The 62227-nt window shown below is 36.7% G+C and overlaps 1 long non-coding RNA gene and 1 pseudogene across 2 annotated transcripts, besides 2 other annotated features; one reads left to right on the forward strand and one right to left on the reverse strand.

The window, feature by feature from the left end:
* Window positions 18175–18224: a silencer, noted in NCBI's record as "silent region_15605". NCBI's record gives its function as "represses an Ori minimal core promoter by ATAC-STARR-seq in GM12878 lymphoblastoid cells {active_cell/tissue: GM12878}" and the evidence as "EXISTENCE:reporter gene assay evidence [ECO:0000049][PMID:35858748]".
* Window positions 26686–26735: an enhancer, noted in NCBI's record as "active region_21770". NCBI's record gives its function as "activates an Ori minimal core promoter by ATAC-STARR-seq in GM12878 lymphoblastoid cells {active_cell/tissue: GM12878}" and the evidence as "EXISTENCE:reporter gene assay evidence [ECO:0000049][PMID:35858748]".
* Window positions 33215–34060, reverse strand: RPL6P14 (ribosomal protein L6 pseudogene 14; annotated as a pseudogene).
* LOC105377351 (uncharacterized) lies at window positions 40004–42505 on the forward strand. 2 transcript variants are annotated; one of them, XR_939037.3, is made up of 3 exons: window positions 40009–40072; window positions 41398–41497; window positions 42282–42365. It is a non-coding gene; the product is annotated as an uncharacterized LOC105377351 (long non-coding RNA). The 2 variants fall into 2 exon arrangements; XR_007058213.1 differs by lacking the exon at window positions 41398–41497 and having other exon boundaries at window positions 40004–40072; window positions 42282–42505.
* Window positions 42506–62227: the final 19722 nt, after the last annotated feature.

The following is a 62227-nucleotide window of genomic DNA, read 5'->3' on the forward strand; positions in this document are numbered from 1 at the left end:
TACTTTTGTCTAGTTCATTCTTTCTTTCTTCTTCTGGTATTCTAATCACACATATGGTATACATTTTAAGATTGTCCCTCAGTGTTTGGATGTTATTTTATTTTTGTCTAATTGCATCACAGTTTGGGAAATTTTCATTGACTTATCTTTATCATCATTGATTCCTTCCTCATCCACGTCAAGTCTGCTAATATTTCCATGAAAGGCATTCTTCATTTCTGTTCACGTGTTTTTTATTTCTAGCTTTTGCCTGCTCAATACGATGTTGGCTGTGGATTTGCCATAGATTAATTATTTTGGCATATATTCCTTTGATGCCTTTTTCATTAATATTATTTTTCATTGACAAATCATAATTGTATTACATTTATGAAGCATGAAAATCAACTAAAAATGTATTAAAGACTTAAACATAAGATTTATAACTAAAACTATTAGAAGAAAACATAAGGGAAAAGCTCCACAACACTGATCTGGGCAAGGATCTAGAGTCCTTGTTTTTGTCTCCCCTTTAATTTTGGGCTTCCTTATGTACTGCTGCTCAGAAAAAGACTGTGTCTTGCAGCTCTTTCAACTGTAATCCACGGTTACTAGAGCCATTTTAATGTGGTAATAAGACATTGAGGAGGGAAGACATTCTATAATATCCCAGTTAAAGTTCAGTCATCCAGTGGGCCTGTATCTTGAGGCTATAATCTTCAGAAGAGTCTCTCCAGTGGTACAGTTTTTTTCTGCTTGCACTGCACTCCCTTCCCTGGTTGTAGTGTTATCAATCTATTTTTTAAAGCCTAACACCGGCTGGGCGCGGTGGCTCACGCCTGTAATCCCAGCACTTTGGGAGGCCGAGGTGGGCGGATCACGAGGTCAGGAAATCGAGACCATCCTGGCTAACACGGTGAAACCCCATCTCTACTAAAAATACAAAAAATTAGCCGGGCGAGGTGGCGGGCACCTGTAGTCCCAGCTACTCAAAAGGCTGAGGCAGGAGAATGGCGTGAACCCGGGAGGCGGAGCCTGCAGTGAGCCGAGATCGCGCCACTGCACTCCAACCTGGGCGACAGCGAGACTCCGTCTCAAAAAAAAAAAAAAAAAAAAAAAAAAGAAGAAACCTAACACCCTATTGACTATTATCCTTTTTTCTTTTCCCCTGGCGAGACAAGAAGGCTGGAGGGAATGGGAATATGGAGAAGTTCAGCTGGGAAAAAGTTTCGGTAGTGGACTCTGGCAAAGTCTTTTTCCGAGGACCTTTTCATGAAGAATCCTTTGGGCATATTTAATGCTGGTTCTTTCCTTCTCCCTGCCAGAGCCATGAGAGGCTCTTTCTCTGATATTCCCCCATGAGCACCTGGCAGTACTGTTTAAAGAGAAGCCTAGAAAAGTGTGTAGCCTCCAAAAGTTTCTCACTCTCACATTAGTGCACACTCAGCCTCCAGCAGGTCATCAAAATTGCTTCTACAGGTTGCTCACAGCTGATTACTGAGCACATTGAGAGGACTGAGGCAGGCCCTTTCTGGCAAGACAGAGAACTGTTCCAAAGAGCAACTTTGGTTCAAGAGCTCTTCATTGGTCTGGCAAATCTTTCTTGAACTGTATTGTATTACTCTTCTCTCCAGTCCTCTTTCCTGCCTCTCTCTTTCCACAGGTGTTGGGCTTACATCCTCTCTTCTTGTACCCTCCTTGTTTTGCTCTCTTTCTCAATAAATCTAATCCCACCTTGGATTCTATTTCTCCAAGACCCAAACTAATGCCAAAGTGTGTTAAAATCTAATAATAATGGTGAATTTGTCTTTATTTCCCTTTGTCAGCTTTGCTTTATGTATTCTGAGTCTTTGTTAGGAAATACACATTTATGTCATTCTGACATTAAGTGATAGAATGTATTTTATATTTACCATTTAATGTTCTTCATTCCTTCCTATAGATATGAATTTCCATCTAGTGTGATTTTCCTTCAGCCTCAAGAAGTTTTTTTTGGCATTTATTGCAAGACAGGTCTACTAGTGATGAATTTCCTGTTTTCCTTTGTCTGAAAATGTTTTTACTCCACCTTCTTTTGTTAAGGATATTTTCACTGGGAATACAATTGTATGCTGACTCTTCTTTTTTATTTTTTCTCTTAACATTTTAAACACATTTCTCCATTGTCTTTTGGTGTCATTATTTCTGTTGAGAAGTCAGCCATCATTCATATTACCAGCCTCTATATAAAATTTGTCATTTTTCTCTGGTTGTTTTCAATATGGGTTTCTGGCAGCTGGACCATGTGGGGTTTTAATTTATATATAGGTTAGTGCTTGCTTAACTTTAAGACTCTGTAAGACATTTTCCTCCAAATTTGGAGATGTTTCAGTTATTATGTATTCAAATATTATTTTTGCTCCTATCTTTTTTTTCCTTTCTCTCTCTCTGCTCAGCTTCTAGTACTCTAATTGCACATATTAGAATACCTCCTATTGTTCCATAGGTGATAAGGTTCTGTTCATTATTTTCAATTTTTGTTTCTCAGATTGGACAATTTCTTTCGATGTATCTCAGTGTTCACTGAATCTTTTTTCTGCTGTTTCCAATATCCTCCTAAGCCTTCCATTACAATTTGTAATCTCAGTTACTGAACTTTTCAGTTCCAAAATTTCCATTTGGTTCTTATTTATAGTCTTCATTCTTGGCTGTGATGTCCTACCTGTCTGTTAAATATGACTATAATTGTTTTATTATTGAATATATTAAAGGCATACCACACACTGTTTTGATATACATGTACTAGTGAAATGATTACCGGAGTTAAACAAATTAATAATCTCATTAAAGTCTTTGTTTCCTAAATACCCTTTGTGACATCTTGGAGTTGATTTATATGAAGTGCTTCTCACCCAATGCACCATCTTATCTTCAAAGGCTGGCTTCCCTCTAGCTTCAGTCTTCAAATACTTGTTACTAGTGATTTAAGGTTTACCCAGAATTTATAATTGTTATCTATGCCACGGCTAGTTCAGTACAAGCTGCTCTGCCATGATCAAAAGCTGAATTACCTCAATATATTTTGGAAGTGATTATGTGTGTTCATTTTAGTAGGTATCAAGCAAGACCAGAATGTGTCCTGGGAAGTCTAGTTTTATTAGTGCTAATATAATATCAGTATGCATACAGGTATATTATTTTTAAAAGTATGTATTTTGGGATACACAGTGTAGCACATTGGATAAAAATAGCTGCAGATTAATCCTGCACTCAGGGTTTATATTCTGTATACACTCACTAGTAAGTTTCTACCAATTATTTATAGCCAGTGTGTCCATTCTAATTTCTTAGTGTCTGTGCTGTAGCAGTTGTTAAATATTTTTAAAATTGTCCTTTTCCATATCCACTGTCAAATCACTTTCCTTTTGCTAGCATCTATTTCTAAGTTCTAAGAGGGGCCATGTGTCACATTTCTGGCCATGAGATGTAAGCAGAAGCTAGAGGAAGATTTCAGGAGAAAGTTTGCTTCCTGATAAAAGCAACACACATGACTTTTCTAACCTTTCCACCTTATTCTTTTGTTAAATACTGGCATTATGTTCTGAGCTACTGAAACCATCTTAAGTACATGAAGCAAAGAGTAAATGAATCTCAGTGATGCTAGATCTGACACCAATGAGCTTTCAAATCAATGTCAACTGCTACTCTTCTCTAGACTTCTTGTTAGGTTAAAAGATAAATACTCCCTTCTTTATTTAGCTTACTATTCACTAGATATTCAGCTACTGGCAAACGAATGCATTTCTAACTGATATGGTACCAATGGGGTTGTTATGTATATCATGTGTGGTAGTGTGTATAAAATGCTTAACTGAAAATCTAACAACTAGCAAGAAACCAATAAATGTAACTATAATTTTACGTACTTACTTATAAGCTAATTTCCTTCTAACATTATTTGAGATGGTATATGTGAACACATATACAATTCAACAGGAAAAAATAAAATCAAAAGAAAAGAAAAGGTTAAAAAGTAAAATAGAGTTACAAAACATAAGCCACAAAATGCATTCCTAAGGCATATAATTGCTACAGATAGTTTCCAAATTTGGTTTGAATTTCCTAGTAAATAAGAAAAAAAAAGGAAATAGTTCAACTGTTTTTCTTCAAGGTCAAGTAACAATGTAAAAGAGGAATTAGAACTTGGAGATACTACATTTTCAAGATATAGCCTAAGGTCTGAGCTACTGCCCACTGCCTCAGGTTAATGGGCCTCAATAGAATACACAGATTTTACATGACACTTGTATCTCACACCTCGTAGAGAAGGAGAGAATTCACTATAATAAAAGCAAGTTTCCTTATAGTGAAAAATAAATATTCTGCTCCAAGCTGAAAACCAAAAATTATCTTAAAAGTTGCCTACCAGAATAATTTTCTGCAATGATTATTTCCTTAGACATTTATCTTAGCATCCACAGAAAATTACAGCCTGGACAGTTTCTGAAAAACTCTATCACAACCAACTCCTTTTATTTCAAAATCTATTTATAACTTTTAATAACTTTGCAATAATCAAGAAAATCAACAATCATGTAAGAAATAGAGAAATACTCACGCATAATAAATGCCCAAACATTAACGCAGTCTTTTAGAGACAGAAAGATGGGGGTGGGGGGAGAGAGGGAGGAGAGGGACAGGGGAAAGATAAGGGGGTGGGGGAGAGAGAGAGAACTCTTAAGAGAAGCAATAATATTTTCTCTGTTGGTAAACTCTCTATTTATTGTGAAGAGTACATTATCTATCAAGGAGTTGTAATAAGTCTAGAAACAGAAAATGTGCTTTAGGAAAATGATAACCTCTTTTCTTAAAAGAGTCTCAAAAATAAGAGAGTACCTGATTTTCTAACACCTTCCAAAAGAAAATTTCAACATTACTCTTAAAAATTTTGGCTGATTTCTTATAGTAAAAAAGTCCTCAAAGCAGGGAGATCTGAAAGTTTGTGACTATTTATTAGTTCAAGCTAACTGTGAACAAGAAAATGTTGGATATCACATCTTTTGAGGAGAAAAGTAGAGGGAAATGAAAGTTAGGACAAAGGTTCATAGGGAAAAGAAAAAACTGGATCTGATCTTTGGTCCTGGACTTTTTCCTCTCCAAGTGAGTGGATAGTAAAGATTCAAAGTTAAGCTTGTAAAAATTGGCATGCCCATTACATAGAGGCTAGATGCCCAAGGTCCCGCTTCCCAGACACCTTGAAAAATTTGCCAAGATAGAGATAGCATAGCTTAAATGATGGGTTTCATCTAAGTTTTCAAAAACATTTTCCTAAAAATTATTCTATTAGGGGATTATTTTTTGAGTATAGAGGTATATTTGAATAAATAAATGAAACAGACATCAATTTATTCTGATTCAAGGTTGCTTCAGTGTGTAATGGTAAGTTCTATGGAGAGAGTTTAAATCCTCACAAGTTTTCAAACATAATTTGGAAGCCATCTTCTTTCACTTCTTCTAATTCATGAGGTCAGGACTCTGAGTGTAGAGACCATTTGGTTTTCCTGAAGCCATGCTGTGAGAACAAGAAATGGTCATGTTTAGTTATCACGACCTCCTGCAGAGGAGATGGGCAACCTTGAACTCTGGTGTCAGCTGCTCCAGACACACTTTGCTCAGTTTTATGAATGGACGCAGTAACTAAAAAGCATCCTAATCTGCTAATTATTTGTAAACCATTTTACATCCACTCTGTTCCCAATTTAGGTTTTGAAGCACTTCTGTAGTCACTGAAATTCTGTAGTTCACCCTGCAGTGATATATTTTTTTCACCTTCAAAGAATATAAGGAGTGTTTCAGCCTACATTTTAAATATGAAGAAGCAAATGTGTGAAATGAGGAAATAAAAATGCACTGAAGTTTTTTTTAGAACATATACTTATACACTTTCAAAGCATGTGTATTTTAACAAGCAGAATGTAAGCCCCATGAGAATACAGCCCTTGCCTATCTTATTCATCAATATAGCCCAATAGTTCTATCAGTGTCTGGCATATAGTAGGCACTCAATAAATACGTCTTGACTAAATAAATATATGCTTCTTTTAAGAGATGCATTATTAGGCATCCAACCCATTTTTCCATTCATGCTAACGATGACCTTTAAAAAAAATAAATTAATCTGCTGCTGCAACTGCCAAGAATGAGCTCAAAATTCCTCCCAGCTTCTCTTGACTATCCGTCAGAGACATAGAGTATCACCTGTCAGATGGCTGTCAGACCCAAGCTGAAATAGCTGCTGTCCTCTCCATCAACTTACATTTATGCCTCATACCTTACTCTAAATTTGAGGAAGGTATGTAAGTTTTGTTTTTAAAGTAAACATAGAATTAAAGTAAAGGAGATAAGGAGTAGTCCCATCAAAGAATTTCATCACTTGCTTTGCTTAAATATGAATTTTAAAGCAAGATTTGCAAATAACAGAGATAAATGAATTTGTTTTTATTATTGATTCATTAAAGGGTACTGGTAATCTCTGAAAGCAAAAGAAATCTCCACAATTTTAAAGAGAACATTTAAAATGTACCTACATGTAGGAATGAATATATTCCTTTCTATCTGACTGAAATCTGTGATAGAATATTTATTTTTAGGAGCCTCTCAAGCTCTATATAAGTGGAAAATTATCTCAATCCCTGTGAACCTAGTTCAAGATAAATAACTGCTGCTTTTGCCGTGCTAACTCTGTCCTTACTTTTTACCTATGTTTTACCTTGCAAATGACACCCCCACCCCCGACTACCTACAGAGATATATGAGGGCACCGCTTTAAAACCCCACTTTGGCTAAGCTGAGTGGAGCTGGAGCTATATTACAACTGCGGTCCCTCCCTTCTCTCTCTAGTGCAGGCAGCAGCACTCAAGCAGTTAACCACCTTCTAAGTGTCCTGGTAATACATTCCTGCCGCAACACTCCTCAGCTCTCCAGAATCGGATTTCTGAAAATGTCTCTACACAGAGACATTCGCTTCCCCGCTCAGCAGAAAGGGCTGTAGTCAGGGCCAAGGAGAGTAAAATATGAGCTTACGAATGTGGGGCAGGACATACATTGTTTTTTTTTTTGTTTTTTTTTTTTTTGACTCAGAGAACTCAAGCTTCTGCACGACAGTGTGAGTCTCCAGCAAACGCCAGTCTTTAAAATGCACATAAAGGATGACAATTTGTTCCCTGAATATCACTGGCTGGCAGAGCCCCTGAACAAATTATTAGAAAGTGTGTGGGTGGAGGAGGATTTAGTCCCAATTATTAACCTACTGGAAGCTATATATATGCAACTATAATCATATATACTCATTATCATATCTCCAGTTGCCTCCAAATGCTGGCATTTAATGAGTTAAAGTCCAATGACTATGGCAATTAAGGTTATAAGTAAAATACTCCTCAGATATTTGACTGAAAGTATATGCTTGCTCTTCGTACTTTGTAGGAAGAGCACAGAGAGGCAGGAAAGGAAAGGAATGGGTTTTGGAGAGCACATCAAGCCAAAATAACACACTTGTTCTGACCATCCTAGGTACTGTGACAATAATTAGGAGGAAGAATACCCTTCTGTGGGTTGGAAAAGCCAGGAAGAAGAGACTTAAGTTAAGCTAGCATACATCAAAAATAATTGACAATGGTTAGGCTTCATTGTAGAGAAGCCTGCACTGGCATTGCAGCCACCAGCCCACCACCCACCTAAGAATTATTATTTGAAAAGGATGTCAGAGGATTATAGAAGATCCTTGTGTCTGCTCCAATTAGGATCAACACTTCTGCTGCTTGCTCACTGAGCATTCAGTAATGATGAAAGCATATTGACCCCTGCTGGAAATGTGTAGAACTGCAGCCTTTTTCTCTGGCCAAATAGGATTTAAAAGGAAGGCATCTTCTAAACTACCATTTACACGTATCAAGCCTAAGGGGTATGTGTTTGTTTGTTTGCTTATTTGTTTTAAAGAAGGCTTTATATCACAATGCCAATATGAAACTAGTTTACTCATTGCAAACATTATTTCAAAACATTTCACGAACCCAAGACAAAGCTTCTTCTAATGATATAGCTTTATATTTTTTTGTACAGAGCTTAATCACTATCTTGTTTAAAATTGTAAGCAACAGCCAGTGAGCATCAAACTTGGGTCCTCTCGATTATTTCTTAGAAGTCTCTGACTTACTGACCTCAAAATATATTATTTTCAAAGAAACTTAAGATCAGGAAAATGTTCTAACACTCTAGGTAATTATTTTGTTTCCACTCTAAATACTATCCCAAGGGTTAAATCTCTGTGACAGTTTTCTCCTAAGATATTTTCCACACAACTAAGGGCTCTAAACTTGTATTGCTATGCTAGAATATTAATCAGACACTCTACCTTCTAAGAATTCTTACAGAAAAGTTCAGGGAAAAAAATATTTTCCAGTATATTTGGGGGTCACCAAGTTTCCACCTAAGTGCTTAGAGGACATGGAACAGTTAACTCATACAGTACATGACTTGTTATTTTGTGGAATGTACTAAAATGATGTAGATATTATAATTCTTGCTCTGTGTTAGGGGTTTTAGAGAGGAAGTATTTCTCGATATAAGTTAACAGAATAATTATCAACGTCAGCAGTCAATATAAGCTCTCCAGCAGCAGCTAGACTATGGTCTCTTGGCGTGTTCTATTAGCTGGCCCACTCATGAGGTTCAAAGCTTTGCCAAGACTAGGAGGCCATTCTGTGTACAGATCAGTAGCCTGGCTCCATATAATGGTTGCCACAGCACCCCTCAACTCAACCCATTGTTCTGAAAATGCTATCAGTTAAATGCTATCCATAAACACTATCAGTTAAATACAAAAAAAAAATTGCAAGCTCTATTCTTATTCCATGTAGAGAAATTTGAAGAACATATTGTATTTATGTGAGTTCAGTGGTTATATTAATATGATGTTCCTTTCTTTTAAAACAAATAAAAAGCACCTCCATGATTAGGGTAAATTAAGGACAGGCATGCCTCAGAGATCTTGTGGGTTCTGTTCCAGAAAGCTGCAATAAAGGAAATATCACAATAAAGCGAGTCACATAATTTTTTTGTTTCCCTGCACACATAAAAGTTATGTTTACACTATATGGTAGTCTATTAAATGTTCAATAGCATTATGTCTAAAGAAACCATGTAAATATCTTAATTTAAAAATATTTTGTTGCTAAAAATGCTAACAATCATCTTAGCCTTCAGTGACTCTTAACTGTTCTGCCTGTGGAGGGTATTGCCTCAGTGCTGATCCCTGCTGACTGATCAGGGTAGGGGTTGCTGAAGGCTAGGGTGGCTGTAGCAATTTCTTCAAGTAAGACAACAATGAAGTTTGCTGCATAGATTGACTCTTCCTGTCACAAGAGTTTTCTCTGTAGAATGTGACGCTATTTGATAGCATTTTACCCACATAATACCTCTTTCAAAACTGGATTCTGTCCCCTTAACCTAGGCAGCTACTTTGTCAACTCAGTTTCTGTAATATTCTAAATCCTTTGTTGTTATTTCAACAATTTTCATAGCATCTCCCTCAGGTGTAGACTCCATCTCAAGGGACCAGTAGGTCTCAACAGTGGGCTTAAAATATTCAGTGAACCATTCTGTAAATAAATGTGCTGTCATCCAGGCTTTGTTCTGTTATTTATAGACCACTGGCAGAGTAAATTTAGCTTAATTTTTAAGGGCCCCAGGATTTTCAGAATGCTAAATGAGCATTAGCTTAAACTTAAAGTTACCAGCTGCATTAGCCCCTAATAAGAGGGCCAATCTTTGAAACTTAGAAACCAAACACTAACTTCTACTTCTATCTATCTAGGAAAGTCCTAGATGGCATCTTCTTTCAAGATTTTTCATCTTTCAAGGCTTTTATAACTACATTGAAAATCTGTTGTTTAGTGTAGCCATCTTCATCAATGATCTTAGCTAGCTAAGTCTTCTGGATAACTTACTGCAAATTCTCCATCAGCATTTGCAGCCTTATCTTATACTTTTATGTTACAGAAATGGCTTCTTTCCGTAAAACCTCAGAAACCAACTTTTTTTTGTGAGGTTTTCTTCTTCCAACTTCCTGCTAGCTTCCAATTTTTCTTCTACAGCCATTTCACCTCTATCCACCTTCACAGAATTGAAGAGAGTTAGGGCCTTGCTCTGGATTAGAATTTGATTTAAGGTAATGCTGTGGCTGGTTTGATCTTCTCTCCAATTAAAACTTTTTCCATATCAGCAATAATCTGTTTTGTTTTCTTATCATTCGGGTCTTCACTAGAATAGCACTTTTCCTTTAGAAACTTTTCCTTTGCATCCACAACTTGGCTACCATTTGACACAAGATGACTAGCTATCAGCCTATTTCAGCTTTGGACATGCCTTTCTCACTAAGCTTAATCATTTCTAACTTTCCACCTAAATTGAAAGATGCATGACTCTTTCTTTCACTTGAACACTTAGAAATCATTGCAGGGTTATTAATTGGCCTAAAATCAATATTGCTGTGCCTTAGAGAATAGAAAGGCCTAAAGAGAGGGAAAGAAATAGGGGAATGGCGGCCGGGCGCGGTGGCTCACGCCTGTAATCCCAGCACTTTGGGAGGCCGAGGCGGGTGGATCATGAGGTCAGGAGATCGAGACCATCCTGGCTAACAAGGTGAAACCCCGTCTCTACTAAAAATACAAAAAATTAGCCGGGCGCGGTGGCGGGCGCCTGTAGTCCCAGCTACTCGGGAGGCTGAGGCAGGAGAATGGCGTGAACCCGGGAAGCGGAGCTTGCAGTGAGCCGAGATTGCGCCACTGCAGTCCGCAGTCCGGCCTGGGCGACAGAGCGAGACTCCGTCTCAAAAAAAAAAAAAAAAAAAAAAAAAAAAGAAATAGGGGAATGGCTGGTCAGTGAAGCAGTCAGAACACACACAACATTTACGGATTAAGTTTACTACCTTATTTGGCCATGGTTCATGGCACCCTAAAACAATTGCAAGAATAACATCAAAGGTCACTGATCACAGCTCACACTAACAGATAATGAGAAAAAGTTATAAATATTCTAAGCATTACTAAAATGCGACACAGAGACACAAAGTAAGTATATACTTTGGAAAAATGACACCAATAGACTTGCTCAAGGAGGGTTGCCACGAACCTTCAAAACACCATATCTGTGAAGCACAATGAGGTCAAGCCTAATAAAATGAGGTATGCCTGTAACTCCTGATAAACTGATTGCATAAGCAATGTCATCTGGGTTTTGTATTTATATTGAAACAAATCGAGTCAAAATACCCAGTTGTGGAATTAGCTCTACCCTATCCCCAATGCCAAGGGCATTGCTTCACATATCTGATTTACTAAATATTAGGCTGTATATTTTTAAAGTAATAATATTGCTTAGCTTATGTCCTGACTTTGTCATTTTCCAAAAATATTACCATGGGCAAGTCACTTACTTAATTTCTCTAAGCCCTGATTTTTTCAACTCCAAAATAAGGACAATTACCTCTACCATAGTAAAAAAAAATGAAATGAGATTGAGTCTGTAAATACTTTATAAAACTTTTTAAAATATAACATAAATTGTGTTATAAGTAACACTGTAAACATATAAAATCTTGAATTAATTTATCTTCTTAGAGTTAAAGAATATTCCAAGGTGAAAGAAGAATTGGAAAAAAGAAAAGGTACATAAAAGTGGTAGAATTGGAACCAAAAATCAATATACAGAGTTAAATGGGGGAAAAAGTTAATAGCATTCATTAAAGGAAAAACAATTTCAAAAGAGTCTCATGGATTATTATTATTGATCATCTTAATTAGAGATAAGGACACATGAGGAGTAAGAGAGAGGATATGAGTAATCCTTTCAACAGGGAATGAAAAATAGAAATTAGCTTGATTTCCCAGAAATAATATTGTCAAAAAGGCAGAAAGAAACACTGCTGTCAGGAAGGTATTGCAAATAGGAAGCCTAAGCTAAAATGGCTGTGAGTCACAGAAGTAGCCATTTAAAATTTCCCTGTCCATGACATTTCCATTTCATATTTGTTTCAGAAACAAACAAAAAATATTAATGGTAATATAGAAAGACATTTCAAGCCAAATCATTCAGGATAGAACATATCAACTGAAAATGGCTATTTGTATTACAAGGAAGACACACTTGAAGTCAAAGCTCAATATTTCCCTGAACTACTCTAGGTTGCCATGTGATTTCTTATAGGTCGTTTTTAATAATGGACAGAAGATGAAAGACTGAGTGAGAGAGCACTTGTAATGTGTTTTAAAATGTTCCTTCTGCTATGAGCAGGTTGAGGTAGTACAGTAATAAACAGCACACTGCTTCATTTAGAGTCTTGAAAGTATAGTGATACAATTTAGAAAACATACCACAGCAAAACATCCCAAACACTTACCAGGGATGCTGACAAGATCTGTTCATCTTAGTCAACCAAAGCCCTACTTGAGTAAATCATACCATAAAATCTTAACATATCTTAGCGCTTTGTGTCAACTTAATTCATCCTTTAAAATGCATGCCATTTCCCATTGCTCATTATTTTCAAAAGGAAATTTCATTTATATCCAAATGTCATGCAAAAGATCTAAGTGCTCATGTTGTATAAACATTGGTATCTCCTATAGCTAGATATAACCCACCTCCAATTATTCAATAAACAATGAGCCCTGTACAAGAGAAATATAAATTCACCCCCAAAAAAATTCTTCAATAAAACATCCAGTGGCAGAACCCATACAGGTGACTAGGGTATTAAAGTTGTACTTATAGGGTAATCACTTACTTAACAGCTAGCTGAATAAAACTTGGTATGAGAAGCACATGGAAACTTTAATTATACTTTACACTTTTTTAAAACTATGTCACAAATCAGAATTATAAAAGTTGCAAAATTCATCAAAAAGAAAGGTATGATCATGACAGGGAAAAATCAATACAACAAAAAAATTTAGTAACTTTAAGCCTCAATTCCAGAACCCAGTCACTTTTCCAATATCATTCTTCAGGCTGACCCTATTTCATTTGTGTTTTACCTAGATAATGGCAATTAAGCATTATTTAGCATTCTTTACTTTTAATTCTTCTCTATTGTCATTTCAACTGTAATACATTATCATAATTTAGTCATTATTTAAATGACTTCTTTGATTAGTGGTTTTGGGAAACTTGGCATAATTCAGTGTGAAAAAGTATAATGTGTGTGCTGTAATTATCTTAAACTGGTCAAAATCATTTCAATAAAGACAAAATGTATCCGTCTATTTTCACTCAATTATCCCATATTGTCTGTTTACATGAAATTCCTGACTACTGTACTTAGTAGGGAAAAATAAGAGAAAGCGTGAAGATCTGCTGTAAAAGAGATATTAACCATAAAGTATTGCTCTATTTGAGCATCCTTTATTAGGCACTACTCTGAAATAAATAAATAAATAAATAAATAAATATATATATATATATATATACACACACACACACATACACATATATGTATACACACACTCCTACACGTTTACATTTATCTACATATATCCATAGTATATGTGTATTATATAATGTCGATGGAGAATATGAGTAATATATGATATGTGAATTCATACATAAAGAGGGAGAGAGCCCATAACCGCTCTATCATCTAGCCATGGCAATGTACCTATCTCTTATAGATCTTTTGAATCCCTTTACCTTTTCCATACCCACTCCCACTAACCCCTGACACAATATCACTTGCCTGGACTTGCCTAATAATTGCCTGCTGGGACTGCCTCCCTCTAACCTAACTACCCCATACTAGCTATAACCAATTCACCACAAAGCAGCTAGAGTGCTTCTTTCAAAATGCAAGGCAGGAGGTTTGATTAAGTCACCTACCTTAGAATAAAGATAAATTCTTCATGTGGCCTACAAGGACCTGTATGATCTGCTTTCTACTTATGTCCCCAGCCCCTGCTTCCCATTTGTCTGAGTGTTGTCGGTTTCAATTCACTGTTCTCCTACTCCTGCTTTCACTGTCAGGGACACACCTTGTCACCTATCTGCTTATTCAACTTGCAGATCTCATTTAGGCATCTTCCTTGAGGAAGACTTCTCTGACACCCCAACTGTTTAAAATCCACTCATTACAGCACTTACCTCCCCCTCAGAGTACTTCTCACAGTGGCGGTTTCACACGTTTGTTGATGAACTAATATTTTCTTCCCTTCTAGACTGCTAGCTAAAAGACAGCAGGATGGGTCTGGCTTTGTTCGCCATTATGGACATCTCTAGGATTTAGCAAAGAGGTATGGAGCATAGAAAACATTCATTAAATATTTTTTAATGAATGAATTTAGATTACCTAATTTCATTCATTAAAAAATATTTAATGAACATTTTTATAGCCTTAACCTACCCATCCACTGCCAACCTGTCCTAAATTTATAAATCCTTACTATAAGTTCTTTTGGCAGTTAAGAATAAATAGGCCTCACTTTAAAATGCATAGAAATCTTGTTCTCAGGTTCTAAATCTCCCCAAATATAAAGATAATATTTTAAGGTTTCGGTTAAGAAACATTGGCACCCTTAGTTTTTGTTTACTGCTTTTAGGAAAAACATAAATGTTTGACACAAATATGACTGAAAGCTTGATGCAACTGATTTTAGTTTAATTTTGAGTGGGAATAAGTATATATTCAATATTCATTTTTTGTTATTGCTTCTGTTACTCAATTTCAATATTTATTAAAATAACTAAACACTAATACAATGAAAAGGGCCACCTTGCTATGCAGGTTCAAATGTAAATATTATATTAAGAGGTGGAATAGCTCTGATATTTAAGTTTATTAAATATACCACATGTAAGGTAAAAAATGCATCTAGAATTAGAAAGGAATTTGGAGTCTTTATTTTTTATTATTCTGTGAACACCAGTAGGTATGTAGGATCAAGAATAAAATGGTATTGGGGAACACGTGACCCAGAAGTGACTTCTAATCCCTCTATTTATTTCCCTTTCCTTCCCATGGGGGACCACACACTGGTAAATGTGTAAGTACACTTATTTTTAGCATTTATGAAGGACACTAAAATGTATTACAAATGGATATTAAATTAATCTAGATTACTAGGAGAGGTGTTAACCCAAAGGTATGATTTTCATATCAAAACAAATAATTTTTCTGGTATAAATCCAGTTTATTCCTGAAATAAAACTTGGTCTTCTCATTCACTATTTTCTCCCTCTGGCTTAAAGCTACTCTTTTCTTTCTTATCACCCCTGTCTAATGATGGTTTGCTTTGTGCCATCATACAAGGCTCTTATTCATTATGTCTTATAGAAGGAGTGGATAGACAATTGCTTTTTAAATTTATTATTTTGTAAATTCAGGAGATACTCTTTAACAACATCTATTTTCTCCTATATGTTGTAAAATATACAAAAATGCTAAGACTCACTGTGGATTAATGCAGAAATCTATGACACATAGTTTATACTGTCACTCAATTCCACTAATGACTGAATATTATTACTGAAGGTTTGGTAGCATTTTACATCATTGTAAAGGCAAATCTCTGTTGCCCCTTTCATTCCTATCTATATCCTATCAGCATGCTTAAAAAAAAAGACCCTGGGAAATATAGTGAGATCTCATCTCTACAAATAATAATAATAATGAACAAATTACTAGGTATGGTGGTGCACACTTGTAGTCCCATATACTCAGGAGGCTGAGGCAAGAAGATCACTTGAGCCTAGGAGTTCAAGGCTGAAGTGAGCTATAATCACATGATTGCACTCCAGCCTGGGTGACAGAGTGAGACCTTGTCTGATACATATATGACAAGGTATATATATGTGACATATATATGACAAGGTATATATATGACAAGGTATATATATATGTATATATATATGAGACAAGGTCTCACTCTGTCTCAAAAAAGAAATAAAATGAAACATATGTTTCATCATTTTATTCTTTTCTATAATATTCTAACTTGCTTTTTCTCCAATTATTTCTTTAGTTAATTTAACACGCTTTTCTGAAAAGGGGAAAGTAGACAAAAGGAGTCCTCATGAATTGGAGACTTTCCTTATTACAAACACATGTACCTCCTCTGAAGAAAATATGAAATTTGAATTCGTAAATATGAAAGACGCAAAAATAAAATAGAGAAGTGGAAGTGTCATCTTTGACAATAATAGAAATAGAAATTAACACAAGGGTTTCCTACTGGCAAAGACCAGACTTGAATTGAGTCAGATAATGTATACTCCCATAGTTGGTGAATATTCTGAGCAGTTCTGCCCATGATCATAGAAACCACACCAATAATGTGGAGACTTTTTTCTTTCTTTTCAAAAATAGCAGAACTGTGTGTGTGCTGGGAACTGGGTGAGATGGGATAGGGTGGAGTAGAGAAGGGAAGAATTTGCAGGCTGACTCTCACAATTTCATAAGCAATTTAAAAGGAATTCATGGCAAGACTATGGATGGTTTTCATTACTTCAGCATATATTGAATGTTAAGGTTCTCAAATACTGTGCTTTTCCAAGCTTTATCATGAAGTTTGTTCTAGTTGCTTTTTTCTAATATTAAAGAGGATCATAGCATACGAAGGATCATTAATCTACAAATAAAATCAAATTGTGTCTGCTTAAACCCTTACATGTTATACAGATATAAAGTGGTATTATTTTTGTTACTGTTGTTACTATTATCTAACCAGGAGCCTAGAATTATAAATTTGAAAAGTAAAGACTTATCTTTTAACCTAATTAGTTGCGGTCTATCTCTTATATTCACCTACACAAAAATTACTTCCCAGTTTCCCATATGGATTCAAACTTACTTTCTTGAGGAAATGCTTCCAATATGAATTTCCTTTTCAGTTGAACATACCTTCTCGGGTTTTGGAAATCTGTATTATAGTTACTATGGTCATTTACGTATTGTTTGGCAAGTACTATTTCATGTGTATGTTCTGAATCCTCAACTAAAATATAAACTTGAAGAACAAACAATGAAGTTAAATGTCCAAGGAAAAAGAGTAGCTTGTGATATCAAAAAAGCAAGTTCAACTTCTACTTTCATCATTTCCTATTAGCTTGAAAATGGACAATTTACTTAATCTTCCCAAACCTTAACTTCCTCATTTGTAAAATGTGGAAACCAGTAGTAACTAGCTCATAGACCTTTTATGAGGACTAAATTATTTAATGTATAGATTTAGTTCAGTGTTTGTCACATGATAGGTGTTCAGCAAATATTATTATTATTATTAAATGACTCAGAATTAAACATCTATTTCTTTAGATTCTTCTGTATTCAACCATAGCATCTATTATAGTACTTAATATTTAGTTGGTTCTAATATAGTGTATGGCTTTAAATTTTAAGGACTAAAGATTATTTATTGTTATTACTATTACCAATCTTATTGGCAATATAATTCTTATGAACATAAAATTAGTAGTAAAGTAATAATCTGATTGCAAACACATCATGTGACATTCTTTTGTTTTAATGGATTTATATAAAAATAATTTTTATAAAATTATCTACCTCCTTACCTTAAGAGTTATTAAGAGTAATTAATTTGAGTCATTCCTAGGATGAAAATTGCATGAATGCTGGAGACATGAGATGGTGAATTCTGGGTAAAGAATTCCTAGAGCCTGGTATGGCTTTTGAGTTCTCCAAATTAGATGCCACACAGTTGTTATGTACTAGTCATTCATATATTTAATACATTTTCACTGGACACATTCCATGTGGCAGGCATTTCTCTGAGGGAGAGACATAGTAGAGAACAAGACAGATGTGGTTCTGCTTTCACAGCTTAGAGGGGAGTGCCAATGAACAGGGTCTGCAACGGAGAGAGGGACATGAAATGCTTACAGTTTTCCTAAGTTTGAATATCAAAGTCAGCTTTCAAGAATGATGAAACCATGTTGAACTGATCAGGAGCAAACAAGAAATGCTATGTCACTAGGCTGTATTGAAAACTTGGACCCACCAGCCTATTTTCTATTAATAGTCTTAATATGGATGAAAAAAAATCACTAACCTTTCAGATATTCATTTGGGTGTGGAAGAAGCCTCCTGAAATGAGGAACCAGGAGGGAAGACTCTGAGAGAACAGGTTTCTCACAAACATTTCCTGCTCAGACTTGTTTCAGACAGACTGAAATTTTACAAGAACGGGTTTCTTATTATATCCCTTTTAGCCTCCTGAACTGAAATCAGCTGGCTGTGGATCATTACAAAAGTATCAAGCCTTTTCAAACCTCAAGTAAAAAGAAGAGTTTTATTGAAAGCTTTTTCCTTTAATTCCACCCATATATCTGTAAGTATGTTTCTGCATAACAGATTCTGCATATTTCAGAAGCTTTCTTAATTTGCAGTCTCCCAAAATATGGTTAAGTCAAATCAAATGTCAAATTCAAACACCTGCTACAAATAAACAAGCTTAACAAAAGCTTCTCTGGCTTCCCTGGACACGCTGATCACAAGATTGAACCCACAGCTGAGAGTTAATGAAACATTTTAGAGAGCAATATATTTTAGAGGAAAATCTCCACGGATATTCCTGGGGAGTTAGAGAATTTCCAGGAGTAAGCAATGAAGTCAAATCCTTGCTGTATTAATTTTTTCTTAGTATTTCCAAAGACTCATTTGGGAAAAATGTCAAGAAAGAAAAAATGAGTTTAGCCTGTTCAAAGTTAAGACAGTATGACAATATTTTGGTCCAAAAACACATCCATGACTTCACACAGTTCAGAACCAGGCTAAATTTTCTGCAGAGTTCATAACCAGAGTAAGTTCCTAAGAAGCATCTAGAAATCACTGGCAATTAGAATGTATTTTTACCATTCTTAGAACACATCAGCAAAGCCTCTAGGCCTTTATACTTGCTATGCCTGCACCTAGGATGTTCTTTCCCCATTTCATACATAGTTTGTTTCCTCATTTCATTTAGTCTTAACCCATAACCCTGTCCTTCAAGCCCTCCTTATTCATAGTACCCCATTTCTTCAGTAAGAAGCCTCATCCCTGAGACATTCCTCCTTCACTGACATCCTAATTATGTTTACCACACAATTTTCTTCCTGACCCATTTGCCATTATTTAAATCTTCTAAGCTGTATGTTCTCCTTTAATTCCTACCACCAATTTCATACCTGCCTAGCTTTCCAGCCAACTGTGTGAAGAAAGGGGCAAAAAAGCATGTTGGAAGCAGTAGTGAGGTGATGTGCTTTCTATCTTTTCATCACAATAGTTGGTTCTGATAGGATTCAAGGAATATATTCCAAATGAGAGGTAGGATTCTGCTTCTCTATTAAAGTAAGCCTTTGGTATTCTTACATTTGACATGTGAGATGTTTTATATTTTGCACACCTCCCAAAGATCTATGACAAATTTCTTTTAAAACAAAGTAAAATTAACTTTACCATGAAGAAACATAATATTACCTCAGCCAGATGATCAAGGTTACTATCAACATAAGTCAGATTAATAGTATGTACTGTATTAATCATAAAATGTGATGAGAAGGGCACTTTGCTTCCACTGTCTTCTTGATAACATATAACTCCAGTCTAGCCATGAAAAAATATCATGACAAATTCAAAACAAAGAGAATTCTACAAAATACCCAACCAGCACTCTTCAAAACTGACAGTCAACAAAAACAAGGAAAATCTCAGAAATTGTCACTGCCGGGGGGACCTAAGGAGACATAATGACTGAGCTTAACCTAGTATCATGCATGGGAGCCCAGGATGGAGACATGAGAGAAAAACCAGTGAATTCCAACAAAGTATGGAGTTGATAGTAATGTATCAATGTTGGTTTCTTAGTGGTGACAAAGGTACCATAGTAATGTCCGGTGTTAACAATGGGAGAAACTGGGTGTGGGGTACATAGGAATGCTCTAGACTGTCTTTGCAACTTTTCCGTAAATCTAAAATTGTTCTCAAAAGTTTTTTTAATGAATCTACAATATCCCAATTAAATAAAAGAATATATTAGGAACACTTACAACTAATATCTTTTTGTCCCTTGGGAACTATGTAATAATACTAATAAGAACCATAAAAACTATCATTTATTGAGCACTTACAAAGTGCTGGAAGCATGCTAAGCACAACACATGTTAATTCATTTTATCCATGCAGCAAGCCTAAGCGCTAGGTACTAGTATCACTCTCCTTCTACATATGAAGCAACTGAGACAGAAATAAGTAGGGGTGGGTGGCTGAGTTGCTGATTAATGTTGCTAATCAGGGAAAGGACTGTTAAACAGTGTAAGTTTCACTATATGACGTTTCTCAGATTACATAGCCATACTCAGATATTAGAGAGACTATTTCCCATAGAGGGTGCTGGTTAGAAGATTATAATAGGGTAAACTATTCCTGACAGAGAAAGTACACGGAGAATATAATCAGATTTTCTACTCTAAGGCTTGGGTAGATTGCAACTGCATAGCAGAAGAATACTATACAATTCTGGAATGGGCATATGGCGAGATATTCAGTCCTAGGGATCTCAGGAGTCAGTAATTAAAGATGAACCGGGATTCATATAAGCCGGCTTTTACTTACAAATGTCGATTATATGCCAAAGATATGGAAATGGCTTGCAATAAGAGGACTAGCCAGCCAAGAGCTGCACTCTATTCTGAAGTAGTACTTCAAGAGCCAACCTTGTTTAAAAGCCTGAAAATCAGGAAAATTACCAGAGTCACTTTGGACCATGTCTGTGAAAGAGATTTTCTGTTGGGGGAGAAAAGGGAGGCTAATAGGGCTAAGAACCAGAAGAAACAGAGAGAGGGAAGACACCTAGTCCTGCAGCAATCCATGCTCAGAAAGCTGAGCAGGGGAGTCTGGATGATGCCTCCCACAAAGTCAAGGTCATCCTGGTACAAACAACATGGGACTTGACAGAGAACAGCACACTTAGCTTGTTCCCCTTTCACTCTGGTCTAAGTTTGTCCCTGAAGGCTTAATGAGGAGAAAACAGAGCAGATTCCAGGCCTTAGCAGACCCCGTCATTTACTCTGCTTAGAAATATGTAGAAAAATGTGTCTGATTCCAGTTACAAAGAATGCAACATTGCGACTCCAGTACCTACAAGAATGCCCTACATGTACTAGTCCCTTGATAAATATTTATTTACTGAACAAATAATTCCAACAAATTAGTTTTTGTTTATTAAATTTCACATTCGATAACACCATCTAATTATATATTGATGCATTCTATCTAAGTCAAAATTCTAATTCACAGAATGAGGGGAAAAAGAAAGAAGGAAATTAGTATCATAATTTTTAAAATCTTTTCACCATAAGGCTTATTTCTGGATTGGTTTCCCATACATTAACTATGTTCTGACACTCTGAGAATAGTTAATATATATTCATTGCTCAACAAATATGTATTCATTGTCTGCTATGTATCAAAATTATGCCTGATTATGAGGATACAGAGGTGAATTACAAATAGTATTTTCCCTCAGAAAATTCACCTTCTAGAATAATAATAAAGACTAACACATATTAGGCACATGTGCCTAGCACTGATTAAGCATGCTACATGTGTTATTTACCAATCAATTTATAAAATGAGACTATTATTATCTCCATTTTCCAGATGAAAAAGATGAGACTGAGAGAGCTTAACTCACTCACTCAATGGTTACATAGCTGGCAAAGTAAGAGTTAACATTTGAGCCCAGAAAAACTGACATAAGAGCCCACAGAGTAAAAAAAAATAAAGACATATATAATTTATAAAAATATATTTACTTGTAATATATATAATGTCTAGTACAATAAAATGATGAATATTAAATATCAATGGCATAATCTGAAATTCAATGAGCCTCACAAACTCAAAAGACCCGAGTAGGCTATGTATGTCCGTGGGAGTTGGGGAGAGAAAAAGAATGATTTAAAAAGTCACAATATTGCCAGGCATGGTGGCTGATGCCTGTAATCCCAGCACTTTTGGAGGCTGAGCCTGACCATTTGAAATCAGGAGTTCGAGACCAGCCCGGCCAACATGGTGAAACTCTGCCTCTACTAAAAATTCAAAAAAAATTAGCCAGGTGTTGTGGTGTACATCTATAATCCCAGCTACGAGGGAGGCTGAGGCAGGAGAATCACTTGAACCCCAGGAAGCAGAGATTGCGATGAACTGAGATCACACCACTGCACTCCAGCCTGGGCAATAGAGTGAGACTCCATCTCAAAAAAATAAATAAAGTCACAATATGAGTAATAACACAATAATCTGAATTCTATCAGCAGAATCTAAATTTAAATCTTTCTTTTAGAATTAAGAAATATCCAAAATATCTCATATATGTTCACAGTCTGAGCCACCCTTCCTGTTATTCCTGACAATGATAGCCTCAAAGGAGGAAGTAGTTAACTTTTTGCAGAGATTTCCACTGAAATTATGGAAAAAGAGGAACTCAATGTGGAGAAGGGATATTTCTTTATATAGTCAAAGAAGGTAAGATACGAAACATGAACAAATATTCCAGAATCTCTGGAACATGGAGTATGTAGTGTAAAGAAGAATATGAGGAAATGATGGGCAGAGGCGGATTACACATAATCTCATAAACTTTGCCAAAGAGCCATTGAAGGGTTTTAAGTAGAAGGTTAAGATGAACAGATTTGTGATTTAGAAACAGGATAGAAACTGAAGTACACTGTCTATTAATTTACTAAAATGGTGAAAATTCTTGAGGGAAAAAAAGTGAAATAATACAAAGGACAGTGAATATGAATAAAAGGGAATGGATATGGAAACACGCCATCTAGGTCAAACTGACAGTCTTCAGTGAGAAACCAGATTTTCTTTCATTCATGTATTCAAAGGATATTTCTTGAGCACCTACTATGTCTCTGGCATGGCTCTAGATGCAGCCACAGAGAAGACGAAGTCTTTGCCTTGTGATGCTTGCATTCCAGTGCAGGAAGCAAAAAATAAGTAAATCTATAATCATACATTAGATAATAATAAATGCAATGAAGAAAAATAAAGCAGGATAAGGTATGTTGAAGGGGTTGTGGGTTCATGGGATATGGAATAGAGGAGAGTGTGGGAAGAAGAATTATGGCCCCTCAGAGATGTCCAAGTCCTAAACCCCAGAACCTGTGAATATGTTATGTCACATGACAAAGATAAGTTAAGGATGTAGGTGGAATTAAGGAAGATGATCACCTGAACTTAAAATAGCATGGTTACTCTGAATTATCTGGGTGAGCCCAATTAATCACAAGTTTATACTTAAAAGTAGGAGAGGAAATCCGAAGAAACAGAGACGGCAGTCTGAAAATGACTCGGCTTGATGTTGAAGACTTTGAAGGTGGAAGAAAGGCCATGAACCAAGGAATGTGGGCGGCCTCCAGCTGGCAAAGAAATAGATTCCCCCAGAGCCTCCAGAAAGGAACACAGCCCTGCCGACACCTTATGTTAGCCCAGTTAGAAACGTGTCAGACTTCTGACCTCCAAACTGTACATAATAAATTTGTACTGTTTAAGCTACTACAATTGTGGTGATATGTGATAGCAATAGGAAACGAGTACAGGGAGACAGGGCTTCATCACTGAATGGTCACCTGAATGATGAGTGGTGTTGTTATTTTAGGCAGAGGAAATAAAAAGTTTACTTATTTGTTATTGAGGGTGGATATTTCAGAAAAAATAATGAGTTTAAATCTGAAATTCTCAAGTGTCAGACACCAATACGGACATTTAGAAGGAAATGTTTAGGATATAGTTGGAAGAAATGTCAGAAAAAATAGGACACTAGATTGGGAAGTTTTGCATTATTTTTAACCAATTTGAATGTGGTGGTAGAAGCCATAAGCAAGTATGAGATTGCCAGGGAGTGTTGTAGTAGCATGAGAAGTAAGAATTCCTGGGGCTGAGACCTTGACAATACTCACAGTAAAGAGAAGTTGGGGAAACAGTGACCTGCAGAGGAAACTCATCTATATCTATCAAGATATATCTAACTCCACATCAGATCTCACTCTTGAGTCCAGACCCACATTTACAACAGCTGAGGGACAACTTCCCCACATATGGATGCCACATATGCCATTTCTTATGGACTGAATGTCTGTCTCCCCCTCAAATGTATATGTTGAAACTTTAACCCCCAATGTCATGGTATTTGGAGTGGGATCTTTGGGAGGTACTTAGGGTTAAATGAGGGTGATGCCCTCATGATGAGATTAATGCCATTGTAAAAAGGAGACACCAGAGAGCTTGGTGTCTCTCTTTTTCTCCACATGTACTCAATGAGGGAAGGCCACGTGAGGATACACAGAGAAGGCAGCCATCAGAAAGCGAAGAAAAAAGCCCTCATCAGACACTGATCAGGGACTTCTGGCCTTCAGAACTGTAAGAAAATAAATCTCTGTTGTTTAAGCCACAAACTCTATGGTGCTTTGTTATGACAGTGTTATAATTAAAAATAATGAGTTTAAATCTGAAATTCTCAAGTGTGTTCCCACTCTGGTATGACACAGTTATTTTCCTGTTGTGCCAAACAAGTGCTTTGCCCTAGTATTGCAGACTTTTCACTCCGTGAATGTTTTGGTTATTCTTTTCTATAAAAATAAGAAAATAAAAACTTTGAAAAGTTCACTGAATTAGGTAACAACTTTTACCAGATTTTATTTCTATTATTGTTTAGCTATCAAAACACAAGCTTTAAGAAATCTGGACACTTCATGAGCCAAGTCACATAAGCATAAACATTGACTGTTCATGTATATAGGTACCAACATACACATGAATCTAAAAATGTACTTTGAATTGATTCTGGAGCACTTTTTGAAGTTCAATAAATGCCTTAGAATCAGCTGGAAGTCCACAAATGGTAATAGTATTTAGCTCATTTCAATAGAAATTATCTCATTAACATGCCAGCTGCTAAAAATGTATGAGCCCAGCCATGTCCTTTGCCTGCCTCAAGGAAAGAAACCATGCTTGCACGGTTTTGGTTAAAAAAAAAAAATCCTTGTTTAAATTGTTAACAGTTGCTCCAGCGTGGCCCATGGCAAGAAATTTAACCTTCTCTCCCTCCCTCCTATATGAGCATTTCCATACCCTTCAGCTAGCTTTTATATTGTCAATGCAAAACAAATTTTCTGACTGCATGTTAAACTATTTAAACCAGCTTTAGCAATAGACACCCTCCTCGGTGTAGTGTCATAGTTTTAAACCTAAACCTCAGAACACAGAAGACCCAAGTCTTCTGTAAAATGATCAAAAGTCTTAAAAGTAATGAGCAATATGAGTGATAAGATCAAAATAGATATTCAGTAAAAGGATCACCTAGCATTAACTAAGCAACTCTTTTAGATTATCTGCTCTATAAATATTTAATTAAGTTAAATGGAAACTTTTCAAATAATTTTCTTTTCACAGTTATAAGGTTTCCTTTAAGGTAGATGTCTTAAGGGACAGGCTTTATTTCTGTATTTGGTCACTCAGAACACTGGGATGTTTTGAAAAATATCCTATAGAAGCTGCCTTGAATTAAAGCAATTTCAACAAATGTAGTTTATACCAGAATTATAATTAATAACAAATATTTCCTAAAATTGTGACCAAATGGAATATTGAGATCTGCATTATTATAACCTAAGTGAATTAAATTTTAAGTTTTTAGAACTGCTCATTCAGTACCAACATTGTTTATTTTGAGTCATTCTCTAAGCTCATATTACAAAAATATAAAATCTAAATTAGAGAGAACACAAAGTAAGAGAAAGAATATTTTAACTCTCATCTATTGATGGATATTAACAGAAGCAGAAGTGGGTACAGTTAAACATCCCACTGACAGAAAGAGGTGCTTTGTTTTTTTTAAGGAGCAGCACCTAACAGCGGAGAAACTATTAGAGAAAGAAAATGTTTATATCCTGGTTTTTCTGCTAACTGGCAATGTTACCTTGAGCAAAATACTTAACTTTTCTTCAAGTTCCTAACTTCTCTAATATGTATAGTAATGTCAGTGATGAGAATGCCATCAGATAGTTTATATAAAAAGCATTTGGAAAAGAAAAAAGCATAAGCTAGTATTACCAAAAGCAGAATAGATAAGTGCTTTGACAAATTCACTGTTTCACTCCAAAAATGTAATCACCACCTGATAATAATGCTGCTTTCAGATTTAGAAACTAGAGAAGAGCTGCATGTATTCCCACTCTGGTATGATGCAGTTATTTTCCTGTTGTGCCAAACAAGTGCTTTGCCCTAGTATTGCAGACTTTTCACTCTGTGAATGTTTTGGTTATTCTTTTCCATAAAAATAAGAAAATAAAAACTTTGAAAAGTTCACTGAATTAGGTAACAACTTTTACCAGATTTTATTTCTATTATTGTTTAGCTATCAAAACACAAGTTTTAAGAAATCTGGTTAACATTTCAAAATACCGTATAAAACTGCTTTTGCTTTTTCTTGGAAAAACCGACTGCGAGTACATCTGAAACCTTCTTGACAAGTTCTCTGAAAGCAATTAGTGGCTTTCTTTTCTTAGTTATAATGTGAGGTTTCACAGAAACTTTTCAAGTCTCCTGCTCCTGTCTTTTTTCTAATGCTTTAAATCCAAATGGCAAGTAGCCAGATTGCACAGAGCTATTGAATGCAGAAAACAGGAATCTCTTCACATCTACAAACCAGCTCTGCCACTTCTGCTCCAGGCACCAAGGAATAAAAAGAGAGAGAAACAGGAAATGTAGAAGAACGGGACCTTAGGTTAAGCTAAGACTCCTTGAGTACTGCACCAAAAGTAAGATCTATCAAAACAAAATTGAGAAATTGGACTTCATCAAAATTAAAAACCCCCTCTTTTAAAAATGCCATTAAGAGAGTGAAATGCCACAGATTAGGAAGACAAGATTTGCAAATCATATATTTGATAAAGGATGAACTTAAAGGATACATAAAGAAATCTCAAAACTCAATAAGAAAAAAATTTTAATGGGCAAAATATTTGAACAGACACCTCCCCCAAAGAATTCATGCTGACTGCAAATAAACAGATGAAAAGATGTTCAACATCATTAGTCATTAAGGAAATGAAAATTAAAACTGCATTGAGGTACCATGACACACCTATTAAGATGAATAAAATTTTAAAACTTACCATATCTAATGTCTATAAGAATGTGGAAGAACTAGAACCTTATACACTGCTGATGGAAATGTAAAACAGCGCAACCGCTTTGGAAAACAGGTAGACAGTTTCTTAAATAAATAAGAGTCAGCCATTTTACTCCTAGATATTTACCCAAGAGAAATAAAAGCAACTGTCCATGCAAAGTATTGTACTTGAATGTTCATAGCAGTTTTATTTGTAATAGTAAAAAAAAAATGGAAAAAATCCAAATACCATCAAAATGTGAATGAAAAAACAAATGGTCCTTTATCCATGTAACAGGCTACTGCTCTACAATACAAAAGAATGAACTGTTGGCACATAATCATATGGATGAATCTCAAAATAAGTGTAATAAGTTAAAGAAACTAGACAAAAAAGAAGACATTTTATATGATCCTAATTAGATAAAATTCTAGAAAATGCAAAGTAATCTATAGGAACAAAAAGCAGCTGAGTGGTTGCCTGGGAAAAGGGAAAGAGAGTGAGAAAGATGGGGTGTAACAGGAAGAAAGGATTACAACAAGGCATAAGAAAACCTTTGGGAGTGATGAATATGTTAATTATCTTACTTGTGATATTTCATGGATAGATACATAACCTTATCAATTTTACACTTTACATATATGCAGTATAATGTATGTCACTTATATTTCAATAAAGTTGTACTTTAAAAAGGAAAGAAAAGGAAAACTCTCTCCAAAGACAATGTTAGGGTACCATATAAGAAGAAATAAACCAAGTTGTCTGCTCTTGACACACACTGAATTTCCTTTTCCTTCTCATATTATCTGCAAATTTATGAACTATCAATGAAACTATGTAGTCTTCATCAATAATATACATGCAAAAGGCAGCAAAACAATTAGCCACTCTTCTCCCTACTTGCCCAGAGAATAACAATGTCTAATGAGCAGCAAAGCATACAGATTTGATTTCCAATGTTTCCCTTCTCTGGGAGCATGGGCAGGTAAAATATGCTTAGACCTTAGAAAATGCTTGTTTAGTAGGCTTGACTAGGGGACAGATGCACAATCTTTTTTTTTTTTTCTTTTTGCCACCAACTTCTGCACCAGTTATCTATTGTCTTGAAGCCTGGATGGCTGTGTCCATGAAGCAGATGGATCAGTTCTATCCTATTTCTAGTTATGATACTCACTGATAAAATAAACATTTCCTCCTTGCTGAGCATTCTTGTTCACATGTGTTCATTTGGCATTGTACCTGCTTACAAGATGTTCTAGCAACATTGGTGCCAAGTCATAACAGTTTCACTCCAGGAGCCTAGGAGTCTTCAAGATATTATATAAGTCTGCCCCTGATCCCTCCCCAATGATGATGATGATAATAAAGCTTTAGACTCCCTGTAATAAATTTTTGATATTTTCAGATAAGTTCAGCTTAAGCTATTTTAATGAAGATATCAGTTTTGACACCCTCAGTGTACAGTGAAGACCAACTCATTCCCATTTCTGTTTCTCCCCTACCGAAGGTGCCAATGGCTTTAATTAAAAGGAAGGGGCTGCTTGCCAACTGGAGCTGCCTCATGTGCTCTATGAAGCTGCCCACCATAGCTGGTGGGCCAGAGACCCAGGCTCTATCCTGGAGTTTGACTTTTGGCTCCTGCCAGAATTCACACCACCTGAAAAGCAGCAGAAGAGAGCCAAGATGTCTGCAGCATGTGGAGCTATTTTCTTGGCACAAGTGCAGTTCAGTTTATACCAGATAATGTTGTCTATATAGAGCATTTCTGCATACATAAATAGGCAGTTCATACAGCCTTGTTAGACACAGTAATAGAGTTTGTACTGAAAATTGACCCAGAGCTGAATTCTGCCAGTTATCCCACGATTAATTCACTGTACTGGCAGAGAAAACACAGCCCTAGCTGTACCCTTGGCTTCAGATTGAGAATCAGCGTACCAGGAGCTCTACCAGTATGGTCCATCTAGTCAATAGAAAGTGAATCTGGAGGTTTTGAATACCTTTCAGACATTCCTAACGTACATTAAATGGGAATACAGCACAGTACAAGCAATGATTCTTCCTAAAATACCATACCCTGCAGAGCTGTGGGTGCTTTTTTGTCACCCTTAAGAGGTTTAGAATATGTAACCAACCCACGTTTCCTGCATCCTTTGGGTTTCCAGTATACAAATACACTCCAAAGACCACAGTGCCAACAATGGGCAAATTCCCTAGGATTCCGACCAGCCAAAGGATTTGGAAACAACCGATTTGTCTTTAGAAGTATCATGAGTATAGTGCTAATCAAAAACTGAGTTTTGGTTTCCTATACTTCTTCCCTTTCCAACACTGTTAGTGTGAGCTTGCTAAATGTTTCTCCTCAGCCTGAAGGTAAAGGGATTCTTAGAAACTTCCCAGACCAATTTAACATGTCTCCAAGCCAAATTTTAGAAACAAAGTCGCATTTTCATATTTAAAAAAACCACCCAGTTCCTATTTACTTGAATTACTGCTGATTTTAGACTAAATTGAAATATTGGATATTTGGTTACTCTGTCTCCTATGATCTTTTTTTTTTTTTTTTTTTTTTTTTTTTTTTGAGACGGAGTCTCGCTCTGTCGCCCAGGCCGGACTGCGGACTGCAGTGGCGCAATCTCGGCTCACTGCAAGCTCCGCTTCCCGGGTTCACGCCATTCTCCTGCCTCAGCCTCCCGAGTAGCTGGGACTACAGGCACCCGCCACTGCGCCCGGCTAATTTTTTGTATTTTTAGTAGAGACGGGGTTTCACCTTGTTAGCCAGGATGGTCTCGATCTCCTGACCTCATGATCCACCCGCCTCGGCCTCCCAAAGTGCTGGGATTACAGGCGTGAGCCACCGCCTATGATCTTTTAAAATTACATATTTGCCAAGGTGAAAGTTCTCAAGTTTTTTTTTTTAATATTTGGTGCGCATACTGAGAAAATACCAGTTACTACGCTATTACTATGAGGTGCAAGATTAAAACTCTGATTATTTTCCACTTGTTAAGGAACTGGAAATTTTCCTTGTTGACAGAAACAATTTTTGAAAGTGAAAACCAAGCAAAAGTTGATACATTTTACAGAGTATGTCTCCAAGCAGCTCGCATAAGAGTAGTAAAGTCATGTAGTTACAGTCGTGTTCCTTCTTATTCAGGCATTTCCTAATATATCAAAACAGCTGCTTACTTAGTGAAAAGGTCCACGCTGGCATAGTCTAAGTGTTCATTCTGACTGTTCTTGGAAAGAAGTGAGGCTGATATAGGCTAGTAGTTGGTGTGTGCAACACAGGTGCTTCTGCTATTCAGTTATCAAGTATTTTTAACCTCATCCCAGATTATAAACTGTAATTGGTAATAAATTGGTAGCACTTTTTTCCTCCACCATAGTGCCATGTTATACACAGCCACCTTAGAGGATGCTTGTCATGGGCTAGATTGTGAAGGGGAGAAAAAGACAACATCCTCCCTTGAAAACAGGAACATGACAAGGATATAAGTTGATTCACTGTGGTATTATTACTTTGCCCTGTTTCTTAATTTTTTGCCTCTTTCACCTTTGAGACCTTGAGGCTTTCATTGCATTTCTTCATCACAATATAAGAAAGTCACAATCGAGGCTGGTAATAATAACAGCTACCATGAGCTGAACACCTGCGGTGTCAGGTCCTGCATTAGCATTTTGCCCATAAGTCCATACAATCCATAATCTTCACAACAGTCTTCCAAGATAAGTATTATTACCCCTATTTTATGTACAAGGAAACTTCCGTTCAGAGAGGGCAAATTATTTACCAACAGACATACAGAACTAAGTGGCAGAGTGGAGCTTCAAACCCATGAGTTTCTTCCTCCAAAGCCAGTGTTGGTTCTATTACACATTATGGTGTTCCTTCCAGAAAAGTTATAAGGGCCATTGAGCTCTCCTTGAGAGTCAGCGTGTTCACTCCATTTCTGCCACAGCTTGCATTATGAAGCAACCAGCCATTCTCCACCATTGAGGGTGAATCTTAATTATTTTCACATGGTTGTGTTTGCTACTATAACAATAATACCCCCATGCATGGCTAATCAAGAAGTGGCTTGTTTCTTACCAGAAAAAAATGGCTCTGGAATTCAGGATCTAGTGAATTCTTATAATTTTATATTGCCTCCGTATTCATTTTAAGTATAAGTTGGACTTTCTTATACAGAAACAGGGCATAGTCACTCTTGACAGTTTCCAATTCTCTGCCTCCTACCAGTTCCTCAATGTGATTGATCCAGATGTTTGCCTTGTGCAACAACAACTTCCTGGTGACCCTTTCCACATGGGACAGCTAGGTCCAACCTACTTGACTGTCCCCACAGACCTCCCACTCTGTTCAGATATGTCACACTGACCACTTCTCAGTCATAGCATGACGTCCTGGAACACGTGCCTGCTTGCTTTAAACCCACCAATTAGAACTTGCCCTGGGAAACCTGTTTGGGTAACACCCTGAACCCCAATAAAGGCTTTGGTCCTCTGGTCCCTCCTCTCTCTCTTGCTCCCCACCTGCTAGTTGAGCATGTGTGTCCCAGACCCCACTGGTCCTGCAAGACGTATTGCCCTCTTTTCTCTAAGATTGGTAAGTAGTAAAAATTTCTTCTGTTATTTTACGTGTTTGTTGTGCTGCCACCTCTGTCTCACCTGACTAATACATCTGAACCGAACTCTCCTTCTGATCAGTGCTGTTCTGGAAGGTGGCTGTCTTGGTAGGGATAAACTGGGCACAGATTAGAGAAGAACCACAGTGCATCCGATGGCATAAACAAGTTTCCCAGGAGAGGGACGCCTGGTCACAGGTCAGATACTTAGGTGTTAGGCCATCCGCCAGGATAAAGAAGAATCCTGTGAAAGCCATATTGTAAACATCAACTATGGTCACTCCTGGAACCCCATCAGGGCAAGGCTAGAGCTTATAGCCACTCTCCAGAGGAGACCTCAAGACTGAATTAAAAGTAAATACAAGAGAGAATATAGTCTGGAACAGGCCAGATATAGTTGGAAGAGAAAGACAGTTGGATGAAGATAAAGGGGCTAATTTTTAAAGTTACTATTACAATGATGGAGACATTTCTCAGGCAATCCTAGAGTTTGTTTTGCTTAAATAAAGTGACGATATAAATTTCTTAGTAAGTCAGGAAAAAAACCTTCTGGATTTAGGACAGGGAGACGGATTCAGGACAGGGATACTTCAGCAAAAACTGTTGTAGCTGAATTCTCTGTTCTCTATCAATTCTATCTATTGTCTTCAGATTGATTTATAGCTAATATAGTAATATAATTTTTGTCATACTCAGAAGTGTTATTTTTCAAACTTGAAAAAATTATTCTTCCCTTCTAAAAGAAAATAATAATCATGGAAGCTCCTTTTCATATTAAATAAAAACTTCTTATGCTTAGAGATAAACAACATTGATAATAAAATAGATGTAGTCAAAACTATGAATATAATAAAGTTATCAACTTAATTTAACATAATGTTATTTTACTAAAACCAAAGTGTTGGTTATAAATAGTAGATATTATTACAGCTTCAAGTCTGATTCTATATATAAATTTTCTGAATTCAGTGATCTAATGCAGAAAAATGCCTTTTTAACTTAAGTACATATATTTAATAACTTTAAGATTCCTTTGCTACTTCAGGATAGTCAGACCTTAGATTCAATCAAAACTCAATAACAATGTATTTTCACAAGCTGATGTACACTCAATAACTATATAAAAATTTTTACTTAATTTAATTGAAGATTAGTAATATGGTATGCAAGTTAAGACTGATTTGGTAATTGATATCAAAATACCAGTTATTTAAATGTCTTTAGTTTTTTTTCTTTTAATATTCTTATCATAAAAGAAATCTTGAAATAGCCCATAACTGATACAAGGAACCCATGATATCATCAAGAATTCTGGCTGCTATAATTCTGCTCCATTGTTATAAATCCCATCTTCTACTTAAAAATATATTGGTTATTTAATTGGGTTCTTTGTAAGAAATTTACAGCACCAATATTTGAGGATAAACTCCATTCATTGGGGCAAACAGATCACAGGTAGCCCTGGAGCTGACAGCTCGCTTTGATTTTTGGTAAAGTTTGTGAGTCCACAGCTCTCTGATCAGCCTTGCACTGCTCTATAGTCTTGTATTTCTCATTTTCTTGGTCAAAAATCTCACCTTCCTAGTGTCTGTGTTTCCACAGCTGCTTTTTCTTGAAGTATACATCAGTGAGATGTTTTGGGATTTTCACACTGCTGATATCAATTTTTGTGGAAGTGCCAATGACAAATTTTTGGTGTGTTCTTCATAGAGGAACTAGATTGAGGACCAGTATTCCAGTCACAAGTTGCAAGCCATTGCCCAGCTGCTTCAGAAAAACCACCTGCTTGCCTCTGTGGCATTCAGTGAGGATGATCAGAATGGTCCCAGGAAAGATGCTAGCCTATAGTTTTCTCACATGCCGATTGAAGGGTTTCTTGCTGTGGCTCAACGGCTTTGAAGGCACATCTTCAATAGGATCATAGCTACACATTATGCAAAGTTTAACCACCGGGTTACCACCATTCTTGTCACCATCAACTGGTTTTGTAACAGTTGCAAGAATCTTTCAATTCTGTATTTAGCAGTTGAGTACTTCTTGTTCATGGCCTTTTGGGAATACATGGCAGACCAAAAATATCTGCCAATTCCTGTGATGAGAACAGGACCTTGGCTGCAGTGGGCCTTCCTCTTCTTGGACTTTTTAGCCTGAAGGTTAGCCTTTTTAATGTTACCACTGGCATCAGCCTTCTTGGCATCAGGTTTTTCCTCCTTAGTATCCAGCTTATCAACTTTTTCGTCTGCCATCTTGCAAGATGGAAAAGAAAGCTGTCTTTCACTTTTGTTTCATAGCCCATGAAGCTCATGCTGGAGTTCCAAACATCATATCCACAGTCACGGCAAAAGAGGGAGTAAATATAAAGGGATAAAAAAAAATCTTCCCTACTGACTTGGTTCCCTTTAAACAATCTTCCCATAATTTCAACAAAATATTTCCACTTACATTATATTTTCCAAAACTTAGTCACATAGTGATACCTAGTTGCAAAGAAAGAAGGGTAATGTCGTTTGTTTGTACATTTTTAATTTCTAGGCCACAATGTGCCAGGTTTGTTACTAAGGCAAGACAGGAAAATGGATACTGAAGTAGGAACTATCAATCTCGGTCATATGTTTTATTTTTTAAGTCTGCATTATAAAAATCTAATGCATCTGTTAATATAATCAATAGCACATTCACTGCTAATAAACTATTGCCATTTGGTCCATACAAGAATGACACACATTGGATATGCCTACTTACAATGTGGAAACCTCTACAGTGCAGGTTCCTTTGACTTCTACTTGCCTTAACTGTTATATGCAAAGTGGTGATTCAAGTCTACAATTATTTTTCTCTGCTAAAACTCTAGCAAAACTTTTATTGATACAGCACATGACAGTTGTCAGTTTTTAATATCACCTCCCAGCATCCTGAGGGATCATAATTATCTGATTTTTTATAAAGAAAGAATCAGAGTTTTATAGAGATCAGATAACTCGCCCAAAGTCATGTAACTAAATCCAGAGCTGGACCCCACTACAGATGCTGTGCTCCCACAGGGCTCCTCATAATGATCCAGAAATCTGTGCAAACCACCTTTGACACAGAGTTATTTCTTCAGATCTAGGAATCTAAAACACACTGCATAGCCACGTAACCCTATACAAATTTCCCAGTGGCTGAAAATAATCTGTTTTCCTTGGCACCTCAATTTCAAGGCATCACGTAGATACTAGGTAGAGTAAGTGCTACACTACCAATAATACCACTACTATAATAACAGTGGAGATATATTACTTTACTCTTCCATTACACTGTTGATGATAAACACACAAGTTTTAGTAATTATTATAGAAAAAAAGCACATCAATGTGGTTAATAACATTAATTCTGGACCCACACCGGCTGCTTTTGAATTGCAATTCCAAGCTTACTGGCTGTGTTGTCTTTGTTCAGCTAATCAATTCCTCTGTGCCTCAGTTTCCTAATTTGTAAAATGTAGACAGTCATAGTATTTATAATCCAGGGTTGTTAAAGTATAAATGGGTTAACAATTAGTATTTACCATAGTGCCTAATGCATAGTAATACTATAGTGTTTGCAATCATTAAGGAAAATAATGTGTTACTACAGTTATTAAAATCATTCTATGGAGGTGCATAAGGGAAAGATTATCATAAATAAAATACTTTAATGTGAGGGTCCTAAGGAAGGAAGAATTCAGAGAAACATACATACTAAAACACATTTGACAATCATGTAGAGGCTAAATCAAATAATATCTTAATATCTTAGATTCGTTACTTATTTTGGATAGACTTTGTCCTGAGCTAGTGATACAGAAAAGGATATTTGGATATTTTGTAGCCAATAATTGTAGACTTTAAAATAAGGTATCTTTGTTGTTATTCAGACTGCCAGGTTCACATTAGAAATAACAACTGGCTATCTGAGAAAAGTAGGAAATTAGCCTTTCGTTCGGGTGGGAAGGGAACATTCAAGCACTTGAGAAAGGTGAGAACTGTCAATGTAAAGCAACACTGACAACCAAAGATTAACGAGAGGACTAAAGTGGGATTTTTATGAGCATTTTCATAAAATTTTCATTTTCATAAAATTCATTTCATTCATTTCATAAAATTTTCCTTTTCATAAAAATTTTATTTTCTGATTAACCTTCTGTTATCCTTCTGCATTAGGACTTCTCTTACCTCCCCTGATTTTATTTTTCAATTTGATGTCATATGTATCATATTTATAACACATCGTAAATAAACAACTAAACAAATGTGTTTAGAATGTCTCCTCATTCTGTTCATCAGAGGCAGTTAAGGACAGCCCTAGTCTTAATTTTATAAAACAAAGTAAAATATTCATGGAAAAATAATTACTAGAAGAAAACAATGTATTTCTGAGTGTTGTTATAAAAGGGTTTTATTTTCACACCAGTGAACTCAGTCATGTGGCTTCTGAGAAGGAAACACCAGAGTTCACTTCCTCCCCTCCTCAAAAGAAAAAATAATGGGTTCAAAACTTTAGAACCAAAGGCAAGAAATCCCAGAGAAAATAAACCAGTTATGCATGAAGAACCCTAATACAGTTTTGCGTATTTTAAGACTGGACCTATAAACTTGCTTTAAATCTTGTTCTTCATGTGGTTAAACTATGTCCCACAAAGTTCAGAAGCGAACTTCAACTCCTTTTCCTCTTCTTCATGTGCTGGCCAAACCCTCAAACACACCACATCAGACATGCAAACAGGTGGATGTGATTCCCTGAACAGAGTAATTGATAGAGTTTAACAAGGAAGTCTTCCTTTCCTCTTAACGTGTACAAGTATGTGTTACTAAAAGGAGCCATGGCTCTCAGGCAGGATAAGACACAGATGGTAAATCTTGGAAGACGAAGAAATTGAAGAAATAGGTCCAAAGCAACATAATACAATAGCTGTGAGTCCCAAGCCCTTGTGCTGTCTTAAGCTGTACAAGGGAATCTCTGTGTCCTCCCTAACTTAGGATCCCAACAGCCTCTCAATCTTGGCATATGTGGAGACATCTGAGACCACATTATGTCCTGGTGTGGTTCATACAATTATCCACACTCTTCCCTTTATAGGCTCCTTCTTGTTTCCATCTGACCAATTTCTAATGCAGTATTACCCATACTGGAGGGCAGGAAATAGCATGAAGAACCAGTAGAACTCTATTAACGGTGGTCAAAGTTTTGATAGTGAAGAATGAGAATTAGAAAACAATCTCTTCTGTCCACAGGTTCTGTGGCCCTAATTAATACATATAATGGAGAAATGGATCCCACTTGAGTCCCAGAGCTATTAAAAATAATTCTAAATTATAATTTTTGGACCTAAACTTTTCCAAGCAGTTATTTTATTTGGTAAATCCATTCTTTCTCCAGGACTTTATGTAATACCTTTGAGTAGGCTGTCTTAATGCACATATGCAAGACCACTCACATTTGTGATAAAATGTTGCTTGTATTTATTATAACATCCATCCATTCCAGGAAAAGAAAAAAAGCAAAGTAAAAGTTGGAATTTACAAATTATTTTGTGCTTTTTTTTAATTGGACAAGTTCTAAGATTTTAAAAGAGTGAACAAGGTTTTGCTGCAAGTAATGCATTTATCCAATCTCACCACAAAATGTAGAGCACATAGTGTCCAGGTATGACAGGACTGAAAAAAAAGAAAGAAGCTACAACTGCACATTTTAGAATTGACTCCAACTTAATCTAAAGTATTTCTGAAGCCTTGGTCATTTAAAAACAAATGGTGTCCTTGATTCAGGACTCGATTTTTTAAAAATCTATACTACGTGAGCCCTTGGAGTATATAGATTAGTTGCCCTTTCTTTATAATATGAAACTACTGTTTTCTATTCTATTCTATTCTATTCTATTCTATTCTATTCTATTCTATTCTATTCTATTCTATTCTATTCCTCAGAGGTTAACAACCACACTGTCACATATGGTTGCCTCTCCACCTATTCCTATACAGGGTTAAGTACCTACTGATTTCTGACTGGGGTTTGGGTTTTTTTTTAAGATCAAGTGTATTTAATCTGAGAGGTCAGAGTGTGGCAATACAGCTACAGCCTGGGCATTCCCAGCAGGAGGAAGGTAACATCAACACATTTTGTCTACAGAGCCAAGCATGAAGAAAAACTACAATTAGCCTTTGCTGCTTTTCTGCAGATCCTTCATTTGCATTTTAAATTACATTTTGGTGTATTCATTTTCATCTTTCTTTTGGCTTTTAAAGCTTGAACAGAGACTCCTGACAAAAACACTGCCTAAGATTGGCATTTATTAGGGGAAAAAAAACACATCCACATGATTTTTTTTTCTAAAATCTTCCTTTGAGATTAGTTATTTCAGAAAGTCACGTTGACAGGCAGATGGAGAGAGAGATGCAAGATGGTTTCAGAGATTCTAGGAATCTCAACGCCTGGATTTTCATTTTAACATTTCAGTTTCTTACTAGTCAGTAAGTTTCTCTGGCTGACTATATTAAAATGTGTACTACTGTAATATATATTAAACTTGCTCTCCTGGTACATACTGACAATTACACAGTTTATCACACCAATAAGTTTATTGAAACAGAATCAAAATTTTTTGTCTCTTAAATCCTTGTAGAGATGCTCTTTCTACAAATATGTTAGGCTCTCTCTGTTATCTCTCCTCTTGAGTAGCCTAAATACTATTGATTGGTGATAGCCTTCTCCCTAAGTGGTCACTGGGTGTTAAAATGTAAAGCAAAACAAAAATTCACATAAATCAGATTGTGAGTTTATTCTTCCTTCTTTGAAAGGGGTCAGTGCCTCCTATATTAAATGATTAACACACTTAACAGTCTCATGGACTCTTTGTCCCATAACTTTATGGATGGCTAAACCCCAAAACACCTTACTTTTAATATTGTTATTAAAGGACAGATGTTAAAAGAAAAAAAAAAACTAAAGATTGAGCCATGTGCCAAGGGAGAATAGAAAAATAGTACAACCAAACTGTCAGTTTTCTAAAGGAGATATTAACATGAAAATGTACTGTTATGATTGACTCAAGTGGACTTAAAGTTTGATGTTGTTGGATATTTTTAATTCTCTACATCTTATTGGTATATCTTATTAGAACATGTCTGAGCAGATTCTAGTCAATATTTCTCCAGCTCTCAATGGTTTTTTGCAATAGTTTCTTGTGGTGCAATAATAATAAAACTTGTTTAGGTTTGAAGCACTTTTACATGCATGCATTGAAAAATATTGAATATAAATAGCACTGAATATAAATAGCCCTATAAATAGCATTTGTGAAAAACACAGAAAAGACCCTGGTCTCAAAAAGTTTACTTTGCATTTGCAAAAGGGTTAGTAGGAAATAAATAAAGGAACAAAATCATTTCAGGGAATTATAAGTGCTATGAAAAATAAAGTACACTGAGGAAGTAGAACGATGTAGGCATGGTGAGGCTAATTCAGATGGAGTGATCAGAAAGTCCCATTGATACTTAACACTTCAGCTCCATGACAAGGACACAAGTATGAAAAGGTCTGGGGTCCGAATTTGGGTAAAGACTATGACACGTGTCAAGGTGGTGGCACAGGAATAAGCTTGACGTGTTCAGAGAAGCCACAGCAGCTCAGGGGCAGCAAGCAAAGGGGAAAATGGAAGGGGATGAACTCCAAGATAGGGGAAAGAATTACACTTTTATGGCATGAGAGGCTATGGGGCTATCCATTTCTGTGACATATCTCCAAACTTAGTGGCTTAAAACAAACATCTTATTTTGCTCACAATTTGGAGTTCAGCGATATGGGAAAGTTCTTCTGGACATTTATCTCTGATGCGGGTAGTATTACTGGGGCAGCTAAAGCTGCAAAACTAGGTGATTTCATTCAATGTCTGTTCCCTTGGTGCTCTTTGTTCACATGGCATCTCCTATTCTAGGGCCTCTCCACATGGCGTGCTCTTCTCACAAGTTGGCATCATGGCGGTCTCGTGGCTGTCTCTAACTACTGTTAGACTTATGTGATGACTGGTTTCCCCCAGAGCAGGCCTTGATCCAAGCTCCACGCCTTCTTATGACCTCTCCTGGAAGTCTCAGAACATCACTCCTGCCACTTTGCCCTTTTTGGTTAATCATACAAGGCATTAAGGCCAGCCCACATTCAAAGGGAAGAAAGTCAGACACTTCTCTTTTCTATGGGAATGTCACAGAATCTGTGGCCATCTTGAACCTGCCTCAGAGGCCATGGTAGGTAATCTGCATTTTATTCTGAGTGTTATGGGAAATGGCTGGAGACTTTTCAACAGAGAAATTACATGATTTTATTTTTGTTTTTAAGAGCCCATTTTGGCTGCTAGATAGAGAATAAATTGAATGAGGACAAGAGAAGAAGCAAGGTAACCAGTTAGAGGTGATTATAGTTTTCTGGATGGCCTACGATGGAATGGTAGCAGTGGAGAAGGAGAAAGTAAATATGGGGTACATCTTAACGGACTTGTAGTTGGATAGGTTTGGGGGAGAAGAAAAAAAACAGGATGACTCCAAAGGTTTTAATGAGGACCTGGAAGGATTGTGGTAGTATTTACTGAGACAGGAAAAAAGGGGTAAAGTTATTTACATGTCTCATATAATTGTCCCAACAGCTCTCTAACATGGAGGTTCAGTTAGTTATGTGGTAGGCCTTATTATCCTCAATCTTTCCTCAGGTGAGAACAGTGGGGTTCTTAAAGAACAGAAGGAAAAGAAGGAAGGGAGAGGGAAGGAGAGTGGTGAGATGGGGAGAGGGAATAAAGAAAGTCTTTCCTAAAACACTTAACTAGATAATGGGAGTACTGGTCTATAATAAGTTCTGTTATCTAGCCAACACATCTTCCCATTATACAACATAGTTAGCTGTCAATCATTAGTATAACAAGCTGAGTTTTAAATTGTTTGTCTATTCTTACTATAAACCTACTCAAAGAATGTTTCCCTCTGGGTAAAATAGGAACAATGAAGATGAACACAAGGAAAAGATACGTTCTTAGTCATTACAGAACTTAAACAGTAGAATGACTAAACCTTTCAAGGTTCCCAACATTTAGATCTAATTGATTTGGATTTTATGTCTGATAAACATCACCTTCTAAAGATGAAATTTTAAATTGAGAAAAGTGAATAGAGGGGGTTGGAAGTTCTAGTTCTTATTTTTTCTGCCTTTGGCTTAATTAAGTTTATCAAATTTTCTTAAACTCTGTGCTTTAATTTTTCTCATCATCAAAACATTACTTTTATCAACCATATTTTCAATTCCTTCACTTGTTTATGAGTCAGCCCTCATAAGGACAGTTGTACTTGTCTCCCACCCATTCTCATGCCTGTGATCACTCCTTTCACACCCATTAACTCATCTTACACATGTAATAAGAAAAGTGCTGGGGAGAAAGTTTTTGTAAACTTCAAAAAAACAACTTATCATTGTTATTACAAATTCTTCAAAAACATTAATTTTAAATTTTAATTTTATTCCAATGTTAGCCTATTACTAAATCTTTTTAAATCCAAAATAACCCAGTATGACTCTTTGATTGTAGGTAGAGTCCTTTTACTGCCACTGCTGTGAACCACATCATTCAGTATGCAGCACTTCGAATTTTGCCAAAGTAATCATGATGTATGAAAACTCGCAACGTGGTAAAAACAACAAATATTCTATGAAAATCTTAGTCACCAAGACTGTCTGGGACCTTTATTACAATAACATAAATATTAGTCAAATTTTCATAACCATTGATAATTATTTTTATCTCTCATATTCTTGCTTGATATTGAATTGTTTGCCACTGTGGGTACTTTCCATCTGGTGAGGGCCTGAGACATTGTGCTAATCACACACACACACACACACACACACCACACACACCCCTACCTCTAAACACCTCTCTTCCACTCTTAGCAATGCTCCTGTACCCATGTGTTAATATTGATTGGGCCTGTTTCCATTCTGGGGCAGTATGGAAGTCAAGGATCGTTACTGAATAATCATTTGGTGATGTATTTCAAATTGTATTTTCCTCAGCAGAAATAAGTCAAAACTGATGGTTACCTTTTTACCAGTAGCCTTCTATTGGATCTCAAATTTGTGCTATATATAGATAAGGATGAAGGTAGCTCTAAACAGAGAAAACCAAACCATTTCTCTCCTACTTGTTTTGGGAACTAATTTAACTAATTTGGAAATGCTTAGATAAAGGCAGGTCTGCTGAATGTCTGAATACACTTTCTAATTACTACAAGGTTTAATTACAGTTTCTGAGAAATTATAGCAAAAGACCTTTGGATTTCAGTGTAACCAAAATTTCATCAGATATTCCACCATTGTCATTATTCTCAAAATTCAAATGAAATAACCAATGTTCTAAAATGTAAAATTCCAAACATATTTTCTTTCCCCTCAAAACTCATCTTTCTCTTTCAGACATCACGAATTCTGTTAAAGACATGACCATCTCATTTCCTGCCAGGTCTGGACCCTCAATTCCTTCACTTGAATGTGAGTCAGCCTCATGAGGACAGTTGCATTTGCCTCCCGCCTATTCTCATGCCTATGATCACTCCTTTCACAACTATTAACTCATCTCACACAGCCTCTCTGCATAGTACAATTCTGAAATAAAATTTGATTGTGTTACATTATCTAAATATTATTTCAGTTTTTACTTATTAATTATCAAACAGTTAAAAGGACCTAATCTGGCTTTCCAGACCAGGGCCACCTCTGGGGTATATGCAGTCCTGGGTGGCAAATCTTTTTGTGCAGAGTCTCTGTCTATACAACTATTTTGATCAAAATTGTATTCAGAATCCATAGTCCCATGTGAGGTAATGTATTGATGGAGATTTAAAACAATGGGCAGAGGAGAGGGACTTACATATTTGTTTATCACTCATTTGGGGCAGGTGAAGATTCTTCATAGGGTCCTGGCACCATCTCTTCCTGTTCAGGTCCGAAAAACATCTTGTCATGTTCTTTTTATGGTGATAACTCCTCATTTTGTGCTAGCAGAGTTAATTCTCCATTTCCAGAAATTGCTGCCAGTTTCTGACCTAATTAGAGTTCAAAAACACTCGTGTTTTTCTTATTTTTTCCACTGAGAGAAGAAAGTAGCAGTGCTGTTATGACTCACAATACCAAGGCTCTTTGGAGTCTGTATTGATACAATTTAATTCTTCTTGCCTCTGCAGTTTCCTAAATTTATTATTTACACAATGATGGTTACAACATCACTTACAATGCTTCCTCAACCATCAGGCCACCTGTGAACACTGGTTCCCAATGAGTCTTCCCAAGATTGTTAATGTGCCTCATGATGATGACCACAATGCAAGTCTTACCCAGAATTTGCAGGAAAATGTTAATAACAATTTATTTTCTGGCCATGTTAAATTTACGGTTCAGGCTTTTATTGCATAAATGTGCATAATACATCTTTTATCCGTAGCTCCTCTTAAATTCTTGATATCAGTCCATTCCTGGCATGTGCTGTTTTTCAATGTTGACCCTATCCCTGTCTCCCATACACCACTACTATGGGGAAAACAGGAGAGGGGCCTACAGGAAAAAATGAAGAAAAAAAAAAACCTATGCTATTTATGTAAGAAATATCCGTCCCTCATTCAGCATGGCGTATGACCAGCTGAAAGAACATTATGTTACTGCATCAATTGGAGGCAAGAGAGGCCATGATTCAGAAGGGATCAACAGCATTTACTAAGGAACACATTCTGATGAATGCAACTTTAGATCTCAGTCCTGCATTTAGGATGAATTCATCCCTGAATAAAACACCTTGGTGAATGCATGTGCAGTATTTAAACAAACATAAAAGAGGGGGATGGAATTCAATCCTTCATTCTTAATTGTGTAAGTTCCTCAAAAACCATCTAGTGTTGTCTTTTCAAAGACACATCTACTAATACATCATAGTAATGAATTATAGTAAAACTATTTTTTTTCATCTAACTGGATTGCTTATAATCTGACTCCTGTACCCTTGTTTTTCCCATGACTACACTGATCTTCACTTGAATGAAAACCAAACAGTGATCTGGTTTCACCTTCTGGATTAACTGACTCATTAATGATTATGACAGCAGCTGCTGATGTTCTGGGTCAGGCTGACCTGGTTTAACTATGTGTAAATCTATTATGATAATGTTGTTATCTTTCAGGATAGCATGGAGCATGGTTACAAAAGGTGTCTGGAAAAATGTCAGATGGAGTCTGAGTTTTCAAGGAAGCTGGTTGTTTTCCCTCAGTTTCTAACACCCATTCTGAACTATGAGAGCAGGAATACTGTATATTTAAATGCATCTGTTGTACAACTGCTGAGTTCAGAGTACTCTAGCAAGGGGTGGGTAATCACACAGATGGTGTGCTTCACGACCAAAACCACTTGCTGTAGATGCCACATTCAGAGAGAACATGTAAATACTTGGCACAGTTGTGAGAGTTTTCAGAGGTGTTATATTCATTTAGAGAGTTACAGCTTTGATGGTGACAGCTTCTCATTTTGGGCTAGCAGGATTAATTCTTCCTTTCTTATTTTTACTCTTGACATTCCAGAAATTGCCACAATTTCCTGATCTAACTTGAGTTCAAAGAGTTGTGTTTTTCTTATTTCCCCCTTATTTAAAGAGGATTACTGTATCAACAAGAATGGTGACGCAGAAGGACTGGGTGACCAGGAGTATACTGGCCACATGCCACAGTGAAGTTTTCAGGCCTATATTGTGTGCCTTCCCACATTCCAATAAATACCACAAACAGCCAATGGTATTGTTTTTTATTGCCTTTCACCCCAAACTTACTATAAAAAGCATTAAGTTTTTAAATGTCTGTTTCCTCTGAGCATTCACTTGCTTACCCACCTATTTATTGAATAGACTAACAATTGAAAGCTTGCTCAGTATAAAATGTAACTGGTCTCCAGATCTTTCTCCAGGATCTGAACCTCCAAGAAAAAGCTGTGTCAAAGTAAAAAAGCTGGGGAAGGGGCACGATTGAGAAAGTCTAGAAGAGACAAGGGATGATGTATACCTGAAGGAGGGGAGAAAATAAAGGACACCACAAAGTGGCACTGGAGTCCGAGAGAAGTGACTGACAATCGAGATATGGTGTGGCAAAATATAGGTCAGGTTCAGGATATTATTCTCAGAAAGCTCATTTCCAAGCATGCAATTTATGTGGCTTATCATCTTTCCTACAGATATGGCTGCCTAAAGGAGCAACACAGGGATGGACACCAGGCAAAGATAAAATGATGCAGTAGTCCTCCTAAATAAACCCACAGTCTAGGCAAGAATATATACTAATAAACACACATATCATCAAATACTATCAAATAAGAAAATAGAGTTAGAAACAATAGTGTAATAGAAATGTAGAGGAGTGGGTTAATAATTCATTGAGTTGATAACTTCAGGTTTTATGAAGGAAATCACATTTATATTGGGTCTTACAGAACGAGATGTATGTCAGTCCAAGGAAAGCGGAGGAAGAGAAAAGAGCACAGTTTCCGATGTTCATTCCTCCTAATTCTAAAGCACATATAGTGGCTGGCACTAACAACATTTATTAAATGAATGAAGATGATGGTTTGATGAAACTTAGTAACATAAGGCTCAAACTTCAAGAACAAACTTGAAGTTTGCAGCATCATACCACAGACTGCATTCAAATGAAAAAAAAAAAAATGTAGAAAGACAGTATATAGGCCGAGTGTGGTGGCTCACACCTGTAATCACAGCACTTTGGAAGGCCAAGGCAGGAGGATCACTTGAGCCCAGGAGTTCGAGACTAGCCTGAGCAACATGGCGAGAACCTGTCTCTATTAAAAATACAAAAATTAGCCAGGTGTGGTGGTGGGTGCATGTAGTCTTAGCTACTTGGGAGACTTAGGTGGAAGAATGGCTTGAGTTCAGGAGGTCAAGGCTATGGTGAGCTGTGTTCACACCACTGCACTCCAGACTGAGTGACAAAGCAAGAACTTGTTGAAAGAAAAAAGAAGGAGGGAAGGAGGATTAGTCCATTTTCATGCTGCTGATAAAGACATGCCAAGATTGGGCAATTTACAAAAGAAAGAGGTTTAATTGGACTTACAGTTCCATGTGGCTGGGGAAGCCTCACAATCATGGCAGAAGGCAAGGAGGAGCAAAGGCATGTCTTAAATGGATGGCAGCAGGCAAAAAGAGAGAGAACTTGTGCAGGGGAACTCTTTAAAACAATAAGATCTCATGAGACTCATTCACTATCACAAGAACAGTGCAGGAAAGACCCACCCCCATAATGCAATCACCTCCCACTGGGTTCCTCCCATGATGTGTGGGGATTATAGGAGTTACAATTCAAGATGAGATTTGGGTGGGGACACAGCCAAACCATATCAGAAGGGAAGGAGGGAGGAAGAGAGGGAAAAGAAAGGAAAGCAGGCAAGCAGGCACAGTACACAACTAATGAACAAAAAACAATATGGGAAAGAAAACTAAAAGGAAATGAGCTTAGCCAAAGGAAAAACTAGGTTAGGAAAATAGTATAAGTCAGAAAAGAAACTTGCATTAAAAATAAAATTAGTTTGATTTTTTAGTATGATTTTAAATTTTTTCATTTATATGTTTTCTATAGAAAAGTTAGAAAAATAAAGCAAAACAATAAACACACTCCTAATTCCAACAGCTAGTGTCAATTACCCAGACACAACCACTACTAACCTGTTGTTCTTACTTTAAGACATTTATGATATTTAAATGAAAAATAGGCTAATATTTATCTGTAATGTACTTTTTTCTCCTTAGTAGTATACTGTGAAGAAAGATTACTAAGAAAGTGAAAGAAATTAGAAACAATCTCATTTGATTTGGTACAATTTTCTGAAATATCTAAGATGATGGAACATTTCTAGAAGTAATTTCTAGTTGACATTTCCCGAAATATTTTTAAAGACACATTTGTTATTCAACTAACAGTGACTTAAATCAATAATAATAATAATAAAAGTAGTAAACTCTTAAAATTAGAAGGCTGGAGGGTGGCAGCAGCACCCATGTAGTAGCTCCCTGGTGTCATCAGAGGTCCAGGCTCTTTTTCTTTGTCCACATTCTCCATCTATAACACGTTGGCTTCCTCCCTCAAGGCCCCAATATGTCTGTCCCAGTTCATCTTCATGTTTAAACTTGTGGCAACAAAATATAAGGGAGGTGTGACATTAACTTGTCTGTTCCTTTGATCAGACAAGCAAAAGTCTTCCCAAGAGTCCCTCCTGACTCCACCCAGCAGGCAAACCTACTTCTAATTGGTCAGAACTAGGTCACATGACCACTTTCAACCGCAAAAGAGGCAGGGAAATTGAGAACACAATTATCGAGATGTACTGTTATCAACTATGAGCCATTGCTTAGGGCTGAACCTGTAGTGGCACCAAACAAAAATGGGGTTAACAAGGAAGGAGAGGAAAATGGACATTACGTAACCAACTTGCCTGCCACACATAGTAATAAGAACTATGGCAGTTGGTGACACCCACCTAACAACCTCACAGGTGTATGTCAAATACTTCCCATTCTTGAGGGAAGGCTCCTGCTCCACCTCCTCTAGAAATAATTTGCCTAATTACCAAAATGCACACAGGTGTTCTTGCTCCCTGACACCTTATTTCACTGACCTCACAGATGTGGACAGGCAATAATGCACAAGCTCCACTCTCAGTCGTACCGTCAGTATTTATGGTCCCGTATTTTTCTTCGGGCTTCTTCTATCCTCCACAGCAGGCAGCCTGTGGGCCAAATATGCTCTGGTGCTAATTTTTTTGTAAAGTTTTATCAGAATAGACATACTAATTCATTTAGATAATATTTGCAGCTGCTTCACACTTGTTGGGGCAGAAACCACGTGACCTCCAAAGCCAAAAATATTTTGTGTCTGGCCCTTTAGAGAGAAAAGTTTGTCAACTATCTACGTGTACTTCAATTCTCTGATGGTAAGGTCCCATCCTGCATTTCTCTTGTATCTACATGAGCATATCCCTGGGGAGATAGGAAGTACTCAACAAATAGCTTCTCACCAATGGAAATGGAAGGATTGATAGACTAAGAAACTCTGGCATAGTAAGTTATATATAGCTGGTGCTTCATGAAAGTTTGTTGAATGAATTCAGGAATTAACTAAGTAATTGGCTAAGTAAGGCAAAATGCTCCAGTACTTAGAGTGTGGGTTGTGGATCCAAACTTCCAATATTCAAAAGCTGTGTGTCCTAGGCAATAAACCTAACCTCTCTGTGCCTCAGATTTCTCCTGAATGAAACAAACAATAAGGAAAAAAAAAAGATTTAACAGTCTCTGGAGTATTTAGAACAATGCCTGACACAGAATAAGCACTCAAAAAATACTAGCTATGAAGAATATTATGGAGAAGAGTTTATTTTTATATAGGGTATTATTTTTATTTTTCCTTTCTTTGTGGCATAGTTTGAACCCATTCTGTAAAACGGTATGGACAGGATCAAGAGCAATTTCTAACTTTTCCTGGTGACACTGAATCAAGTTTGAACCAAAAGAAGGTTTGAGGTAGATGTTGCAGGGACATCCAAGGACATAATTGCTAGTAACAGGGTCAGAGAATAAACTAGCACACACTAAGGAGGGGAACCGAAAAGTCACAAGCATGTCAACACAACACGACTGAACTCTGCTTCTGCTGATGAGAAGTGTCAGTGCCACAGACGTGAGGTGAATGGCAGGGGAGCTCTTTCACTGAACTGTCAACTAATGAAGTGGTGAGAAATTAGGAGGCCCTGTAATTTACACGCTAATTCTCCCTAATGCCACCTGGGGGCTTCCTCCAGGCAGAGGAGCAGAGGAGTGGAAAATGGTGTCGTCCAGCCAGCAGCAAGCCTGTGCTGCTATTCTGTCTTTGCCAAGCAACACAGCAGACCAGCTTGTTTCCATTCACCATTCAGGGAACAGTTGGCAGACTTCCCCCAGAATGTGGGCAAGCCTCAGCTATAAGAGCAAAATGAAGACAAAGAAAAGAATTTTAATTCTTATACCTTTTTGCATTTTTTGTGTGCTCTCTTCAAGTTGACTCAGTGGGCAACCCTCTACCTTTCCTCAGCTCTGACATCTCCCTCTCACCACAAGCATAAGTCACATAAAATTGGTTGCTGTAATCAATGCTCTCCTTGAAACAAAACTCAGAAATAAAATGGGTGATACATTGCTATCACTGCACTTATCATCATTATTTAAAGGAGCTTTTTTTTTTTTAAACACATTTAACAAATGTGGTTCTGACCACCAGCCTCCTCCCTGGACTCTCATTACAAACACAGCAACAGCTCTTACCCCAAAATCACACACTAAGGGAAAACAGGAAGGGACCCTCGTGTGCTGGCATCTTTCAGGCAAGAGGCCAAGTCCACACTGAGGAAACAGTGTATGAGTGTAAACAGAACTGCCTCCCATGTTATAAACATATATTTCCTTGGACATCCTCTGGACTGCCAATTGAATAATGCTGCATTTTAGTTATCCCTGGTAAGCTAGGGCTGATTTTAAGACCATTAGGAAAGGGGAGAATGTTACAGTCTTCTTGGTTCCTCTAGGGTCACAGTGTAATTGTGTGGTGGGAGAAAGGGGGCCCTAGGGATGGCATGACAGTCACTTCTCATTACCTCCCACTTGGTTCATTACATCTGTAGACAGCGATTGTCCATGTGTGGATACTTCCATTACACAGAAGGATGTAATGTGCTGTAGACTTCACACGGCTTTCAGAAAGGGAAAAAGATGTTTATTCCAGGCACATACCTATCTTGTTTCCACGGGCCATGCCACAGCAATGGAAAGTGACATAAGGAATAGATTAATGGTAATCAATACAGAAAAACCAGTCCCCACATGTGCTTACACCCAGTGGGATTTTATATGTGTATATCACTAACATACCACTTTACATAAAAGGCAAAACCCTCACTTACAAATCTACTAAATTTTACTTTTAACAAGCAGATTCACTCACTTAAGTACACCATGTACAGGCTTCTTTGTGTCACCTCTCTGGACTGGCATTTACCTTATTCTCATTCACAATCTCACTCTCTCTTTCTCTCTTTCTGTATGTGTGTGTGTGAGCACGTGTGTGTATGTCTCATACACAGAAAGACCTTTCTTGTTTGCAAGGATGAGTCCTAGACACCATGAAATATAGAAATACTATTTCATATTTTTTCTTAGGTATAAAAAGCTGCAACTAGACTATAAACTAAGGGGAGTTGACAAGAGAGAAAACAAAATTATAGAGAATTATACAGTGTTAGAATCAGGAATAAATATTAGAGATTATGTATAACAGAAGTGCCCAGACTTTTTCTTTAAAGGAAAAAAAAAAAAACACCTCTCCCCAAAAGCTAATGAGTTGCCTAAAAAGAGATGTTCATGATGGAATAAATCTGTGATGCTACATACTTTAGCCTACTCTTGGGAATGCACAATTATGTCAGCTTATTAAAGGTTCTGTGAACTCCTGTTACTTAAATACCCATTTAATTCAGTATTACCTTATTTTATTATTTTAACGAACACTTTTTTTCTAACTGCAATCTTATCAACATCCTGTGGAATAATTATACTACAACAGGGGCAATCCTGTTCTATTATAGTCTCATCACCTTTGGCAGATTTTTATATACTGATAATTCTCAAATTTTAGCATGGATTTGAGTCACCTGGAGATCTAATCACTCAGTAAACTGGAAAGGGCTGGGGAATTGGAATACAGTACTTAAGTGTTCCTAAGGCAGGGGCCTCATAAGTCTACTTTGAGAAATACCAATCCACACATGTGCTCACTGTCTGAATTCATCAAGAATTGAACCACACGTTCTTACCAAGAAAACTTCACAGTTAACAGGTTGGAAGTCCATAGTTTTGAGTCTGGAGGTTGGCAAAGTTTATCCAGAATTACAAGGGCTTTTGAATATGAAAATGAGTGTACACCTTTATAAATTTACCAAAACTAATGGCCCCTTTAACCTTTACGCCTGTCTTTAAGAGTGCATCTCTTTCACTATGAGACATGTACACTCACTTGCTTCACTAATCCAGCTTTGTTCATTTATTCATACAATTATTTACAAAGCATCCTCTATGTGTCAGACAGTGGCTGAAACACTGGGAATACCAGTGAACAGAAGTGACAAAAATCCTTGCCCTTGTTAGAAGGAGAGAGACAACAAAACATAAACATACTAATAGTAAACGGTATGGTAAGTTAGAGTTAGAAAGTGATAAGTGTTATGAAAAGATGTAGCAGGCTAAGCAGGATCGCCAGTGTGAACGGCGGGGGGTGTAACAGAGCTGCAATTTTTGTAAAGGACAGTGGAAATATTACTCAATGAAAAGTGACATTTGAACAAAATTTAAAGAAAATAAGGGAGGTAGCCTGTTAGGTATGTAGAGTAAGAGTTCAGGCTTAAAGAACAGCCGGTGCAAAGGGAGCTGCCTCCTGTGAACAAGGAGCCACCAGAGGGTGTGTGGGGGCGAGAATCGGGAAGGGAGAGGAGGCAGCAAAGACCAGATCTGTCAGGGCTTTGACTTTTACCTCGAGTGAAATGAGAAGCTACTGCAGCATTCTGAGTAGAGAAATGAGGTTATCCGACAACTTTTTTTTTTTTTTGAGGCGGAGTCTCGCTCTGTCGCCCAGGCTGGAGTGCAGTGGCGCGATCTCGGCTCACTGCAAGCTCCGCCTCCCGGGTTCACGCCATTCTCCTGCCTCAGCCTCCCAAGTAGCTGGGACTACAGGCGCCTGCTACCACGCCCGGCTAATTTTCTGTATTTTTAGTAGAGACGGGGTTTCACCGTGTTATCCAGGATGGGCTCGATCTCCTGACCTCGTGATCCGCCCGCCTCGACCTCCCAAAGTGCTGGGATTACAGGCGTGAGCCACCGCGCCCGGCCGACAACATTTTTAAAGGATCTGAATTTATTCAGAATTTCTTAAACGTTGATTGGCTTTCTAGTCTTATGCCAGCCACTGGGCTTGGAGCCAGGTAGACAAAGATGAACTCTACAGTGTCCTTGCCCTCAGAGCGCTCAGAGTCTCTAGGCCTCTGGTACAGATCATTGCAGGTCAAAATTTGAACATTTAAATATCCATTTCCCTTGCCACTTAGATAACCAGACCTCAGATAACTGCCCAGTGTTTACTTCAGATACTCAGCATCTACACATCTCCCTGTCCTGGGACTAGAGCAAGAAGTCCTCGGGTCAGTAAGGATGTTCAGGTGCCCAGCTCTGCCCTAAACATACCATGTGGCCCTTGATGAGACATTAGTTCCTTATTTTTCTTGGCTTTTCCGTCTGTTTACACAATTTTCCGCCAAAGTATGTTTTTTAAGTCTGATGAGATAACCAGCACTGAGAGCTTGAGGGTGTAATGGAAAACTGACAATTTTAATTTTCCCTCAAATTATCATACTCTAAAATAAATAGAGTTGAGTAACTTCTCCAGTTATTCATTCTGGCAGCACTGCTTCAGCTGAAGACAGTCTACAAGTTGGCAGGCCAGAAGTGATGAGAAAATGATCTTAGTTCTTAGAGATAAAACCTGCTAGTTATCAACAACTGAAATTCTGAGAGAGGGTCTTCTGGGGAAAAGCCATTTGCAGCAATAATCTCCTTTTAGAATTTTAACATGCTTGCCTCCTGCTAAATCCTTTGTGTTGAGGAAGGATGTGAAAAGTCACATTTACTTTCAGCCCTAAATGCAATTCTAAATGATCACACCTGGCTTGCTCACCTCATCTGTCAGTCATCAATATTTGAGAGAAGAAACCTCTGTTCTGAAGAAATGGAAAATAAAATGACAGAGCTTAATCCAGAATTACTATCAGGGCTGTGTTTGCCTTCAGTGTGCATATGCAGCCTTTATGAAGAGCAACATTATTTTTTATCAAATGTTTATGATGTAACCTCACAGAAATCAGGGAAAATGGGGAATTTGGCAGGCAATTGGGAAAAGAGAAATGCAATACAATGCTATTTCAGCCTGAGGTCTACTTTGGAGCTAAGCTACTCCAGGTGTTTTTCTTTTGTCTTCATTTAATGGCTCTTCTAAACACAATGACTTAGTATCAGCCAAGGCAGCAAAATTTACAACGTACTAATTAATAGCAAGATGCTTAGCTAAGTGATTCTGTCTCTGAGTATGTAATTACATTTTCAGAGGTTTAATTTTTTTCTCTTACCTTCCTTCTGCCAGATTTTACCAGAAGAATAAGGGAGTATTAGGAACATAAAAAAAAACTCATGTGGCTGAAGCATGATTAATTTTACTTAAGCAATAAGAAATAAGCTACACTACTTATCCTTAGCCATAGTTATAGTAGTTGCATCAGTTATGAACTCCAGGGAGCAAGAATAGCAACTCACAAAGGATAACTACAGGTTATAGCTATATATACAGCTTATTCTCACCATTATCACCATTATTTACCAACTTATCTTTTAAAATTGGAGGCAAAATTAGCTCTTTTGCCTGTTCAGACTCTTGAACTTCAAATTATAAGTAAAACATGTTGCTGCACCTGCCCTGCCAATCCCCAGCCCTGCATCCATCCAACTGTTAACTTTCTCAGCTCCCGCTTCCAGGCAGCTGAGCATGGGCAGAGAAAAATCACATAACTCCATTTACTGGCACTCTGACAAATCTATGTTCTCCAGTATCAGCTGGGCCCTCTGTGCTACTGGCGGTCCTTTTATTTCTCCCCAGTCAGCTCAGTTTCAGATTTCCCTTACAGCTGTTCCAAACTATTAACATGCTCTACAATCCCCTCATTCTAAGCAGATGACCTTGCTCATTTATCACAAACAAAATAGAGCTCCTCTTCTTCCCCTCCATCAGCAAACTGACCCATGAGGACACCTAGCTTTTCCCTCCTTTTTTTGCAAGTCAAAGAAGAGTAATCTCTTCAAATCCCTGAAGTTATAGAATATTGGACACCATCTCCTCAGGCATCTTCAGGGACCTCATTACATCAGGCATGTCCCCTCACACTTTGGTGTCTTTAATCTATCACTCTCTGAACTCTGCCTTCTACATTTCAGTCTACACATTGGCTCAGCTTTTTCCTTGTCACCATGTGTGAGCATGCATGTGTGCAAACACACACACACACAGAAGCACAATTCTTTAATCATTTCAGCCTCTCACTCATGCTGCAAATTGTCTTGTATAGTAATTATCTGTTTACATGGCAGTTTTCAACTGGTCCAGTGGTTTTTAATCGTTGTCATGTCACAGATCCCTTGAAAATCTGATTAAAGAAATGGATCTTCTCCCCAGAGACACGCACATACCGACACAGACACACACACACACAAATGTACATACAATTCCAGGTTGCTCACAGACCCCCTCTAGGAGATGTTACTGTCGCTCATTCGTATTTCCGGTTCTACTCCTCTTCCGGGCACACTGGAGAATTACACTTCCTTGCTGACTTGAGATAAGTCACAGCTTTGGCCAATGAAGTGTGAATGGAAGTTTTCAGAACCTTTAAGAGCCTGTACGCAATTTGCCATGCTTTCTCTTTTTGCTTTGTCACCAAAACCTCTGTGTTCCAGATAGTGACTACTCTGTCTGCGTGGGTCCTGGAGAGAGGAGGATGCAGAGCACAGCACTTAGCCAACCTGCAATGGACACGTAGAGTGAGTGAGAAATGAACCTAGTGGTTTAGAGCATCTGGAATTGGGGGATGGTCGATTACTGTTGCAGGACCTAGGCTGTCCTGCTGCATAGCAGAGCACTCTCCACCTGATACGAAATAATCTATGTCGGAAAGATCCTATTCAGGGGAGTTTAAGATTTCCTCCTTCCTTTTCTTAATGAAGTTCCTTTCACCTCATATTGCTACATTTTTTTCTCTTTACCTGCAAGAATCTTTCCCTGGTTCTTCCCAGGGCTCATCCTTCAAATCTCAGCTCATATGTTACCTCCTCACAGAGGTCCTTCTTGACCTCTTTCCCACCCCTACCCCAACCCCAGCCACTATGATTCACACCAACCATTTCGCTTTTTCACAAACTGCATCACAGTCTGTAACAATCTTATTTTCTCTTACTCTTCAGTTCTGAATTCACAATACAGAATTTTTGCTATCAAAAATGATTCATAGATAACTAATGTCATGCTACTTGTATTTGTGAACATATGAAAATTAAATGCTTTCAAAATATGGAACTTTTTCATTTGTTTAATATGACAAAAATAGACCATGAATGTTCTATAGCAAGTCACATATTTTACATTTTTCAAAACTACGTTAGTAAAAGAAAAAACTAGCTAGAAATATTGGACAGATGTCCAAATGTTTGGATGTGCATCAAGAACAAACCACTGAACCTTGGTATTTACCCAGTCACCATTAAGAGGTCAACTTGACATTTTGGTTTCTTTTCAGATAGTTGGGGCCAACAGCTCTTACAACCTTTGACCCAACCCAGTTAAATAGTAGTTTTTGTTACTCATTGATATACAGTTTTTGTTTTATGTGCTTTTTAAAATTTTACTCAGTTCAGTTTAAAATTTTACTCCCCAAATGGTCTTCCTTTATAATGACAGCCAGAATTAATCCTGACATTTCAGAAACTATTGAATGGCTAACCCTTTGTTCTGTGTCCAGGGATATAGGTATAATATCTTGTCACAGAGTAAATAATCAATTCATACTTGTTAAATTAATGAATGAAATCAGTATTATAAAATTACCAAATAGCTCTTTCATTTGACTTTAATATATATAACTAATGACAATAAAAGATATAAGTGTTCTAATTTTAAAAATCAAAGTTTTAGCCTTGTTAGTTTACCTGTCTACAAACATGTTTATTGCTTAAGAATTTCAGATATGTAGAACTTAAAATCAGCATATAAGTTTTCTATTTTCATTGCCTTTGTAAATGTGTTAAACAATACTGACATTTGAGAAGAAATTCAGAAGCTATGATACTGTTCTTCCAGCCTATAATAGATTTGGAAAATATTCTCTAGAAATCTATCTCTTCAAATATTAAATTACAAAAGTAGAAAGCTTTAGGATTCTCTTAGTTATTAGAATAGGATAGAAAGTCTTGATGAGAACAACCAAATAAAATGTTTTAAAACTGCTATAGAAATAAGCTTGATTTGGAAACAAAATTAAGTTTATTTTTGTTTTTTTTCTTAAACTTTTTTTGTTTTCTTTAAATTTTCTGTGTGGTAGTGCGTATTGCCAAATAGCGTCCCTTAAAATGTTGCCTTATCTCTGACATTAAATGTGTAAGCAGCAGGTAATAGGTACATTTTTCAACCTATCTTTTACAAAAATTCTCATATGCAATTTAAAAATAACATGAACTTTCAGAATGGGGTTAGGTGTTTTTTTCTGTCTTTTTAGATTGTCTTCTTTCAATTAACTAATTTTTAAAAAGTGATTACCTATGAACTGCTACCCTGTTTTAAGAGAATGTGAGTAATTAGATGGTACTTAGTATCTATAACACTGGACATGCAGATGTGTGTGCACACACGTGTATGTGTAGGGTAGAGGGCTTTTAAAAATAATTTTGCATACAATGAAGGACATCTCTCAATTCCTCATCACTGCAACACAACCTTCAAATAAAAATTACAAATGATTCTTTTCTGCTCTAGAAAATTTCAACCAAACACATAACTTTCACAGAAATAGTTGCTATAGAAATGCAAAGGGGACAAATACTGAATTATGCTGTCAAAAAATTGCAACTAAAGTAGGGCAGTATCAAGGTTTATGTTTAATAATGCTGACTGTATGTATTCTTGACTTTATGTATACTCTAAATTGAATGTTCTGAGTCCCAAATTGGAAGGTACTTCGCTACCAAAATGAAAATATTTTAGCATGCATTCTAGATTAGAAAATCAGTACATGCCAAGAAAGGTTCATTTGTACAAAAATGGTAAAATTTAATAAATAATGGATTCAAATAATGCCAATTACTTTTCTTCATTTCATACAAAATTTCATTTTTTAATAATATACCAAGGTAATAAATGCTGTTTATGACTTATTAAATTTACATAGTACTGCAGCTTATCAATACCCTGTGAACTGCAAAAAAACAAATACCTTTACAGTAATATTGGTCATGAAAATAGTGGGGAAACCTTACAATTGTGAGAATGTGCAAATGTTCTCACTAAGGCAGTAATGACCCAGACAACTACTGAGTATGTGTCCCCTCAAATGCCTCAAAATTCTGTAATGCTCATTGTGAAACACGTCAGTGCACAGTATTTCAAAATTTCAGCACATACAAAATGTCATTGTATGAAATGAAGAAAAGTTACATTTCCTGCACAAGATTTGTAGACACCTTGGCTCACAAGAATAAATGCTGCTTCAGGTTTTGACATGTCTTTCATTTAATTTGCTAATGCGCTTATTTTGAAATAGTGTCCTATGATAACATTTAGGGTAACATTAACCTTTATGTTTATTAATGAAAAGAAGATCATAGGATAAATCTCCTAAAAATGTTTGGCTCTGTTTTTAGCTTGTTTGGAAATTATACTTTAAATACTGAATTGCCACCAAAGCCTCTGGTAAATGTGAAGGTAGCGCTCAAACTCTTGCAGCCTTTGATCTTGTCAATTCGTTTTATAAGAGAGAAAAATTTCATCAGTCAACTGCAACCTTATAATTTTAGGAAGAAGTGATTTTAGAAGATTCATACATCCTATGTTCTAAAACCAAAATAGCCCTATTGTTAAAAATAAGATAGCTGTGGCCAACAGCTCTTACCACCTTTGTCCCCAAGCCAGTTAAATAGTCGTAAATAGTTGATTTTTATATTCATGTTATGAATATAAAAATCATATTCATAATATAACATTTAACCTATTCATGTTACAAAACTTAACTGCTGGTTACCAATATTATCAATAGAATCTGCTGAAGAGAATAAAAAGAGGGAGGGGAGAGAGAAAAAGAAACCTCTCAGAAATACGATAGAACATTAGTCACCTCTCTACACCTTCCTCTCTGAAAATATCAATCCTATGAATTCAATACCTTTCTATTTTACCCAGCTTTAGCAAGATTATAATCAAAATTTTATCTGAATCCATCTTATACTTAAGTGAGTTTTTCAGATTCAGTTTGGAAGAATGGAAGAGCATGGGTTATGGTGTTGAATACGCAAGAGTTCAAAGTAAAGCTCCAACATGTGCTGTCAATCTTGGTCAAGATGTAACACTTCTGTTTTTTCATCTATAAAATCAAAAGACACTTGTCACATAATGATCTGAATTTTGTATCAATGCTCCATTGAAATTATCTTCATGAAGATCACCCATACTCTTTTAATTCTAAAATTTCATAAATATTTAGCTCTGATTATATTTCACCTTTTTGACATATTTGATTGTTTATCATTTCACAGTTCTTAAAAGTGTTCTTTTAATTTAAAGTGTTTAAAGTGTTTTTAAAGTGCTCTTTAATTCTATTTTGGTTTCTGTGACCTATCCTTTTCTGCCTTTTTTTTTTCCTTTCTAGGGGTCCATTTTTCACTCTTTTGCAGACTGCTCTCTCTGCTGTTCATTAAGCGACCTCTGTGCTCTTCTCCCTCTGAACTGTCTTCCCAAAATATTTTATCCACTATTCCTCCTGCCTCATGGCTTCAACCATCACCTATAAGCTGATGATTGCCCTATATGTGCCTGCTTTCCACATCTCTGTCCCAAGCTCCTGCCTATTGGATAAATTCACTGGGTTGTTCTGAGTGCCATCCAAAACTCCACCCACTTTAACCCAAGATAGAAAGCTGGAACACATCCCAGACTCCTTACTCTACCTCATTCTGCTCTGCTATCCCACTAGTGATAGCTTATTGGTTCTACCTCTAAAATATGTATTTCTTCTTATTTCTGCCACTGCCATAGTTCAGTTCCTCCGGGCAGATCAATGGAATAGCCTCCATATTATTCAGAGTCTTCTCAGTGTTGTGATAAAGAATGTTTGTGGCAAATGCTGGAACCAAAATCTCAGTGGTTTAGCACAATAAACATGTATTTCTTGTTCATGTCACAATCCAGCACAGGTTGGTGGACAGGATCTGCTTCATTCAGGTGACCAGGCTTCTTCCTTCTAGTAGTTATACCACCCCCTAGTAGCTTAAAATTTCCCCCAAACCCTTGTATCTGGCAGGCAGGTGAGGGAAGGGAGAGTGGAGTTTGGTTATGGGCTTGCTGTATATACAGTGGTGGAGCAGGGACAGCGTAACTACAATTAAAATTCCCATTCAAAAAAGGGAATCAGAGGATGTACATGTTCACTAGGCCACTACAATTCTACAATCCTGTTTGGCAGGCCTCGAGATGTCCCCTAGCCTGGGGAGAGGATAAATTTGTGGATTAGATTTTAATTCTGCTCTCTGGAAATAAGTCTTTTGTCTTTTTCTTGTTTGACCCTCAGCCTTTCCCTTTAGAAGTTCTTATTGTTTATTTATTCCTTTTGGACACAGCTGAAATGAGTGTAGCCAAAGTAAAAAGGTGATTTTAAAGGTCAGACAAAGCTGTTTTAATCAGATATTTTGGATTTCTTGACAATACAAGTTCTTCAAAATCTTGGTAGGCTTCTGTTGTATTTGCTTCTATGTACAATTCTCAGGTCTTTTCTCCTTTTTTTTTTTTCTCTCTCTCTCTCTCCAGCTCTCTTTGGCCATTAATCTGATCTGTATCTAAGTCATAGTGTTCAGCTAAAAAGTCTTTCTGGGCCTTGTGGTTCTGTGTGGGATCTAGAAGCAGATGGATTTCCACCATCGTTCACTCAAGTCTGGATACTTTCTATTGTTTTCCATCTGGCTTGGAAACTAGCCATTTCTGTCTGAGTTCATCTCTTTCTTGAAACACCTTACCAAAGGAAGCCAATAAGAGCTATGACACAGTAACACTGTGGTTCTTTTAAAACCAGTCCCCACAAGCAGCAGTTTTCAAAGCATAATCTGCACAATTCTGGAAATCCCAAAGACTCTTTTAGTGGATCCATGAGGTCAAAATTATTTTCATAATAATATTAAGATGTATTTGCTTTTTCTACTGTATTGACATTTGCACCAATGGTGCCAAAGCAATGGTGAGTAAAACTGTTGGTGCTTGTATTCATCTGTTATCATGTTGTTAATAAAGACATACCTGAGACCGGGTAATTTATAAAGAAATGAGGTTTAATAGACTCACAGTTCCACATGACTGGGGAGGCCTCACAAATCACGGTAGACGGCAAGGAGGAGCAAGTCATGTCTTACATGGATGGCAACAGTCAAGAAAAAGAGAGCTTCTGCAGGGGACCTCCTCTTTATAAAACCATCAGATCTCATAAGACTTATTCACTGTCATGAGAAAGACTCACCCCCATCATTCAATTACCTCTCACTAGGTCCCTCCCATGACATGTGGGCATTGTGGGAGCTACAATTCAAGATGAGATTTGGGTTGTGACACAGCAAAACCATATCAGTTCTTTAGCATAAATCAAGGCAAAATTACCAAATTGTATCATATCATTTTATTATGTCATTGCATCACTTTCATCACCATGATCTCACAGGTTTAAAAAGTTTTGCTTAAGAATACCCTAATGAAACAGTTAAAATTTATGCATTTTCTTAAAGCTCAACACTTGAGTTACAAATCTTTTAAGTATTCTGTGGGACTACAAGGAAAGAACACATAAAGCACTTCTGCTGCATACCCAAGTACAATGGTTGTCTTGAGGAAAAGCAATGTGTGATTGTTTGAGTTGCAAACTGAACTTGTCTCTTTTTCGTGGAATACCACTTTTGCTTGAAAGAACAAGTGATAAACAAAATATGGTTATTCATACTTGGATATTTGGCAGTCATTTTCTTGAAAATAAGTGAAGTGAGCCTGTCACTTGAAGGCAAACAACCTGACGGTATTTGGTGCCAATGATAAAATCTGAGCTTTCAACTGAAAATTAGAATTTTGGAAAACTTGTATCCACTACTGTGAGCTTGACAGCTTCTGAATACTTAAAGAATTTTTATGAGATCCATGGTGATATTAACAAATGTTATTTTAAAAAATATTATATAAGGAAATGTGCCTATTACATAACTCAGTGAAATAATATTTTCCAATCAATACAAGATATTATAAAATCATGCATAGGTAAAGGATCCATTTAAAGTGGATTTAATGTACTAGAGTGTGAAAAGTTTATTGATACGGTTTCAGATTCCACGTTGCAATATACTTTTATAAAATTTTCACTTTTGAGTCATGATATAATATAAAAGAATGTCAACAATTATGTGAAAAGACTATTAAAATATTCCTTCAAAAGAAGGAGTATTGTTCTTCCAACAAGAAATACCTACACATCTATATGGGACTAGATTTTCTTCACTTATTTCAATTAAGACAACATATCACAACAGAATGGATGAAGAAGCAAGTAAGAATCTAAATGTCCTCTATTAACTAGACAATATAGAGTTTTGCAAAAATGTAAAACAATGCCGTTCTTTTTACTATTTATTTTGCAAATATAATTATCCTAAAAATACATTTTTACAGAGAAAATAAAATTCTTATACACTTTTGGTGAGAATATAAACTAGTCCAACCACTATGAAGAAGAGTATGGCGGTTCCTCCAAAAACTAAAATAGAACTACCATATGATCCAGCAATCCCACTACTGGGCATTTATCCAAAGGAAAGGAAGTCAGTGTATCAAAAAGACATCTGTACCTCCATGTTTATTACAACACTATTTACAAGAGCCAAGATACAGAATCAGCCTAGGTGTCCAACAACAGATGAATGGATAAAGAAAATGTGGTATGTATATGTATGTGTATATACATACATATATACACACACAATGGACTACTATTCAGCCATGAAAGAGAATGAAATCCTGTCACTCTCAGCAACATCGATGCAACTGGAATTCATTATGTTAAGTGAAATAAACCATTTTCTGGTGCTGACCAGAAAGTTGAACACCACATGTTCTCACTTACATGTTGAAAGTAAAAAAATAAGTTGATCTCACAGAAGTAATTGGCTAGAAGAGGAGGGGGAGAGGGGATAGATATTTATTATATAAAAGATATAAAATTGTATATAAAATTATATAAAGATATAAAATTATAGCCAGGTAGGATAAGTAGGTTCTTTGTGTTCTATACCACTGTAGAATGACTATAGTTAACAATAATATATAGTTTCAAATAGCTAAGAAGAGGATATTGAATGTTTCCAACACAAATAAATGATAAACGTTTGAGATGATGGATATGATAATTACCCTGATCTGAT

This window comes from Homo sapiens, chromosome 4, assembly GCF_000001405.40.
Source record: "Homo sapiens chromosome 4, GRCh38.p14 Primary Assembly".
In the NCBI taxonomy this organism is placed as follows: Eukaryota; Metazoa; Chordata; class Mammalia; order Primates; family Hominidae; genus Homo; species Homo sapiens.